At 37.0% G+C, this 72,089-nt stretch overlaps 1 protein-coding gene and 2 long non-coding RNA genes across 14 annotated transcripts; all 3 read right to left on the bottom strand.

Annotated features, from left to right (window-relative positions):
* Window positions 1-9,768: 9,768 nt before the first annotated feature.
* LOC139190312 (uncharacterized) lies at window positions 9,769-13,556 on the bottom strand. Of its 10 annotated transcripts, none has more exons than XR_011574439.1 (9): window positions 13,174-13,556; window positions 13,018-13,080; window positions 12,735-12,936; window positions 11,914-12,086; window positions 11,779-11,822; window positions 11,564-11,683; window positions 10,843-11,000; window positions 10,304-10,399; window positions 9,769-10,015 (listed from the first exon to the last, which is right to left on the bottom strand). It is a non-coding gene; the product is annotated as an uncharacterized lncRNA (long non-coding RNA). The 10 variants fall into 10 exon arrangements; XR_011574440.1 differs by having other exon boundaries at window positions 10,848-11,000; XR_011574442.1 differs by having other exon boundaries at window positions 11,782-11,822.
* Window positions 13,557-14,792: 1,236 nt separating this feature from the next.
* LOC114820519 (calmodulin-binding protein 60 B) lies at window positions 14,793-22,876 on the bottom strand. Of its 3 annotated transcripts, XM_070810334.1 has the most exons (10): window positions 22,418-22,639; window positions 22,156-22,290; window positions 21,223-21,298; window positions 20,211-20,269; window positions 19,116-19,204; window positions 18,711-18,995; window positions 18,442-18,602; window positions 18,143-18,346; window positions 17,393-17,624; window positions 14,793-15,766 (listed from the first exon to the last, which is right to left on the bottom strand). In XM_070810334.1, exons 2-10 carry the CDS (start codon window positions 22,260-22,262, stop codon window positions 15,201-15,203), a joined length of 1,779 nt encoding a protein of 592 aa, XP_070666435.1. In that variant the 5' UTR covers window positions 22,263-22,290; window positions 22,418-22,639; the 3' UTR covers window positions 14,793-15,200. The 3 variants fall into 3 exon arrangements, with proteins under 3 accessions (XP_070666435.1, XP_028947215.1, XP_028947214.1); XM_029091382.2 differs by having other exon boundaries at window positions 18,711-19,204; window positions 22,437-22,876; XM_029091381.2 differs by having other exon boundaries at window positions 18,711-19,204; window positions 22,418-22,603.
* Window positions 22,877-24,630: 1,754 nt separating this feature from the next.
* On the bottom strand, window positions 24,631-26,981 carry LOC139190313 (uncharacterized). Its single transcript, XR_011574449.1, has 5 exons — window positions 26,767-26,981; window positions 26,524-26,683; window positions 26,350-26,418; window positions 25,592-25,650; window positions 24,631-24,696 (listed from the first exon to the last, which is right to left on the bottom strand). It is a non-coding gene; the product is annotated as an uncharacterized lncRNA (long non-coding RNA).
* Between the last annotated feature and the right edge of the window lie 45,108 nt (window positions 26,982-72,089).

Below are 72,089 nucleotides of genomic sequence, written 5' to 3'. Positions count from 1 at the left end.
TCTTCATCACTGAATCCCCAACGGTAAGAGGACTAGTAGAGGATATGAAGGATGGGCGCCATATGTTGTCTGGAGAAGGCATGGATGCCTCTTCACAAAGGTTCAAGTCAAAACGATCATCGATGGGGTCAGACATTTTCAAAGGTGTTGAAGAAAGAAGAGGTCAGACAAATCGAGATCTTAGAAGCGCAATGAAGGGAGTTTCTACAGGCGGAAATTCAAGTGTGCTTTGAAACGAACTGCGTGCTTCTATAAAAATCAGCATTCGACGGGATTTCAGAGATCGAAGAGGTGAGCTCAGAAATCGAAGAGGCCAATTCAAAAATCGAAGAGGCGTTAGCTTTCTCAAAAGTTGGGCTTGCTCAGAAACCACGGGCCATCCTCTTTTCTGGATTTGTCCACACTTGTCACATACAACCTCTGCACTCGACGGAGCTCAGAAATCAAATAGGCAAGCTCAGAAATCGGATAGGCATTTGCTTTTCCAAACGTGTCAGCATCTGTCACATGCACACTCAGCTTTGCAAAAATCATGGGCAATTTGTCGAAGCGCCGATTTCAGATATCGAAGAGGCACCTGCTTTTCCAGACGTGTCAGCATCTGTCACATGCACACTCAGCCTTGCGGAAATTACGGGCAATCTGTCGAAGATTTCTGGTGACGTAGAAAGCACGTGAAGTTTACTGTTCAATCATCCAACGGTTGCCGACAAGAGTGAAAGAATAGTACCGGTTATTAATTCATATAAATGTCGACCTTCACCCTCCATAGCAAGGCAGACATATCTTCATCTCCGAGAATGCCTTCCCAACAAAGCTTCTCGAGTCACTCAGTGTTCCTTATTCCTTGGGGTACCTCTGCAAACAACTCATCAAAAGCAAAAGTATTTCATATCATGAAGGTTGAAAGCAAAAGTATCTCATATCATGCTTTCTCCCTGTCCTTCTCCTTATCGTTGTTTTCACTTGCGGGACAAGAAGAAAGAAAGCAATCAGCCAGCACTTGGTATCAATATTCCGATCTGGAACCGACTGCCTGGAACCCCTTCCTGATTGCTTACCTAGCCTTGCTCTCGGGTACTCATTTTCAACATCTTATGCTTCCTCAAAAGCTACCATATCTGCCTGGAGAACAGATAAGGGAAGTAAAAATGATACCTCGAAGCATGTGGAGACAATGTGCTAATTCATCCTCAACTAGGGACAAGGAGAAAGAAAGCAAATGGTTGGCACTTGGAAAGATTGAAAAAGGAAACAGACCATCACCTCTACCTCTTGCCTGCCTGCCGTGCAGAAGAAACAAGCAGAGAAGAATGCAGACTGCACAATCAAATCAACCCAGCATAAAGAGTCTGATTTGAAACCAAGGAACTCTCGTATTCCTTGCTCAGAATTCCAAACCAGTTCAAGATCAAAGCTGTGGAAAGTCAACAAGATCATCTATCTCCAAAACCAGATTTGCGTTCTTAAACTCTACTATGTCTGGTTTTTACTTTTCCATACTTGTCATGTTTATTCGTTGTTTGTTTGTTTGCTTGTTTTTGTGTGAGTTTATGCTTGAAACATTGAGGACAATGTTTTAAGTGTGGGGGGTAACCAAGTTGTTTTGCATAAAATTCGTAGGAGTTTATCACCCATTACTTCTAGTGTTGTTCCTTGCTGTTTTAAGTGTTTTTAAGCTGTTTTGGATTGTTTTAGTGTGTTTTGACATAAAAATCCAAAAATCTCATAAAAATTTGAAAAATTGTTTTGAAAAACCCAAAAAGAGTTGTTTTTGTGTGTTTATTTGTGTCTTAGGATACCTTCCAACACAATGATGAGGATTTGGTTTTTAATTACATGACTGTTAAAAAGAGTTATAAACATGGATGAAAATTTGATTTACTCTTTGGTGTATGCTTGGTTGTGATTTATGAATTCACATGCAATCATAAACGAAAAATCAATTTTTGTAACATGCTTGAAAGAAGGAACTCAAATGAACGCTACAACCTTATGAGACTTGAGCCTAAACGTTTATTTGGAAAGCTAATAATATGTGCATCATTGTTTTCTAAAGTCGTTGCATGATCTCATTATTCTTTTCTTGGTTGCTACTTAGAAGGCGTTTCATCATTTGGTTGCTACTTAGAAGGCGTTTCATCATTTAGTTCCAAAGCATGCTATTGATTTGCATAACACATATTCAAGATGAAGTTGTGTAGTGACCACCAAAGCCAAATTAACGTGCCCCTATTTCATTATGTGTTTAAGTTTAACCCCGTTGAGCCTTGTTAAGCCTATGTTCTTTGTTAATCCACACTATCCTTACCTAGCCTAGTTTTAGGACCATCCATACCCTTGTTCTTGAAGCATAGTAAAGCATGACTTAAAATGAACTGTTTTTTTATCAATGTATTGCAGAAAGCAAGTGTGGGGGAAGTGATTCTTGTGTATATGTGTGTGCCAAAGCCCTTAATAAAGCACGGGTAGAAAAGAAAAAAAAGAGTAGAAAAGAAAAAAGAATTGAAAAGAGTATGAAAAAGAGCTCTAAAGTGTTGTTTGTTAAAAAAGGGTCCAAATCATTGAATTCGGCCCTAAGTGTTGCATGAATCTTCCCTTTGTATTTAAAAGTTGATTATGCATTCTAAAGTGAATTCCAAGTGTCTATTTCATTGCTTTGCTTGCTATCGCTTTAAGAACGTTTGTTATCCCTATCCTTTCTTTATTAGTCATTACCCCCAAGCCCTGTTACAACCCTTGACTTCAATCTTAAGTGTTGTGTGTTTCAATTTGTGGAGTTCGAAATTGGTACGAGCATATGGTGTCACTGGTTCTCACATCTAAGTAGTAGCATTCAATTCATGAGATCATATCTAAACATGCTTAATAACTCCAGAAAATTGCTTTCTTTGTTATGACATATGTGAATCCTAGTCTTTCGTGTTTACATTAATCTTCTCACATATACTAGTCTAGGGTGTGTAGTCAAAAAATGTGTGTGAAAATAGAGAGTATCTTGTAAGAAATTGAGCAAATTCTCTAAGGCATGTTACTACATTCAAAACATCGTTTTAATTGGTTAATTGTGAACTAGTAAGTGGTGATTGTGATTAAGTATGTGCTCAAGTGTAAAGATGACCAAAATCTATGGGAATGATGATTTTTAACATGTCATGTTTCATTCAAAATCCCTGAGGCAAATGTTGGAAGGTCTAGGTTGTGTTTTGTTTGTTTTGTTTGTTTTGTTTCATTTTGTTTCTTTTGTTTTGCTCGAGGACTAGCAAAAGCTAAGTGTGGGGGAATTTGATAGGAGCATATTTATGCGACTTAGTTAGCTTGTTCTTGTGCATTTATGTTGTTATTTCTTAGTTGATTTAGTATTTCAAGTCATTTTCGTGTGGTTGTAGGTACAAAGGGTTAAAGAGGCAAAGAAGTGCATTTTGGTGCCTTTTGGAGCAGTTTTGGGCATGGAATGGATATCACATGCATGGAGCAAAGTGGTTGGACGAAATTAAGGATCTAAAGAAGCTAGGAATGTGCCAAGGAAAGGAAGAAAATAAATTGAGGACCAAGGAAGACAAGGAAACCATTAAGAATGAGGAAAGACTAGTCAAACTTGCCTTATCTTGTCGTTACCTTTCCTAATCCTAAATTACCAAAGATTTAGTCACACGAAGGGTTCCTAAATACTTTGGGACATTTCATTACATATTCTACAAGTCCTAAACCTGCCCTAAAAGTCCAAGCCATACCATCCTTCACCATTTCTCTTCCTTGCCGTGCAAAGGAGCCATTCCTTTCCTATTTTCTGCCATTAATCACTCCATGTTGTGCACATTCATCCATGTTCCCTATTTGCACTCATTTGCTGCACCATTCCACTTCCTTTCCTTTGTCTACCATGTGCACAATATCCTTTCACCTCCTTGCACTCATTGATTCACCACTTACTCACCTTTCCACCCATGCCATGCATAATCACCCTTGTCCCCTTCATGCACCAGATTTCTTGCACTCATTTCATACACCATTACACTCATTATCCACCCATGCCGTGCACTACCCTTGTCTCCTTCATTATTTCTGATTTCTTGCATCAAAACATTGAATCATTGCACTCAATTGTTGTACAATTCTTGTCCCCTTCACCCATCAGATTTCAAACAACTTTTACCTCCACTACATGCACTCATTGATGCACCATCCACCACCTTTGGAATCTCATGCTGTGCATCATTAGTCTTACTGCACCTTTGACTCATTTTTGCACCATTCCACCTCCCTTTCCTTTCTCTACCATGTGCACAATCATTCATGTTCCCTACTTGCATTCATAGCTGCAACACCACTCCATTTTACCCCCCATGCTTTGTATCATCACTTCACTTTCACCTTTGAATCATTTCAAACACCACTCCATGCACTCATTGCTGCAACACCACTCCATTTTACCCCCCATGCTTTGCATCATTACTTCATTTTCACCCTTGAATCATTGCACACACCATCATTTTTCCCCTCCTTGCCGTGCACTTCCTCTATAAAAGGAAGTGTGTGTGGTAGCCATATAGTTTAGTTTTTGCTTGATCATTCATCCCCATTTCAATACAACCTTCATCCAAACACATCCATTTCATCTTCACATCCATTCCTCCATACAAACAAACCTTCAAACACTCACCAACACCTTATGTCGTAGCAAAGGAATGGAAGGAAAGTGCTTGGACGTGCTTGCTGTCCAACTTGGATCGTTGGAGCGTTTAGGTGTTTTCTTTCTTTTGTTTCCAATGTTTAAATTCATTTTCTTTCGTTTTGTTGTGAATATGAGTGGCTAAACCCCTCTTAGCTATGGGTGATTTCAAAGCCATGATTATGTGTGTAATATGATTTGATAAATTCCAGTTATGAACTCTTGAATCGTGAATGCAATTGGCTTAACTATTTGATTGATAACTTATTTTTATTTGTTAATTAAGGGTCGACACTTAATTGGCATGCATAAATCCGTTGCTAGAGTGTAAGGAAGTTTCACATAATCGTTACAAACTTATATTCACATGTAGTGAAGGTCGCTTATAAACGATCGCATTAAGTTCAATTCCTAGCATGAGTGACATGATGTCATAGTTGCAAGTGCTTTGTCAATGCTTATGATTTTCATTAAACGTAATGATCTTTGATTGTATCTCTATTATGATGTCATGTAAGGAACTTTTGAAGAATGTTTTGGGTTGTCGAATGATGTCATCCAATCCAATAAAACAAGAAAAATCTGAGAGTTAACTAGTGATGTCACGGTTAATTTGGAACATTGTCGTTCATAATTCAATGAAGTAGTAATTGGAAATTGAATTATTTGCATACATGTCATGTGTGGAGAAAAAGCCTCTAGCTATCCTATCCATCATCTTATTTCTCACATTCGTTTTACAATCTGTCTAGATTTTCATACTTGTTTGTTTGTTACAACTTCATCCAAATTAAAACCCCCCCTTTTAGTTTCTTGTTTCAAAGTGTTTCAAATCTGCTTTAGTTTGTGTTTTTAAGTGTTTTGATTCAAAGTAAAAGTCAATTTTCGTCCAAAGTCATTCCTAGTGTCTAGTTTAAGTTTATTTGGTTGTTTTGAGCTGTTTTGATTATTTTAAGTTTGCTTTGAGTCTTGTGAATCTTGTTATGTGTTTTAAAGTTTATTTTTATGTTTTTGAGTCAATTTAGAGGTTATTAGCAAGCCCTCCTAATCCCCGGTCCAAAAGAATCCCTACTTATACTTATACTACAATTGTCAAAAGAGGGTTAAATTTGTGTGTTAAGTTAATTTTCGTATCAAGAACAATGATCGTCAATGAAACCACTGAAGAAAATAGAGTGAAATATCTTTGCATTACCTCCAAGAATGAGCCTGAAGCTTTGATTTGGGGCCAATGGGTTGTCCCCTAACTAGAAACACGCCACGTGTGCCAGGCCTGGAGCCTGGTGATTCGAGCAGTTTACTTGTTTTGGCACGACATTTTAGGACACTTAGGTCGAACAATGATGCTACAACACATCATCTTACCCGAAGTAAGGATCTTGTGCCTACAAGTGCCTCCTCATTAGGGAAATTCATTTCTATATCATTCCTCGCAAAGATACGACATGACTATCTTTTCGTAGTGGATTCAATAGAATATATGTGGACTAATCCAACCAAAATGCGGACCATATAAAGACTTATGGTTTTGGTTGATGAATCGACAAACTGGTCACATGTTTGTCCACACACATTACTGCTAAACCTCTTGGCCGATTAAGGGTTCACCACACTACTTATCCCTTAAAGTCCGAGAGACTGGATAATGCTAGAGAGTTTATATCGACGGTTTTTCAATAAAGTATTGCATGTATTTTGGGTTTATAATTGAACGTTGAATTCCCATGTTCACCCCCAAATAGCCTCGCCTAGTGATTATAAAATGCAATTTAAATGATCGCCTGGACCTTGGTGAACGTACCAAGTTTTTCAGTTTCTGCCTAAGACTATGCAATCTTGTATGCAGCTATGTTGGTCTACTTTGAGGCCCATGGCCACCCAACCTATATGACGTTAAAGTTGGTTACTGGGTACTAACCTGACGATTTCCGTATTTGGGTGTGCATTCCATGTGCCAAGTTGCGCCGCAACGTAGCAATATAGGTCCTCAAAGAAGGATTTGAATCTTTGTCGATTATGATTCTCTTTCACCTTTGCTCTCTTAAAGCCCTTGCATGTGATCTTTTTACCGTTCATTTGCGGGTTGTCACTTTAATGAGACAGTCTTCCCGCCGTTAGGGGGAGATAAGAACGTCAACGTTCCTAGAGAACAACATGAATTTGCGTGGACGTTGCCCACTATGTCTCATCTAGATCCCCATATAGCACAAGTGTGATAAGCAAATGCGATAAATTCTAGCTTTCAGAATGTTGCTCCAGACGCATTCATCTGATCTAGCTAAAGTGACGAGATCATATACTAGCTACAAACATGCCCGCAAGAATAGACATACTTAACGAACGTCGAGTCAACATCCCTGAAGGGCGGCGGATAGCCAATCAATCTGTCTTGGCCTGGTGCATGACAGATCATTTTGTTTGTAGGATTCACCCGAGACTTGAAGTTCTTGGTCCAGTATACTAGTTTGGATAAGCTAAATGGAATTGAAATGAGATTACCATCAATGATGTTTTCACTTATATGGTAGCTACTGACATTAATTAAGTGACAACGTCGATGATGGTACCATCGATATCGAACCGTGTTCCATTGATTAAGTGACAACGTAAAACTAATTGGACAATTGAAATTACAATCCAAGTCAAATTCCTTACCAAAGTGTGTATTGGACCTTTTGTTCCTACACTGCCCAAGGTAACCCTATTGTGTTACAAGTGGGAAAGGAAGCGTTATGAGATGAATGAAATAGTGCAATATGATGCACGCCTTATGGCGCAAGGTTTCTCTCAAACGTCATGTGATTGATAACAGCATTATGAAATATGGTTACTGTTTCTCCATGGGGATATAGATATAGAGACTTACATGGAATTTTCCGAAGAATTACATGGACTGGTTCAAATAATTCCAAACCATGGAACACACTCTTAACTTGTTTGAGGCGTTCACTTACAATCCGACAAATATGCTGTCTAAGTGATTATTTGATCATTCAAGGATGAATTATGCTCTTGCATGTTAAACTATGAAGTCTTATTCCGAATTGCTAGAGTTACAGTTTATGTCACTAACAGGAATCTCATTAAGACTCCGGAAGAGCTTGAGAAAACTACCTCGCACCTGAAATGGAATTTGAGATTAAGGATCTTGGGAAAGCTCATTTATGCCTTGACCTGAAGTTCAAGCGTTGTTTTGATGGTACCTTGGTCTACCAGTCGAACGACACCCTGAAGATATCACATTTGAGTATACCGTTGATCGTCCATACGTTATATGCAAATGAGACCTTTGAAGAGGTTATGGAATCTGAAGTTCCATATCTAAGTTCAACTTTGCGCTTCGTTGTACTTAGATCAGTGTATTTAGATAGGATATCTCATTCATTGTTGATCTTGGTAAAGATGCAGCATCGTGCCTACATGCATCCACTGAATTGGTATTAAAGACGTACCTGAAGGTACCATAAGGGCAAATCCCAACACATCTCGAGCAGATCCAACCCCTTAATCCTCAAAATGATGCTTGCCTTGTTTGTTATGCTAAAGCTGGTTACTTATCAAACCCACACAAGGCAAAATTCCCAAATGATTAAGTCTTTAGCATTAGGGATATCGCAATATCTTGGAGGTCCACGATATGACCTTAGTTGCGAAATCTTCGAAACGTTCCAAGACTAACCTTACTTCACTATGCCACAAGTGAGACATGGTTAGGAGTTCTTGTTGAGCATATTCGAAGTACTTGCTATATTTTTCATCCATCGTTGAGTCCCAACAACGATCCATGAAGATTATGCCGCATGTATCAACTCGACCAAGACATGATACATCAACAAAGTCAACGCCAAGACATATTGCGTCTACATCTACATCAGCAAAGCATCATGAGATTGAAGTCATGCAAGCCGATCCCAAACAACCTTGCTGACCTCTACACGACGTCACTGCTGAAGTCAACTTTTCAAAAGCTTGTCCTAGGAATTGGTACGCCTAACTATTCATATGCAATGCTTGTAGTTCTCATTTGGAAGTTATATCAAACTCAGGAGGAGTATCTAGAAGTATACTCACTTGATCTTAATGTACACTTTTTCCCTACAATTAAGAGCATTTTTCCACTGGGTTTTTGCTACCCAACTAAGTTTTAACGAGGCACCCATCTTGGGTTAATCATACCCTTGTGAGCTCTTCTACTTGCGTCCAAAAGACATATAGTTTTGACTGAATGCAATTTCTCACTTTTCTCCTTAGTCTATGGGTTTTTCTCCCACCTTGGGTTTTACCATAGCGAGGTTTTGTGAGTTTTACTTTTTATGCAATCTTCCGTTGATTTGAGACTCGCATTTGATCATTATGCTGACGACTTTATCACTGAAGACCTGATACGCCATTTACTTGAGTATTTACACACTCAAGGGTGAGTGTTGCAGTCCTATTAGATTAGGAATGTGATTGTGTAAATCCTAGTATATCTTGGAATATCTCTTCCTATTAGAAGTCGATTACCTATTATGAGTTGTAATCCTAAAAGGGTAAGGATTTAACCTTCCCTACTAGTATAAATAACGGCACAATGGGGTGGAATATAACACACCTCATAATTACACATCTCTCTCTTCTCTACTATTGCCTCACCTTTCTCTCTCTTTATGGCCTCCATAATTGTTCAGTCAATTATGCCTACAACAACACTCGCTTTTTCCCACCTATTGTGAAATGTCTCATTTCTTCAAAATTGAAAGTTTGACCTTATCCCATTATACTTGGACGAGCTTTGGATACCCAATGCTACTTTGAATGCCAAGTAAAATATAATCGCTCCAATTACTACTAGTTAACTTTCAATTATGAACTCCCTAATTTTGTTTCGAAATTTATTGCTGTAACAAAGATCTAGGGATATTAAAATGGTGCGGTAAGAATCCTTGATCAGCTTCTTCTCAAAACAAGAATCCTTGATCAGCTCAAATGATGGGAAGTGAATAAAATGATTAGTGTGTCGATACTTGACGGATTTGATTTCGTCAGTCATGTTTAAGTAATCAACTAGAAAATTTTGCACATGCATTGTTGCGGGATTGAAAATTGTATGAAAATTACGTTTGCAACTGAAAATTGTATTAAAGATTATGTTTGCAAGATATAAAAGATTGCGTTTCAAAACATTACTATTTACACTGAATTTGGAAAATGGTTACATACAAAAGTTTTGATCGACACTTTCCTCAAGTTGCTCCTTGTGGGCTCTCATGACTCTGCCTTGGCCCCTTTGTTATCTGGATCCCTGCTCTAGCTCTTTTCTTGGGGTCTGATCTCACAATCTTGCATGTCTGAATTTAGTGCCTTCAAATATGTATAACCACATAAGCATAGGCTTAGGATCGGGGGGAAGGTTACAGGGTAATTCTTTTCAAAACCGTATAATGTAAAAATATATATGATAAGCAATACTATTTACATACAAGTGGAGTGTAGGCAGGTATTTATTGACCTTTTTTCTGAATCAAGAACACTAATTCCAAAATACAACTTCAAGAACCCTTTCCAGGCAGTTGAACATTAAGAACGACGCTAAGTTGAAATAGAGACAATCAACTTATGTAAGTAATTATATATGTTTTAGATAAGCACCTGGCTTGTGGCAGAAGTATAAATTTTTCCTTAAACGTCATGGCCACTTTCATGCTTTATTGTAATTCATCTTCACCAGATACAGAAGAGTGACTCCTCAAAGTAACCAATTTTTACATGCAACACATTTAACAAAATTCAGTGACTAATCATTGAGGCATGGCATGCAGGTACAATTATTAACAACAGTGAATTTAGGATAAATAAATCCCGTAATTTTTGTATAAAACAACATGAAGGTATGCACAAAATTTTTTTGTGAGCAAATGAATATCCAGCTGTACTGACACTTGCATCATGCTCCAACCAATTCGGTCTACTACGTAAGAAAAATGTTGTACTTCATATTTGCATCAGAAGTACATTGGATATCCTTAACTATTGTTCTAAGGATAGTTTCGAAAATCCCAGAAAGGTCTTTATTTATAGTGCCATGGAAACTTTGTTATTATTTTAAGACATAATGATAAGATGGCCTAGGACTAGGAAAAGAACCTACAACTGCATAATAACAAGGACGAAAGATTTACTATACTTACCGTACCATGTCTTCTGTCCATGTCCATTAGTTAAGTCAATGTCGTCCGACCAACAGAGCATTCTTCCACATGAGCATACAAATTCGCAACCTGGATCTATGTCACACAATCTTTCTTCCAGTGAAGTGTACATTTGGACTTCCGCTATTCAACCTCATCTAGATAATTTAAATACAAATTATTTGTAAAATATATCAAGATTCATACAACATTCGTGCCATCTAATTATTTATAACATTACTATCAATACTAAAAATGCACACATTGTAAATAGTATTATGCATAACCGCTAATCAGACAACGCAAAAATACACACTGACAGCAAAAAACATACATAATTGGAATACAAAAAAATTAATTTTACACCAAACACAACAGACTCCTTTCTCTCCTTTGCTATTCTTGAAAAACTTAGATTCATGTAAAAATTGGGTTATGCCAAGATACTTCTTACAAAGTTCATTTCAAATAAGAACCAAACAAAAAATGCACATAAAAGCTCACTGAAAAAATTTGGACTATTAAGTATCCTCGAAACAATTCAAAGAGCAATATTTTAGCAAAAAATAAATAAATAAATAAACATATAAACAAAAGAAGGACAAAAAAGGGGATATTGAGATTAAAAAAGGCAGCAGACACACAAAAAATTGAATATGATGTTAGTGCTAACAACGACTATATATAAAATAAAGGGATTTGAGTGATTTGATCAATGTACCATATAACATGAAGAGCAACTGCATTTGAACCTCTCTTAACTTTTATGTAGCTGTCACCAACTGCGTTGCTAAAGAATTCACAGGAAGACTTGAAATGAGCTCTTTTGCTGTTGGGATGCCTACAAAAAAAAAAAAAAAAAAAAACAATGAGAAAATTTTGACTTTAATGGGCTCTCATCCAAACTGGGTACACTATCATCCACAAATTACATACCACCTTGAAAGACAGAAGCATCGCAACTGCCTATTTCACCTAACCTGCATGCAATGTGATCTTTAATTTTTTTTTTTTTTCATAAAACATTTTAAGCAAAAAAGAAACCATGTGTAAAACCAGTTAGTATCATACCTATTTATCTCATCTTCACTAAACGTTTGACCAAAACAAAGAGTTGTATCAAGCCATTGAACTCCATTCAAATCATGGTCATTTTCAGCCAAAAGCGAGGGAGCAATCAAGTGGTTCCTCTTCAAACCAAGACCAGCTTCGATATCTGACATATAGTACCATTCAAATGGTTCCTGCATAGCGATGAGATTCTCTTAGTGCCTAAAAATATAATAAGCCCTGAGAACTGGCAAGAGGAGATATGAGTTCAAAAGAATAAAATTTAAATATGAAAAAGCAGAAACAATTGCTCAAGTCAAGGATAGTTAAACTTACTAAGACATTAATACTTACTTTGGAATTAGATCGAAAAGTTTTTATTACGCATTTAGCCTCAAAGAGGTACGCATCACTGTCAAACGTAATGCAAACATCTACATGATTGTCGCCATTTAACTGGGCACAGAGTGCTTCAATCTCTCCTTTTGCTTTTAAAATAGGCATCCCAAGAAATTTAAGTTGTTCCTTTAAACTACATTTAGTAAATAACTGATAAGCATTCCAAATGCTCCACCAACTAACCAAAATTTATCTATTTGGGACAAAGAAATATTACATATTCTAACAGGATTAAATTGATCACAAAGTTTTCAGGGGAAAAAACTGATCACAAGATTTCAATAAGTTGAACAGATGTTGAAATAAAACAACTTAAGCATGGGATTCATTAGCTTTTGTAATGCCATGTGCCAAAATTCAAAACTAACGGGTTCATATTGAGATCACCAATCAAATCACGAAATAAATTCACAGCAAAATGGAAAATAAAAACGGAAGCTCACTTCGCATCAGCTTTTCCAGGAAGAGTAGCTATGATTTCCCCATGTTCAACTAAATCTGTACACAAAACCGCAAAGCACAGAGAACCAAAAAATAAAAATCTACTTCCAAAATATGATGATTCAGTGCAGCAACAGGGTTCCAGAAAGGAATTCAGAGTCCTGTGATTGGTGGCATATTATCTTTGAATCTTGATTTCTTGATCTGCAAATGGATCACAACCCAAAAAAAATATTTTAATTTTGTTCACCATAAGATATAATAGAAAAAACAGAAATTATATACCTTGATCAGAAAGGGCTTCCAAGCTTGCATGCAAAAACCCGAAAATTCGAACTCCAGCTTTTCCTAAAAGCAAAAACCAAATCAAATCAGGCAGCCACGCACAAACCACAAATTTTTTTTTTTTTTCAAGCACTTTGAGAAAGACGGAAAACTCACTAGGAAACACCAGGTTATGCGAGAAAAAAATGGATTCCGATCGAATTCAATAATGGCAGAAACTTGAAGGGCTGGGGGCTTTCAATAAGAATTTCTCAAGAGCGCAGGAGATTTTGGGCAAGAAAAACTGGCGTCGACAATCGGCGAGAGGAAAAAAAGTGAGTGCAGGAAATGGAGAGAGAGAGAAGCAAAACGAAAGGTAGACAACGAAAAAGCAGAGAAATCAAACTAGAAAAGCCAGCGATGAAGGACACGCGTGCCCAGCGAGGGTAAAACCGAGGATCAACTGTACAAAGCAAGAGAAGTCGAGGGCATTTCCGACATTTTACCGTTCACAAACAGTGAAAAACAATGCCAAAAGAACCGAATTTTAGTATATAGATAATGTTGAAGAAATGAATTAGAATTAAAATAGACAACTTATTTGATTTACTCATTCTGATGCACCGACGTGTAATCAGGATGAGACAAAACATACAACTGTTAGAATTAGAAGAGGTAATTGATTTATCTAATCCTGACACATTTGGTGTGTGTAATGTGTATGCCGGCTTTACGATGTATGTACAGGTACTGTGTACAGCTCTCCGTTGCACAAATTGCGTCAACCTTTTATCTTTTTTCTGTTTTCGCCCGCCTTCATTTCAGGCCGCCGGTGTCTGGTGACTTATTATTTATGGGTTTCCAAAACAAATTTTAGTAAACCTGTGAGGACATTTTTGTTTGACTTCCATCCACTAATTGGCACTGCATCAAGTGCTGAGTCATGCGTGCTCGTGAACGCTTGTCCCAAGCACCCCTAAAAGCAAATTAGCTCATGTCAGCTTTTGAGTGAAATTCCGGAATAGGATCCTATCCTAATCCTTTTGTAAGAATCCCAATCATCACTTAAAATCCCAATCATCACTTCATCGTGTCCATTCATCTGTCATGCTAGAAATCAGTTTGAATTTTGTTTATTTAAAATTGAACACACACAATACCCGACAAAAATTAACCGCAATATGTACAATGAACGAACACGATGAAATGACCTCTAGAATTCTCTGTGAGAGGATCCGGAGAGGTTCCTCTGCCGTGAAATTCCGAAGGGAAGAAAGATCCGAACAGGACTTGCAGGCTCAATTGGTCGGTTCATAACAATCGGGATTAAAGTCCCACGCAGTCAAAAGATGATCCTTCCTACTTCAATTGTGCCAACATTTTACCGAAGCACGCAAACAAACAAAAAACATTCAGTAAAAGCAAAGCCAAATGCAATTCCATAACAGCAAAAAAATTGAAACCAGAGGGCGTTGATCCAATACTCCTGTGTGTGAACAGAAGATATTTCCAGTCATAAAAGACTCCGCAGAATTACATGATTTCCGGTACGTATTTGAAGCCTAATTGCGGTATGAACTGCATCCAATCATCGTCACAAATCCCATTTGGCCTCCACATGTCAACCTTTAGATTCCAGTATAAACCTCCACATCCAATTAACAGAATCGAAAACTCAGCAAGTTATTACCAGACCTCGGTATGTTACGCTGATTTCAGTGCTAAAAACACGGAAACTCAAATTCAAGACTAGGTGAAAAAGAAAAAAAAAAAAAAAAGGTTATGAATGTCTAACGTACAAGAATTCCAGTCAATTCAAATTACAAAAGCAACTAGCACAATCATATAAAACACTAGCCAGCACCCGCGTGCAATGTTTAACCAAAACAACAGATGATAGTCATCCTAAAATATGTCAACAAGAGGTAATAAGAAATTTACCCGTTAGAAGCCAGGGGCCAATGTCATTCACAGAGTGATGACAGAAATCTTCACGAGTAAGAAAAATAAACAGAAATGACTTACTGTACAGGTAGCTACAAGAATAGATTCCTTTCCATCCAACAGATATCCACAAATGTCGGTCATTTATCAAGACTTCTGAAACTGACATCTTCAGTCCGCCTAAAACGTCAAGCTGTAGCAGGCACTCATAAAAAGTTAACTATCATAGCAAGACCCTTGTATCAGCTTTGAATGGGCTTCTATTCATCCTCTATCTCCACAATCTGTGCCCTTCTCTCAGCAGCTTTCTTCCTCACAAAAAAACCCCATCTCATTGCTGCCTTAATTTTGAGCCACCCCACAACAGCTTTTCCAGGACGGGTGCGATCTTCCTCATAGTTGGGCATTGGTGATGGCATATATGAGGGGAATGAAAACCCATCATCGGGCACATCAATTGAGCCATGGCCTCCTCCCATACTGAAGATTCTGAGCAAGTGCTGCATATCCTCATTTTCGAGCATCTCATGACTTCTAATACGAATCTCTTCCTCTGAAATAAAATCTCGGTTGGTTGTCCAGTCATCTATAGGATTAAGAGTGGATGTCTGAGCAGAATTGATAGTCTGAAATCCTGATGTGGATGATTGTGGAGGACCAAGAGCCAAACCAACAGTATTGGGGTCATTTCTTGTGCTTTGTACCTGATGAGAATTGCTGATCAATTGGTCATCCAGTGTAAATCCGGCGCCATCAAACTGGGTATGAGAATTGGAATTTACGAGTGGCTGGGTCAAGTATCTTGTTGATAGACCGTCATTATAACCTGACAAGGACCAAAAAAAGAGGCCAAAACAGAATCATAATTAGGACCCTGTCTAGCTCTGTGCGTGTGTGTGTGTTTAGAATTAAATTATAGCATGGTTTGAATCTCACTCCACCGAAGACGTGGGTGTCAACCTTAGCATCTATTACATATTGACAGTTTGAATAACAAGGGAAGGAAATTAAGTGCAAGGCATTTCCATAAAAACTCGACAAGTGTATAGATATATGGTGCAAGTGTGCGACCAAAAGTTCCCTACATTCCAATGGCATTTTTTATTACGCGCTTAGGCTCAGTTTTGTAACGTAAATTATACAAATTATAATTAAATATAAATTATAAATGCACTGATATGGGTATAGATATACAAGTTTTACGTAGTTATATAGACTGGCACTTCTAAAACTATACAGCTTTGATTCGCTGTGGTGTTTGTAAATACCATCTATAAAGTTTTAAAAGTAGCAGTAGATCCTAATTCCCAAGTCATATTTGGGAAATAATAAAGGTCATCCTATTAATCATAAATTGTTTCTCAAGCCACATTTTTCATTGCAAAAGACCAAGGTGAAGATTAAATTTTGGTTTAGTACTCATCCTAATGTCCTTAACATGGCCACCAGGAGTCGCTACAGATTGAATTTTGGTTTAATGATCCTGGAATTTTTATTGTACTTTTATGCGCAAACGGAAGCGAATTCTAACAAAGTACCAATATCAACGTCATAGGTGAAAGCTAAAACAAACAATCTCAAACTAACACGAGATTTACGTGGTTCGGCATAAAGCCTACGTCCATGAGTGAAGCACGGCGAGGAATTTCACTAAACAAATGAAGATTACAAAAGAGTGTTTAAACTCTCATAACCCAAATCCCACAAATTACAAACCCTAAACCAAACGAGTCGAGAACCCAAAACTAATGGAGAAGATTCTCCCACATTGCTCTCTAACTCACAAACTCACAAATTGACTCTCACCAAATTGCCACACTAAATACACTAACCCTAAGGTCCTATTTATAGTGCATAGGACTTAGGTTACAATAAGAATATTAATAGGAAATAAATCCAAATCCTAATCAAATAGGTAATTAACAAAATCTCTCCACCAAGGAAACTAATTAAAAAGTCAAAATCAAACCCAAATAGGACACCAAAACCAAATAGGTAACACAAACTTAATTGATTGCATCATCCTAAATTTGAGCCAAAAACCCAACAATTTTAGACCAAGGTGAGCTACTTAAGATGCTGATGAGTAGTCAGGCAAGTGTCAGATGAATTTTCTGCTCATTTTTGGAGGATTCGACATCCCATAGCTTCAGAATATTCCAGGTTCGGTTCTGTAAACCTAGCCAACGTAGCATTATTTATAAATCCTACACTTTCATATTTCACCTGAAGTCATATTCCACACAAGCAAAGGACACTTAACACTCACTGTTTTAGCTCACCTTTATTAATTAGTAATTCTTTTTCTGACTCTAAATAATTACTTCCACAAATAAGTTTCAGGAGGACAACCTTGAGTGGATGGGATTTACTCCCTCTCCCACCGAAAACAAAATCAAAAAACAAAAAAAAAAAACAAATGTTCAAAGCTCATGCAGACAGCAATGTTTACCTCCGATTGGTAGCGGATCCAATGGAGGCTGCTCTGAGTGAACTGAATTTGGCAGGCGATGTAGTTGCAGTTGATCTGAAGCTTCAGAGTAACTGATTGGGCCCATTTGAATTTCAGTTCGGGGTGCAGCCGACCTCTTAATCTGTTTGAAATTTAGAAGTGACTTGCCATCATACTGAATAACTTGCTCCCAGTTGTCATATGCTTTCTTCACCAGCCCATCTACATAGACCTGCACAAACATAAGCATTATAGAAATTTTTGTATTTGACCTTTCCATTGTCAATTATTTACCATAGAAGATTAAAAATGACTGTAGTATCTAGAACTCTAGGACTTTCAACTGCCCAAGACTTTAGAAAGAACACCATTGTTCGGTCAGCAACACGAAGTACATAACTAGTTCAAAAACATTGGCGTTGCAGGGACCTCTTCATAACTTCCATACTTTTACTAGTAATAACAAAAAATCAAAAGAAGAACAGAAATCTATAGCACTTAAAAAAGCACATCCTTCAAACTTAGAATTATCAGAAAAATTCATCTCCCTCGTGCTAATGCTCCTTGGTGATGATATCATTTTCAAGTTCTCCAAAAACAAAAAAAGTATTACATATGTGTCAAATATAAATCCTTTAGGACAAGGAAATGTGATTTGAAATATGTAAATCCAAAAATACAAACAGATTGACCACCTAGTAATAGTATAGTGAGAACATATTTCCAAGATACAATATGGTTCATATTCACCTTCTGGCTGTCAGAAAGATCATCAGCAGAGTGAAACTGCTCCCCGGTGATGAGGCCACTCAGCTGATAGATGTTGTTAAAAACAACACCAACATTTCTTGTATCTTCAGGATAATAAACATAAAGCTTCCCGCTCAAGACACAAGTCTTTGCATGTTCTAAAAGAGCATCCCACATCTTATTTGACATTCCGCTTCCAAGGATCTATAAACAAGAGCACAACATAAACATCTACAAGGTATCAAAGTATTTGTGTTTTTGCGTGTGTTTTTACAATTCAAACCAAGTCCTGCACTTACATTCCGTAATTTTTGAGAATCTCGGACCACAAGCTGAAGAAACTCTTCAACTGTGAATATTCCTGCTTTGCTTAACCTCTTATGGAATGCCCCATCCTTACCAATCTTCTCCAATCTCCATACTTCATCATTTAATGCTGGTGGGTAGTGTTTCTTGTACACTGGCAAGATCAAAGGAAAAAGAAATCACCAACAGCGCACTAGCACAGTTAGGACAAAAAAATAAAATAAAAAAAATTAAAAAAAAATTGTCTGGAGCATGAACCTACATTCCCCTCTGTGATCTTTAACAGTAAAAGCTTCTGTTTTAGCTTCTCGTATGCGCATGCCCTCACAAAACCCCAAAGCTACTTTCAATCCAAGTCTGAACTTCCTGCTTCGTATCCAACTTGAGTTGTCTGTGAAGGTCAGATCCCCTAGAGTTCCTACCCCTTCTTTGAGGGTCACTTGCAGGTCCCCAGTCAATAGAGGTCTCTTTCCTTCACGCTCTTTCACCACATGGCTATCAAATTCTTCTTGAGTCCAGCCTTCATCATCTTCATTGTTGAAATCACCTTCAAGCACAACAATATCTAGTTTTACAGAGGATTCAGCCCCAGAAGTCACAACTCGGCCAGTGTTTGCATCAACTAAAACAACATGAATTGCAGCACCCTGCTCGCCTTCAACTTTACCTCCTGTGAATATCGGAAGAGCCAAATTGGACTTAAACTCTAGTTGCAAGTTTTGCCCATTTGGACCTTCAATTCGTTTTGGAGAAGACCTGAAATGTCAAATATCAGAAACTATGTTACCACTACGTGTTGACTATTCGTCATAGTATGAACATTTTTATTTTGCTAATATAGTTCATGATGGTTATAATTCTAATATCCGGGAACATCAAAACAAAAGTTCTTACACCAGAAGACACCTGCCATTTCTGTTCTCTCTTTTCTTTTTCTTTTTTTTCCAATAAATACTTTCTGGAATTATATATGATTACAAATCTAGAAACAGTTATAAAACAAAAACAACGAAGTTCTCTGAACATCATACTTTTGAAATATGAGAAATCTCTGGTAAATCTAAAAGCTTTCAGCCTCTGTGTATCATATAGAAGCATACAAATTCCTTAACACAACAAATATCTTATCCAGAAAAATTTTCCAAATGTAAAATATGAACACAAATATGTAGCAAGTGAAGACCTTTACAAAATTCAAATTATTCTATAAACTAATTTTAAGATTTATACACATGATCATCATTGGTCATTGGTTAAGCTCTGTAAGAAAAACTCAACAGAAGAAGATCATACTTCAGAGAGCCCATAAACACCCTTGTCAGCTCATGTAAGTATTTGAGTGTTTAAGAATACCTCTTATCGGTCTACCAAAGGAAGGCATTACAAATAAGAACCAATCAATTAAGTAGGCAACTGAACTACTCCAGAAAAATGGATAAATGCTTTAACAATTAGGGATAACCAATCCTGTAAATATATGCTAAGTATTCAACTATTCTTCTTCTTAGTGAGTAGAAAAGTTTTGTTTATGACTGCTTTTTTCTTTTCTAGATGTGTTGCTCTGCTTCCTAAATATGGTGGTGTTGGCATCAGATGGACTACAGGTCTTCCCATTATTTCAGACTGTTTAAAAGATTTGGTTTGTAAATGGAAGAGAAAGAACGAGAGAGAGAGAGCATCACTAGGCATACACCCACAAAATAAACAATAAAGAAAAATTATTCTGTTCATTAAACAAATATCATAAATAATTTTTTTTCACCTTCCATTAACTCTCGTAGGGCCTAACTTAGCCAAAGCACGCTCCACTTCTTCGCTTACCTGTTAACCAGTAAATTGAAATAAAAAACGAGAATAAGGGCTACAGAGCAAGAGCATAGACAGAAAATCACAATAGATATGTTATGTTTTTTTTGCCATAACTTCAGTATATTGTATCACGTGGTAGACAAATAGTTCAGTCATAAGAAAGCATCTATCCTTCATACGGATAGCACAAGAATCATCCCAACCTATAGAAGTTCAAATATTCCAAATTTTCTTCGTTTTATACATGGTACCAACATCAGACAAAGACAAATTGGAAGTACATTAATGAACATAAAGTTTAGTATTTAATTTGAATTAGGTGCAGTTATTGAACTGATGGTTTTTTAATGAAACGACTTTAATGACATACGACGTCAGCCTAAAAATAATTCCAGCTCATAAGATTAATCACTACTCCAGGTGCCAAGAACACTTAACCCAGCACTAAATAAATTTAGCTTCCGCCGCATTATATCAATATAAACAAAACTAATATAACCTGAAAATTCTTGCTCACATTTAAATCTACAGTAATAAAATTTGGGTGGTATCAGAGGAGTCACCCACAGAAAGAGAATTAAGGGATGAACTTCAGCACAAATAATCAGTAGTATCCACATAAACAAATAACCATATCCAGGTTATCGTGATCTTCAACAAACAAGAACCTAGATGTTTATCCAACTCAGTTAATGGATAAAATAGTCCAGGCATCAAAACATGAGAGCATAAAAAGGTATCGACTATTCAACAAGCATCAAGATATAATAAAGTCTTCACTGAGCATGTTAATCACTGTTTCAAGCTCACCTGTGTGGAACAAGAGTACAGTTTAAACTCTCTTTTGATTTGTTCAACTTTATTAGCCCACATATATACATTAGATAACTGGTAACGGTAACTATTAATTCTATTAGAAAGGAGGGATAAACATGTCACATATAAAACGTACTAAAACAACTTACAACTCTGCGAAGAATAGGTTCCAATGACGAGCATAGCTTCTGCAGACTGTCCACCTTGAGAGCTTCTATAATTACACTGCAAAAATATACTAAACGAAATATTAAACACGAATAGAAAACATATTGAAGCTTTGGACACAAAAGTTCATTAAGTGGCGAGTCAATGCATATAGAAAATCAAAGGTTTTTATTCTCCAATCACACAAGGTAACAAAGTACTCAAAGACAAGCAAGCACCAGAACTTTTCTCAATGCAAATATCTTTTATGAAATCATAAAGGAACCACAACAATAACAACTCATTTGGCTTTTCTGGATGACAAGGCATCATACCAAATACACAATATTCACAACCAGATAAGAACAACATGGTTGGTGGTGGTGCTGGCTATGGTAATTAAATAAGCTGAAGTCATAAGCAAATGCTACAGTTTATCTGTTTTAAAGACTGTGAGGTAAACTTAACATTTAGTCAAAAACCACTTCTAATCACCAACTAGTGTTTGGATGCGCTTTTAAAATGACTGAAACTGCTTTTGATGAAAGTGTTTTTGGAACCAATCCACAGTAAAAAAAATGCAAGTGAAATGTGGAAAGCACTTGAAGTGCTTCCTGCATGAAGTACATTATTGGTGCTTCTTTCAAATTGTACTTCAAGTGCTTTTGGAAACCAATAACGCTTTGACCAAAATCTTCAATCATTTTAAAAGCACTTACATACGAGTCAACTACTCAAAGAAACAATTGCTCCACTCCTAGAGTGAGCATCAGTACAACTTGATTGTCCAAGTATAGCCATATCACCTCTCAAACTAAAGGGTTTTTTACAAATCTCAATTACGCGACTAATTATTCAAATTAGCAAACAAAAAACATAATCAACCAAACTAATTCACATAATCAATTGAAACCAAACAAGAAGAAGTCCATTACCTAGCGAGAGCCGGTCGTTTTCGCTCGGGTTGCTCCTCCTCTCCCCCTTCCATTTGCCTCTTCTCTCTCATAGAGTTGGTCCTCTCCATAAGCCTAGTCTGCCTCATTTTATCTCCAAACCCGAGATTTCCAGATCTGCAGCCCAACAAAAAAACCACAAAATTCACAACAAATAATTACAAAATCACAAATCTAATACAGCTAGAAACACATAGTAATCCACAAAAATCGCAAACTCCGAATTCAAATCCACAAAAATCACCAAATTCAAACCCTAATACCCTGTTTTCCAGCTGAAATTTGAAGTGGTAAGACAGCTACACTCCGTGTCTGGAGAGGCTGTAGAATTTCTGTCGGGATTCCCAAAATTTTCCCGAGAAAACGCGCGAGAAAGTGAGAAAGTATGTTTCTGTTTGGAAGGAGAAAGCGAGAAAATCAGGAATCTAGAATAATGGCAGGAGGCAGTCTCTGTTAAGTCTACCCTGGCGACTCTTCGGCACAATAGTGTCAGTTATCCAGTGTCTCTGGGACCACGGTAACTAGGGATGGGCGCGGGCATAACCGCAGTTACCCAACCGGTTAAACTTGGTTATAAGTAATAAATAAATGGTTATGGGTATAACCATTTACTCGTGAAATTTAAATTGATGATTATGGGTATTAACCGCGGTTATAAATGGGTAACCGTTTACTCATTTATTTTTTATATGTAATGTTGAATATTTTAAAAATATTATATATACATATATATATATATGCGGATGTTTGACAGGAGATGGGAAGTTGTGTTATTAATCCAACAATCACATCTCTTCAATTTAAATGTTGTATCTTTTGATTGTTGCCGAAAAGACATGTTTCATGGTCAATAAGTGTAATCCTTCCCCTAACCATGTTTTCTATCAGACAAAACTTAAATCAATATTATTGACTATAGTGCATGGTTTATATAGCTAATTATAATAAAATGTAGCTCATTATATATATTATGTTAATACTTTACATTATTGATAGGAGCACATTTATGCGACTTAGTTGGCTTGTTCTTGTGCATTTATGTCGTGTTTCCTTAGTTATTTTAATGTTTAAAGTCATTTTCGTGTGTTTTCAGATTTTATGGACAAAGTATGCAAGAAGATGCATTTTGGAGGCCTTTGGATCATGTTTCGGGCTTGGAATGGATAGCAAATGCATGGGCCAAGTGGATGGACGAATTTGAGAACTAAAGAGGCCAAGAATATGAAGAATTATGGTCCAAAAGATGAAGAAAACAGCCCAAAAATCTGTCACCCCAACTTGCATTCCTTGCCATACAAACCACATAGAATTCCCTTTGGATTCCATGCCATGCTTGATCACTCTTGTCCCCTACATAATTTCTAATTTCATGCTTCAATTCATTTAATTATTACACTCAATTGCTTGATACCTCTTGTTCCCTTCACTCATTAGATTTTAGACAACATTTACATCCATTACATGCACCAATTGATGCTCCATCATTCACATTTGGAATCCAATGCCATGTGCAACACATGTTGTTGCACCTTTGACCCATTTGTTGACACATTTCACCTCCCTTTCCATCTCTATGCAATGTACACAATCATTCATGCTCCCTAGCTACAACACCACTCCATTTTACCCTTCACACTTTGCATCATTACTTCATTTTCACCCTTGGACCATTGCACACCACACACACAAATTGCCATGCATTTCATCCTTAACCTAACCTGATTTTCTAAGGTTTTTGGGGGCCTATAAATACATGTTTACACCCCTTGGCCGAAGGACAATCCCCCATATTCATCATTTTATCACAAAAATTCGTCCATACACACCCTAGGAAGCAAAACACCCCAAAAACACCATTCTAGTGCCTAGAAAACATAACAGCCACTCCACCTTCTTCCACCCTCTTTGCCTAGTTCTCCACCACCCTCCAACCATCAAACACTCCTCCACACTCACCCTAAACCCTTCCATACCATTCCCCATCCATTCTACATCATAAAACTACCCAAAATCTGTCCATAACCCAATCTGCCGCAAGCAAGGGAAAGGAGGAATCTTGGATGCACTTGCTACCAAGTTGGAGCATTTTAGGTGTTTTCTTTCCTTTGATTTTAATGTCTAATTTTATGTATCTTTGCTTTGTAAGTATGAGGAACTAAACCCCTCTTAGTTAGGGGGTGATTCGAAACTATGTTCATACTTGCAATATGATTTGATTACATCCAGTTGTGATTCATAAGTTGTGAATTCAATTTACTTATCCGTTCATATAAAAACTAATTTGTGTATGTTGGTTAAGAGTGCACGCTTAATTTTCATGCATGAATTTGACGCTAGTGACACACCCCGTCCCGAAGGAGGGCATGCTGGCCGTCACGTGAGAGTGACGTAACCATTTGCACAGTACGGAAGCTTTAAGATACAATTTAAATTGATACACCCGAAGGTGAGTCCTAATTTTGTCCAATCTGTCAGAACACCGTCGAATTCCTCGTAGTCACCACACCTTTGTGATTCCTGAACCTGGAGGGGCGCAAAACCAAAATTGAGTGGGTCAGTAAAACAATTCTTTTCCAAATCCAAACATTTTTCAAAACGTTGTAACCCCTCTCCGTAAAACCTGTATATTTTCCCAGAAATGTAAAATATAATTATACATATATATTCTCAATACTTTAATTCATTAACTCAACATTTTTTTTTATCAATCATGCCATGCCATGTCTAATTCAACAGTTAAGTATGGATGCATCAACAATAATCATATCAGGTGCAAGAAAGTAATCAACCGGAGGCCCTCTAATAGCCCTGTACGGTTGAACCTAGAGCTCAAAATCTATCATTATCACTCTACCGGAGTCACCTCTGTGACCCGTCCGGCCTTCTGCACACAAGTTACGCTCTAGTGCTTCTCATAAATCATCTGTGCACATAATCTAAGGTCACCCACCAGTCGGAATCTCACTAACACTCTCGCGACTGGTCTGTCGTACCCACTCCGCGTGGACTGTACGACTAGCATCTACTTGGATCCAAGGCGAGCGTGCGATGCGGTGAATACTATAAGCACTAAACCATGGTGCAGGATTTGAGCTCAATATATATCATCATCATCATAACAGTAATTAAATACTCACATGTGCGTCCACCGCACCATTTCATACATATGCATCATAAATCAATTCTTACTTGTGCGTCCACCGCACCAATTCATACATATGCATCATATATTAATTCATGCATGGCATTTCAACTCACATTTCTATATACTTTTCATATCAATTCTATGCATGGTATTTCACTTCCCGTTTTTCCACATAACTCATATGCATTTCATTTTAAACATATTTTCATTTCAATTCAATTTCTGGGAAACGTCAAGTATATATATATACGGAAAACAAAACTGCCCACTCACCTGGAGTTCGCCCTACAACTCCCTAGCACAATACGCCAAGGCGTCATGACGATCGGCGCCTAAAACAATAATCAATTCCAACCTCAGAATTCATATCGATAAAATATATAACTTATATAAAATACGTCACTACGTAGATTGATCCGGAAGATCCACCCCTCAGATTTTAAATCCATAACTTCCAGAGGTTCACATTATACCTCTAGGACAACATCCTAAAATTTCATTACCATCCAACGGTCGGATCTCCGTCAATTTCCAAAACTAAGTGACGGTTAACATTTTATATTATGGACTTACAATTCCAATTCCGGAAGATCCGTAACTCGGATTCCCAATCCGTAAGTTCCAATAATCCTCAAATATTACGTATTACAACGTATCAAAGTTTGGTGACGATCCAACGGTCGGATCATCAATTCACATTTTCACCTAAATGTGAAAACTATAAAACGTTATTTGAACACCTAACCAACAATCTTCAATAACTTTCTCATACGGTGTTCAATTTAGGTATATGAATATACCACAGTGATCTACTCGACGTCACGGACGTCGACATATTTTTAAAATAATTTTATTTTTATTTTTTTATTTTTACTGTAGCACCTTCTTCTTCCTTGGGTCGCCGGACTGGTTTTTCCGGCGGCCGTTTTCTGGGCAGTTTTTCAAATTGCCATAACTTTGTCATTTCTCAACGAAATCAAGTGATTCAAAAACGAAAGTTGTAGCCCTTGAAAAGACAAAGAGAATGGTACCTTGCAAAACACCTAGTTAGCCGTATTTTTTCCGGAAAATGCCTCGAAAGCCTCGGAGGTCGCCGGAAACTGGGTATTTTTCAAATGAGTATAACTTCTTCAATACTCAACGAAATTGAGTGAAACAAAAAGGAAAGTTGTAGTACTTGACGAGACGAAGAGATTGATACCTACCTCGACTCCTAACTCGCCGGGGATTCGCCGGAAAATTCCTCGAAAGCTCCGGCCAAACTTTGAACTTGTCAATCTCCGTGTTCTTACGTCCAAAAACTTCCAACGAAGCACTCCGAGCTTCCTTGGGACCTCACTAAGCCCGCTGTGATCTTTTTTTAGCCTAAAACGTAGTCATTTAGAAGATCATGAACAGTACCATTTCACGGGAACTTTGAAACTAGGGTTTTTCGAAGCAAAACTTACCTGAAATTGATGTCTACGTGATCGTGGAAGTTCCAGGAGTCCAAATGTGGTCTTATCTTGGACGTTTGTTTATGTTTTAGGTGGTTTTGGGTGAGGTTGAGCGTCGGAGAGGAAGAGAGAGAACTGAGAGTGAGAGAGAGTCGTGAGGGAAGAGAGATAGAGAGACAAGGTACGGGAATTGGGGAAAGTTTTGAGGGATGTGGGGATCCCACGTGTCCAACTCAATCCAAATTGTTAAATTTTCGCCCCTTAGTCCCGTTTAAGGGCATTTTCATCTTTTCATGTCCTCGGAATTAAAATTCCGGGACGGGCTGTCACACTAGAATATAAGGGAGTTTCACCTAATCGTTATAAACTTATATTCACAAGTAGTGAAGGTTGCTAGTCACAATCACGTTAAGTAAACTCTTGGCATAAGTTTCATGCAAATCATAGTAACGAGTGCCTCGTCAATGCTTATGTTTTTCATAGAACTTAATGATTCTTGCATGTATCTTTATTATGCAATTCATGTAGGGAACTTGTAGGGAATGTTTTGGGTTGTCGTATGCAATCATCCAACCTAATAACTTGTGGAAAAAACTGAGGGTTAATTAGTGCAATTCACGGTTAATTTGGGGCGTTGAGTATTCATAGCTTATCGAAAAGCAACTGGAAATCGTTTTGTATGCAAGTGTGACATGTGTGGAGAAGAACCTCCTAGCTAGCCTTCCATCCATAAGTTTCATTCAAATTCACTTACAATCTGTTTTGTTTTACAAAGTTTGTTTTGTTTTCAAATTCATTAAAACCAAAATCCCCCTTTTACTTTATTGTTTCAAAGTGTTTAATTTATGTTTTGGTTGTGTGTTAGAGTGTTTTCATTCACCCAAATTTGTCTAAGAATTTGTTTACTTTGTTCTTGTCTTAATTTAATTATTTTCGTCGAAAATCAACCCCATCTTATTTCTTTGAGTCATATTAATTAGAACTTGTCTTAGATTATGTTTTTAAGTGTTTTAGTTCATTAGAAAACCAAAATTTGTCCAAGTTTGTGTGAGAGTCCCAAAATTGCCCAGATTGTGTTTTTAAGGTAGTTTTGAGTGTTTAGGGGCTGTTTTGAGTCTTTTGGTTTGTTTTAGTGTTTTAAAGTATAATTTTGCATTCTTTGAGTATAGTTAGTGTTTTAAACTTTGTTTTTACGTTTTCAAGTCAGTTTCCAAGTGATTTAGCAATCCCTCCTAATCCCCGGCCTAGAACGATCCCTACTTACATACTTTACTACAATTGATAAAAAGAGGGTTTAATTTGTGTGTTAACTTATTTTACGCATCAATTATGGGTTAAATAACCCAATAATACTATCTTCTAAACAGTTTTCGTAACCCAAGAATACTTAGCAAATATTATATTACCTTCATTGGTAACAGTTAAAAATATTGTTCGTAAACTATTATTTCAATTATTGGAATGGTATAAGGACTTAAAAAATTATAATACGGAAATGTATAATGAATGTACCTATAACAGTGTTTAATTGTCAAAAAAAAAGAAAATTATGACAATTTTTTTTAATTTTAAAGTTGTTAAAAAAATATGTAGACGGGTAAAAAAAGGGTAATGGTATAAAAAAGAAGGATAAACGGGTTAAAAATGGTAAATGGGTAAATAGGTATTAAACGGTTACGGTTAAATAGGTATGATATTATGGGTATGGTTAACTGTTTATAAACAGTTATGGGTATGGGTATAACCGTTTAGGCAATTACCTAACGGGTAAACGGTTATGCAGGTATGAGCATAAACGGTTATGGATAAATAATCATGGTTACTCGCCAGCCATAACCGCTGCCTATCCTTAGCGGTAACTCGCATTTCGAGTCATGTCATTTTGACAATGGAAGTGGATTGTCTGCCCTCCCATTTCCATACTCTTCTCATCCCCTCCTATTTTGTATGGTCACGGTTAAGCCACGTCAATATTTTATATTCCTATTACTTTTTACTTTATTATTTTTATAAAAAAATTAATATAAAATGTTGACGTGATTTAACCGTGACCACACAAATAAGAGAGGATGGGAAAAGTATGGAAATGGGAAGGCAGACAATCCACGAAGATATGTATGGAGGTATAAACACGTGATTTGTCTCTGTTGGTTACTAGAAAAGTGTTGACGTTGGATTGCATATTTTTGTCTGAAGGCAATACAGTTTTGAATCTGGACCGTACATTGGAGGACGAAGATGGATAATAAAAATAACATAAATTACCGACCGATAAAGGATATCCATTAAAATGGCGTCGCTTGATGTAGTTTGGCTTACGTCCTTTATGTCTCCTTGTTTTGTTATATGTATTTTTTTTTAAGGAAATTTAATGAAAAATATTTGAAAATTTTGAGTTCTAACAATAAGGTCAAAATAAAGGGTAAAGTGAATAATATCAGAATTGATTTTTTTAGTTTAAAAATGTGATTTTTCGTTGAAATGAACAGTATGAAAGCTTTTCGTTAAAGTTCCTTTTTTTTTAAGAGTGTTTTGATGTAGACGCTTTATTTTTTTTATTTCGTTAATAAATATTTGTTATTTTTTCAAGAATTTGATTCAATATATATTTTTTAAATTTATTAGAGGCATATTTGGTTACTTACTTATTTTTTTAGTATATTTGAATTTTTAATACATTCTTTAGAATTTAAACGTATCCAAAGTTGGTACGTTTAATTTCAAATGTATTTTAAAATTTTATAGTTTTTGACACATCCCATCCCGAAGGAGGGCATGTTGGCCGTCACGTGAGAGTGACGTAACCATTTACACAGTTTGGAAGCTTAAAAAAAAACAGTTACTTAGATGAAACACCCGAGGGTGAGTCCTACTTTTGTGAATTCTGTCAGAACACCGTTGGATTCCTCGTGGCCACCAAAGCTCTGCTAACTTGAACCTAGAGGGCGCAAAACAAAATTGAGTGGGTCAGTAAAACAAAGTTTTTCGAAAACTTTTCATTTAAAACATTTCTAACCCTTCGTTGTAAAACCTGTATACTTTCCCAGAAAATAGCATAATAGCATAATACTTTTCATAAATCTCAAATCATCAATTTTTCTCAAAAACCAGAAAGTATGCCATGTTATAATTTCAAAAACAAAATGAATGATGCATCAATGTAACAGGTGAAATGGTGAATTAACCGGAGACCCTACAACACCAACTCAAATTGCATCACCAACTCAAACATTGCAACACCAACTCAAATTGACTAGCATGCTTTACTATCAATGTTCCCTCAAACATTGCAACACCAACTCAAATTGACTAGCATGCTTTACTTTCAACTTAAGAGTATACCAGACCTCAACTCTTTCCTTGAAAACACATAGGCACCTCTAAGCTGATCAAACAATCATCAGTGCGCGGCAATGGATAACGGTTCTTACTCGTTACCTGATTCAATTACCTAATATCCATACATATTCTTAAGGTCCCGTCTTTCTTCCTTATAAACAAAGCTGGGGTTTTCCAAAGTAACGTACTAGGTTGACTAAAACCTTTATCAACCAATTCCTGTGACTGAATTTTCAATTCCTTTAACTCTGTAGGAACCAATCTATAGCATAAAGTCTGTACTTGGAGACAATTCAATAGTGAACACCACATCTCCGTCTGATGGCAATCCATGTAAATCATTCCGGAAACACATTAGGAGAATGTCTACCACTCGTACGTCATCCACAATACTAGGAGTACGATCCTGCAACACCACATGAGCTAGGTATCCTTGGCAACCTTTTGATAACAATCTCTTTGCTCTCACAACAGAAATAACGGTACGCCTCACTCCACTTTGCTCAATCACAAAAGTAACCTCTGATAATCCAAGACAATGGAAAGTAACTGATTTTCCGTAGCAATCCATATTGGCACGATTATAATGCATCCAATCTGCGTCTAAAATCATGTCAAAATCCTTAATGTCTAACGAGATAAGATTCACGGGCATAACTATATCTTCCACCATCACTGGACACCCTGAATAATCATAACCGACATAGAATGACCTACCTGTTTACTTGCTTAACGAATCCAACAAATAAGTTATAGATATTACGGTTTGCAGCCCGCAATAACGATAACTCACTGTCATCTCGATAAGTAAGCAACAATTCTTAAGGGTGCAATATTATCATCTTGCTCTTCATCAGAAATACATATATACGCCTCGATCGTGCTCCAACATTACTCTCTTTGGCAACATCGTCAATAACATAAAATTTCTACATCACAATCAATTAAAACTCTAGTAAAGTAACCAATAATGTTTAACGTGCCCATGATCAAGCCCGAAAGATTCTGAGTATCTTATAGCTCTATTTCCGATTTGTCCACATGTAAAGCATGCTCTGCTTTCCCGCCTACACTCTCCAAAGTGTATGCTATTATACTTATGGCACAAAGGTACATTTCCTCTACCAGAGTCACCTCGCCTTTGTAATCTAGGATCTCCAGTAAATCTACCACTTCGCATCTGACCAATGGTACTAAAATCTCTGCTGGCAGAACTAGAATTAACTCCACTTCTTTTAAAGCTCTAAGTCTTGTGAGGTTCTTGAGACACATGACCTTAACCGTGGTCATCTTTCCTTTGATTCTCATTCTTTTCCTTGTCTCAAATTGTAAACTCTTGTTTCTTACCGTCCATATATGCCGGAGGAATAAACCTTTTCTTAAACAACTCTTTAAACAATTCTCATTCAGCTGTTTCTTCCGGTGACATCGTATAAGACTCCTATCTCCACCAGGATGCAATTTCAATACTCAGAAACCAGGTAGTCATCTCGACCTACCTTTCCAAAGAAAGATTCCCTTAACTTGCAGAATCTGAAACGCCTTTTCCAAATGATTAAGCCATCGATCTGCTCCCTCCGGTCTTTCATTTCCATAAAGTGATTCAAATTTAACTTATAACCAGTCTCAAAGGTTCCTTTAGATAATAGACTGAATCACAATGGCAATAGTTTCCCCCCAAACTATTATATCAGGGAAATTAGGCTCATCCGAACTACGTGGCTCGCTACGAGGCGGTATAGTTCTGACAGAAGACACTAGGAAATTCTCAAGATGTCCAGAATTGCAACCTAGGCTCTGATACCAACTGACACACCCCATCCCGAAGGAGGGCATGTTGGCCGTCACGTGAGAGTGACGTAACCATTTACACAGTTTGGAAGCTTAAAAAAAAACAGTTACTAAGATGAAACACCCGAGGGTGAGTCCTACTTTTGTGAATTCTGTCAGAACACCGTTGGATTCCTCGTGGCCACCAAAGCTCTGCTAACTTGAACCTGGAGGGGCGCAAAACAAAATTGAGTGGGTCAGTAAAACAAAGTTTTTCGAAAACTTTTCATTTAAAACATTTCTAACCCCTTGCTGTAAAACCTGTATACTTTCCCAGAAAATAGCATAATAGCATAATACTTTTCATAAATCTCAAATCATCAATTTTTCTCAAAAACCAGAAAGTATGCCATGTTATAATTTCAAAAAACAGAATGAATGATGCATCAATGTAACAGGTGAAATGGTGAATTAACCGGAGACCCTGTAGTTGGTCATGTACGGTTAATTCTATAGCTCAATATCCAATCCAAACCGGAGTCACCTCGGTGACCTGTACGACACTACACTGCATATAAGTTGGAACTACCTGAAGTAGTCTGTACAACATGAATGGTGTAATAATACGCTCTAGTGCTTCTCTCATCAATAATCTGTGCACATATCTAAGGTCACCTATCAGTCGGAACCCTCTCATGGTCTGTACGACATGTCAGAACCCTCTCATGGTCTGTACGACATGCACCTACTTGGATCCAAGGTGAGCGTGCGGTGCAGGTGAATAATATAAGCACTAACACCATGATTGCAGGTTATGAGCTATCCACATAATATACATCATCAATGATTCACATGAATCAAATAAACTCACCTGATACTCACCTGTGCGTCCACAGCACCAATTCACATATATATATATATGCATCAATTATCAATTCATATAACTCATATATGCATGCATGGCATTTTAGAAAAACACTTTCATTTGAACTCAATTTCTGGGAATTTCGATAGCATATAGGTATAAACAGAAATACTGCCCACTTACCTGGAGTTCGCCCTACAACTCCCTGGCACAACACATCAAGGCGTCATGACGATCGTGAAGGGAATTCTATGAGATTCATGTGGGATTTCTAGTGACTAGCATGCATATACAATTCAAGATTTATATACGAAAGCAACGGAAGCATGTTATCAAATAATATCAAAGCTCTAGTCATGAAAATCCCCTTCAAGATGCATAGGTTTATGTAAGATGCATCAAAAACAAATTTATATAAGAACAAAGTTTAGGAGTAGTTTTATACCTCTTGATCTAGATCTTAGACCAAGGATGGACCACCTCTAAGCCCTTTGCTCCTTGAACTCCTTGAGCCTAGCCTCCTTCCTTGCTGTTGGAAGTATGCCCACAAAGCCACTCATTGATGTAATAGCTTTTGGAATACTTAATGTATTAAACTTTTATATGTTTAATGAAGGGCAAAGCTTATTGTTAATCACTATTTATTGTATCATGTGTTTAAGCAATAAGGGAATCCAAGGAATGTATTTAATCTAAGAGATAAGTGATTTAAGTAAGTTAGATTACCGAGACCTTTCTCTTATGTTCATTCCTAAAACGTTCCTAGCCATAGGATTGCCAATTGGGCATTGACAATCCGCTAAGGTTAGTATGTGTTATGTCGACTCAAGCGTGAGTATGACTAGTCTCAAGTCATTTAGTGTTGGACACTAAGACAAACACATAGGTGCTCGAAAGAGTAATCGAGTACACTGAACAACGATCAAAAGAGAGTTCGAACATACATGTCATGTAAGAACTCGATAGTTGCAATATGCAAAGTAGTCTTTTGACCTGTGGCATCATAGATGTCTAATGGTTAGGTCCTTGACCTTTGATCATGTCAAAGGCATTCCATTGGAGTGTCCACGGCATTGTTGGGGTCAAGCTATCTAGTCATGTAGGCATATGAATGTACAACAAGGGATCTCTAACCTTCCATGGTGGAAGGAGAATACTCTAAGATATGATTCGAGAGTCTTTGGCCAAAGCATATGAATATGACTTAGGAAGTTTGTTCTAAATCATATTCAATTGAATCATATAGAGAAGTATCACATTGGATAGTAGACATGAAACAAACTATCATTCAAACAATGTGATTAAGAGTATTGTATTAGAGAATGACCGTATTGCATTGTAGTTGTAACTGGATAGGTTCTCCAACCACTTCTAATTAGCTTGGGTAACCATGACATGCTGCTAGGTGTCACTCATGGTTTGTGGAAGCCCTAAAGATTAGCAAACACTAATTTTAAGGGAGAATTGAAATGCGGTTTCAATTCACAATCGATCGTTAAGAGTAACAATCGCTCACTACCTCGCTAAATGGAACCTAATGGATCGTACACCGAGTAAGGATGAAAGTGAAGAAATCAAATGAAATGGATATGCAATTAAATGGTTTGATTGAAAAATGGTCAAGGTTAATTAAATAGTTAATTAATTATACAAAATGTTCGTATTGGGCTTTTAAGTTAATTTTGGGCTTCGGGGCCCAAAAGCGTTTTGGTCCATAAGGCCCATTATGTTTAAGTTGTATGACAACCAAAACAAAATGGGCAATTAGCCAATAACAAAGGGAAGGCCGGCCATTAGGGTGAATGTTGCAAACTTGGATTAATTACAAGTTTGCCACTCACTTGTAGTGAAGTATAAAAGCAACTTTATAACTTTATTTTCATTAGGGTTTTTCTTTGAGGCAAAGAGGTGAAACATTTTCTCTCTTTCTCTCTACAAAGAGGCCGGCCACTTAAAGGAGATTAATCTAGCAATCTTTTCTTCTCTAAGTCATCCATTTCATCTTCACACCTCACCCTTGGTGTGGAGACTTAGAGACACCAAACCTTTGGTGTTTTGGAGATCCTTTCCTCACATCCTCAAGGACCAAAGGAGCACAAAAGGAGAAGGAAATTACAAGCAAGATCCAAGGAGCAAGGAGGTGACTTGAAGGCCCTCCACTTGGGTGAATCCCTTGTGTAAACAAGGATGAGCTTCAAGGGTAAAGAACCTCTAAATTCTTCATTCTCTTTAATGTTGTTAAAGAGTCTTTTTGTTCACCATATACTAGGCTTTGAAAGTCATGGGTTTCATGAATTGTTTTTGAATGCATGCCTACTTTAATGTGTTAATAGTTTGCATGTGTATTCAAATGTTCTTACTCGTTCTTAGCTAGGACAAAATTTTTCCTTCACTTGCCTCCTCCACTTTGTTTAGTATGAGTGCTCCTAGGTTCTCTTCAAGTTTCCAAAATTGAAAACCTCTAAAGATCCTTACCCACTAGTGTAGTGAGAAGGATGAAGGAATAACCAAAGGGGTGAAAAGATGATTAGCTAAAATCCCCCTATGGTGGCCGGCCCTTTCAGTGTTAGAGAGATATTTTTATTTTTCTCTTTTGTTCTTTTAACACTTCAAAAACCCTAATGAAACATTTGCTATAAAGTTCCTTTTATAGCCAAAAAGAAACAAGTCAACATTTGACCTTTCTCTCCCTCCTTTGGCCGGCCCCCTTTGTGTTGTTTGGGCTTTGGGCTTTTATTTATTTCAAGTCATCCAATGCTTGAATAAAAGCCCAATGGGTTTAGGCCCAATGGGCCCAATTAAACCCGAACGTTTCTTTAAGCCCAAAACGATCTTATATCGCTTTTATGATTTCTTTAGACTTTCTAATTAATCACAACACTTAATTAATCCAATTAATTATTTCCATCATCCATTAGTTACTCACTACAAGAGTGTATTGGTGAACAATCGTTTTAGGTTCTAATTAGCAAGGCAGTGAGGTGATTGGCACCAATCCAATTGATTATATTTAATCCAATCACTTAGTGAATTAAAACTTACTTTTAATTCACCTTCTTCTTTGACGACTACATTTAATCATCTAGAAGAACTCACAAGCCATGAGTGACATCTAACCATATATCATGGCTACCCAAGCTAATGTAGAAGTTGTTCGGAGAACCTATTCAGTTGGAATTACAATGCAATTTGATCCTTCTCTAAAACAATACTCTCAATCACATCACTAGGGTATGGATATATTATGTCAAACCCCTAATGTGATTATTCCTTCTTATATGATTCAATTGAGTCGTATAGGAACGCTTTCCTTCATTACGCTCGATACTTCGGCCGAAGATTCCAGAAACATATCTTAGAGTATTCATCCTCTCTTAACGAGGATTAGAGATTCCTTGTTGCGCATTCACTTGCCTTCATGACTAAGTGGCTTAACCTCGACTATGCCGTGGACACCCGCGGATGGAGTGACTTTGACATAATCAAAGATCAAGTACTTAACCACAAGACAACGATGATGCCTCAGGTCAAAGGACTACTTACATTATTCCAACTATTAGAGTTACTTGCTTGACATGTGAGTAGACCTCCATGCAAGTACTCTCGTTCGATTGTGTTTAGTGCAAGGAAGAAAAAATCGATAATATCGGTGAAATATCGCCGATATTATCGTTTTTTTGGAGTTCCGAAATTTTTTTAACTATCCAACCTATTTTCGTTAAAATATCGCGATATTATCGATAATATCGAAAATATCGCGATATTTTCAAAATTATCGATAATATCGCAATATTTTATTAAAAAAATACTTAAATATGTTAAGTAAACTCAACACATACTTCACTTGATAATGGCCCAAAGACCAAACAAGCTTTGGATATCTCAACAGGGGAGTGTGGCTTTTATAGGAAAAATGGCTTGCTCACTTCCTTGCATGGGCGATGTGGGACTCGCCCAATGGGAGAAAAAATCAAAATTTCGGCCGAAATTTTACACCCACTTTAAACAGTCATAACTTTGTCAAAACTCAACGAAATCAAGCAAGACAAAAATGAAAGTTGTAGCCCTCGAAGAGACGAAGAGAATGGTACCTCACACGACGTCTGAATGATCGTGGTTTGGCCGGAAAATGCCTCGAAAGTCACTGAGGTCGCCGGAAACTGGGTAAGATTCAAATGAGTATAACTTTTTCAATACTCAACGAAATTGAGTGAAACAAAAAGGAAAGTTGTACTACTCGACGAGACGAAGAGATTGATACCTTGCACACCGGCCAACTCGCAGTGGTTTGGCCCGAAATTGCCTCGAAAGCTACTGAGGTCGCCGGAAACTGGGTAAGATTCAAATGAGTATAACTTTTTCAATACGCAACGAAATTGAGTGAAACAAAAAGGAAAGTTGTAGCCCTCGAAGAGACGAAGAGAATGGTACCTCACACGATGTCTGAATCATTGTGGTTTGGCCGGAAATTTCCTCGAAAGCTACTGAGGTCGCCGGAAACTGGGTAAGATTCAAATGAGTATAACTTTTTCAATACGCAACGAAATTGAGTGAAACAAAAAGGAAAGTTGTAGCCCTCGAAGAGACGAAGAGATTGATACCTTGCACGCCGCCCAAAATTCAATTGACACACTCCTGGCTTCCAAAATTCAATACTTTTACTTTATATCAACTTGAAAAAACATAATCGGCATCCAAATTAAAGTTTAGTCTTATTCAATGTATTGATTTTCAATTGTTAATTGATATACTATAATTTGGAACTTCAACGCCTAGACGCATGCTTATGTGTAAGAAATTTAAATTGTCAAATTCGGCACATTATTCTTCATCATTTTATTCACTCCCTTTTTTTTTTAATATCCTAAATAAAACCTCCAAATATTGTACTAATTAATTATATATAAATGATTATGGTGTGTTTAAACTTCTTTCATTAATTACTACATATTTTCTACACTCACAATGTTTGCCAGCTCGCTATATAATCAACTTAAATCAGTTAAATCCATCATGCAATGCATTTCCTTCCAATTTTTTGTGATAAACTAATAGATAATTGACTAAATAAACATCCTACAAAGTTTCATTAAAAATTTCCAAGTTTTTCTTACAATTTCCGTGGTTTCCATGTAATTTTTATCGATATCGATATTATCCCGATATTTCCATCGATATTTCCGTGTTTTCGGACTACCGATATTTCCGATATTACCGATATTTTCTTCCTTGGTTCAGTGAACTCATTCCCTTAATGAGCACCTACATACTTGTCTTAGTGTCACTACACGAATGGGATGAGACTTTCCATCCTTCTAATTGAAGCGGACATAGTATGTACCGGTCTATGCATTGTCAGTAACCCTCCGACAATCTTATGACCAGGAACCTTTTGGACATGATGGTTATGTGAAGAAGGTCTCTGTAGTTTGACTTCATTATATTACTTCTTCAATCGATCCATTGTCCATGGATTCACCATTTAGGACATATATTGTTTATAGAGATAGTCCTAAATAGTATCTTTGCCATTTGATGTATAAGAGTCATCTATACATCCATTTATTGTCCTGAAAGGTTTCTTCCAAAGATTGACTTTCAGGGCATATTTCCAACAATCTCCCACTTGCACTAAAGTCAATCACTAGTGTATCTTATACATGCTAGTTGAGAGAGCTTATGCTCATAGGTTAACTTGGTTATGCATTAATCCTTTTTATTTAAAAGGGATTCACTTATCAAATGTTTCCAAAACATTTGATGATGTCTCTTTCTTGTGTTCGAATACTTTGATGAGACCTTGATTCCATGGTTTGAGCTATCACCCCATTACGTCGTAGTGTCCTACTAACGACCTTATGGTTTGGATTCAATCATTGGTTCTAAAAGAACCCCTTCCATTCAAAACACCTAGTGAAGCAGTTTCTAAAACAATATATCGTCATATATTTCGTTTGTATACTTTATACAAACTTTGCTCCAACCTTAGGACCATTGTAGTATAATACTTACAATACATTCATATGATTAGTACTTCATCCATTATGAAGTTCCATTTGTTAAAATGGGTTATTTTCACTTTGGTTAATAACCTAAGTGAATGCACGCTTCCAGAGTCCTACTCTGATGTTCCTTTCTTAAAGGCAATAATACTTTATCAGTTGCTTTGGTTCTGATCCTGGGATATAGTAATATCTTAAAGTGACAACCCATATGGTTCTTCACTTTTGGATATCTACTCACAAGTCCATACATGTGTCCCTTTTGTGATTGTGACACATTCATTTTAAGGGTTACGAAAGTGGTTTTTCTATCATATAGGAAAATGCTTTCTTGAATCTTCAACATTTGAGATTTAATCTCCCCAAATAACATTCTTGAGATAGCCTTGCTATATCAATAAGTCCAATTTCAAGTTTATACTTTAAAATTGACCGTGTCATGTTTTGTCAATTTTCGAGTAACATCTATGTTCTATCAAGTCTATCAAATAGACTTTATTCATATCTTGTTGCTCAAATTATGACACCACTCCCACTGGCCTTGTTGTAACTTAGCATTCATTCAAAAACTTAACAATTATATTTTCTTGATTTGAATGCATATTGCTCCCACTAACTTGTCTTGGATCTATTGACAATCATTAAGATCCATTAGCTTATTGATGATGTCTCAACTATTTTGAGACTATCAACAACTCTAGCTAACACAAGTTATTTAAACAAATCATACACAAAAGAATTCCTTCTCAAGTAATTCCTTTTGAAATGTGTGACTTGCTTTGTCAAGTCTATTCATTTAAATTATATGGTGTCATACACCATACTACAAGTTTTAGTCATACTAAGACCTTTAATGTAGTAATATAAGAATTATCCAAGTCTTTAGTGGAAGTATGGCTCCTACTAAGGATATAGAAACTCAACCATTCCTTCCAAGTGGTTGATATAATTCTTTATCAAAACTACATAGAGCGTTATAGTTACATAAGATGTTGAATTTGGATTGTCTTGTTGTTAAACTATATGTTGTGACTCATTTTGAAACTATTCCCTTTTGTTTCATCAAATTTGTTCATGGGCTTTGTTATTAGCTTGTTCTCATAAAAGAGAATGATGGACAACTCTCAACATATAACCATTTTATGTTAGGTTGACGAAACTAACATTCAAAGACTATTCTTTAGAATGTTACACAACATAGAATTTTAACGTTTGAAGAGCTTGAGTCCTTTAACAATTAAAATTACAAAATCTTAATAATAGTCAAGTACTATTATTCTTTAGACAACTATAAACCAATCATATTTGAGTTTATATCCATTTTCACACCTCCCACTATTTCTCATGACTTTAATGAGAAATCACTTCATACATTCAAAATGTATAAACGTGGAGTATACGGGTAGAGGACATTGTGTAATAGCTTTAAAACCTTTCAAGCTCGTTTGTTTCAATCTTCACTAAGTTAATGTCTCGTTATTAAGTGACTAAAATCTTTAAACATTTTATAGATTTAGACACTTCTTTCTTGGTTTAATCACTAACACAATTGACATTTTAAAACAATTTAAAGAATGCCCAATTAGTTGTTCAAAACTACTAATTGAATCAAGAGTGATCTTGATTATTGTGGTTTAAGTGATAACCATATAAGAAACGTTTTTCTTATTACTTATATCATTATAATGTGATCTTCCTTTTCTTCAAGAAAGGAATCTCTAGATCTTTGTCATTTCTTATAGAACTCATAGGTAGACAATTGGAACCAAATCTAAAGATTCATTGTATCCTTCTATGTTCTACATGTGAGATCTATCCATAAATGATAAGTCTAAAGTTTGGTTATCACATTACAATAAGTGATATAAATCTTGTATCTCAACTAGGATACAACAAGACAATATTCAATTCATAACACTACTTTAAGGAAATAATATATTAGAAGGCATTCATCACATTACATTAATATGATAATTCAAACATTCATAATGTTTAATACAAAAAGAATTAGCTCTATACATTTAGAGACTAATTATATACCTTCATGTAGGCACTAATAGTGGTCTTCCATCATATGAAGCCACAGTATAAGTTCTTAACAAAATAAGAAAGTTTAAAGACTATCTTTAAATGCCTAACAAACTTCCTAAGTAGTAAGCAAAAACATGGTGGCCGAACCCTTCGCCACACTTTTCTTTGCTTGTTCCTCTTCTACTTGGCTCCTCCACCTATATACAATTATACAAGTAATTAGCCCTTTATATCAAATATAAATTTTAGAAGATCTAACAATTAGAATTGACAATAAGAACATAAACCATACCTTGTGGCTTGTCCTTAAGAGTTGCAAGGTATAACCTGCAATTCCTCTTCCAATGCCCCTCCTTTCCACAGTGGTGGCAAGTCCCCTTGGGCTCCTTTGCCTTCTTTTTCCTCACTCCTCCTTGCGGCTTAGGAGTGGGAGACTTCTTCTCCTTCCCTTTGCCTTTGCCTTGCAGCTTGGCCTTGGAAGAGGATGGCTTGTTGTAGGCTACTGCAGCAGTCCCTACAACGTTCTCTTTCTTCATAGTCTTCTCGGTAGTTACTAACATGTTTAGTAACTCAGATAGAGTACTATCTATCTTATTCATATTGTAGTTCATTACGAACTGAGAGAATGAATTAGAAAGAGAAGCCAATATGAAGTCCTGGGCCAATTCCACGTCAAGTGGAGTACCTAGGTTCTCCAATTGTTCAATGAGTCCTATCATCTTCAGTACATGTTGATGCACTGGAGCCCCCTTGACCATCTTGGTCTTCACAAGTTCACTGATAGTGCTAAAGCGACGGTTGCGCGTCCCTTCACCATATAACTCCGTAAGATGGAGTATGATGGAAGATGCACTGTCCATACCCTCGTGCTGTCTCTGTAGCTCCTCATTCATGGAAGCCAACAGATAGCACTTGGCTTGTGTATCATCCTCAACGTGCTTGTCATACTTAGCACGTTCATCCTCAGTGGCCTCGGGGCCGAGAGGTATGTGAGGTGGGGCCTTGTCTAGCACGTAAACAATCTTCTCCAATGTTAGGAGAATCTTGACATTACGATACCATGATGGGAAATTGTGCCCCTCTAGGCAATGTTTGTCGAGTATTTTCGCGAGTGTGCTTCCAACCATATCTAAATACCTAAACAATAAAATAATTAGTTTGATTGTTGATTAAGTCAAACGATTCGGGTCTTTAAACCGAATGACACCACCCACCATTTTTGGCAAATTCCATATCCCTCAAGATGGAATCCGGGAGATTTCAATGAAAGCTCCTAGCGGGTTATGGGAGGCTCACTATTACCAAGCCCACCTCACGATGATACGATGTCGGCTAGCAAAAATAATAATGAGAGGGTATTACTACCCATTCACAACAACCTCTTGTGATTACCTATCTTTTTGGCCTCTAGAGAACAATGCCTTACAATGATATGATGTTGGCACAATTTCTCTTAGTTAAGTTTTGTCCCACCATGCCGGTTTAGATAGGGGTTCAAGTATGACCTCACGATGATACGATGTTGGCCACACTCGTTGCCTACCTTAACCTCATCAAATGTTTTAAATAAACTCCTCCTGAGTATAAGCATGCACTTTGCACTCTCCCATGATAGGGTGAAGGCGGTGTACAAGTCATAAACGATTGGAGCCTACCACGGTGGAAGGCCACGAAAAAGTGTTCAAAGCACTCTTACGCTTTCAACTTAATATTGTATGTTGGTTGAGGGATTTTAAGGTCTCATCAATTTTATTTATTTAATCACATTCAAATAAATTGTGTCCTATTATAACTACTAGTCTAAAGTTAATGAAATTAGTAGCATATGATATCCCCACTATTCGTTTTCATAAAACAAATCAATATCAAAACATTTTTCAAAATATTGGAGATATATATAACTACTAATTGTATTCATTATAGTTTAGTAGCGTATGATACTCCCACTATTTGTTTTAAGAAAAACAAATCAATATCAAAAAATGAACTTTTCAAATATTGGAAGTAACTACTACTACTACGGTTTTTGCATTCCTTTGAATTTGGACTTTATATTTATCTTAGGCTCTTGGATGACCATGGACTTATTAGGTTATTGCAACAATGAGCCAACATTGTTGAATAAGAACTCGGGGAGGTTGTGTCAATTTAATTACGTGCTTTTCAATCCAATTAAAACATTTTCATTGAGCCATTAGAAATGAAAGACGATCATTCATTGCTAATTAGGGCGTTGGACCCATTTAATCTTTAATCTCATGTCAAAAACCCTCTTTTAGTTATGTCTCCTTACCAATAGTTAAAGAAACTCTAGTCTAGCACTAGAGGGAATCAACTAACTAAAAGAGATTAAGAAGTAATAAGAATTACAAAACGATTTGTTCAAATTCCTACAAATTACATATACTAAGAGGGAGAGATAGATTAATGTCCAACGTGACAAGGTCCAAATGAAACAGTAATTAAAACACATTCCCAAAGTTCAAACAATTTGAGTTTAGCGCCTTATCTCATAGCTCAATTATCGTTTAAGGCATAAGTCCATAGTCACCCATTTTTCTAACTACTTAATCACATTAAATAATCATATGGAATGCAACATAAACATTTAGATTTAGTGCATATGGGCATAATATTAATATGAGTTTAAACAACTAACAAAATTAAAATCAAATATTTAAACTTTCTAGTTAGTAGGGGCCTAAATGCAAATACAAAAAGTTAGGGGTCAAACCGTAAATACTTGAAAGTAAATATCAACTTTTCAAAAATACAAAATAGCCCCACAAGTGGATAAATCCACTAGGGAGGCCGGCCACATAATGGGGATGAGAGGTTTCTTACACAAAGCATTAAATCAACATAATGTAGAAAAAATCCAAATTTTACTTGTCACTTGACTTAGGCTTTAAGGACTTTAAGAAAAAGTGATGAAAATTCACCTAGTCAAGTCTAGGATTTATTAAATATTTGGGAAGGCTATGGATGGTAAGTATACCATCTAAAACCAAATAATGAAGTAAGAACACAAAACAAAACCATTTTCACCAACACAAAACAAAACCATTTTCACCAAAACCAAAACCATGAACACCAAGAACAAAACCATGAACACCAAGAACAAAACCATGAACACTATTTCAAGATTTGTACATTCTTGGTGATTTTTCAAACCCAAAACCAAAAGTGACAAGATCTCTTCTTTCTAGCTTTAAAAAGGATGTGTGAGTGGTTTACAATAAAACACAAACACAAGCCAAAACCACCCCCAAAACCGTGCCCTCCCCTATGGAACAAAACCCCAAATTTTGTTCAAAACTCAATCTTCATTCATGCATCCAAAACACCTTTTTGCATGCGTATCTTTTTCAACTCTTGATTCACATTTTTCAACATTTGAAAAACAAAAGATAAACATACTTTGAATGAAGAAATAATATGTCATACATCATATTAAAACCCATATGCATAAAATCCAAAAGGACACATCATACATAAACCTTTGGCTCTGATACCACTTGAAAGGGAATTCTATGAGATTCATGTGGGATTTCTAGTGACTAGCATGCATATACAATTCAAGATTTATATACGAAAGCAACGGAAGCATGTTATCAAATAATATCAAAGCTCTAGTTATGAAAATCCCCTTCAAGTTGCATAGGTTTATGTAAGATGCATCAAAAACAAATTTATATAAGAACAAAGTTTAGGAGTAGTTTTATACCTCTTGATCTAGATCTTAGACCAAGGATGGACCACCTCCAAGCCCTTTGCTCCTTGAACTCCTTGAGCCTAGCCTTCTTCCTTGCCTCCTCCACTTTGTTTAGTATGAGTGCTCCTAGGTTCTCTTCAAGTTTCCAAAATTGAAAACCTCTAAAGATCCTCACCCACTAGTGTAGTGAGAAGGATGAAGGAATAACCAAAGGGGTGAAAAGATGATTAGCTAAAATCCCTCTATGGTGGCCGGCCCTTTGAGTGTTAGAGAGATATTTTTCTTTTTCTCTTTTGTTCTTTTAACACTTCAAAAACCCTAATGAAACATTTGCTATAAAGTTCCTTTTATAGCCAAAAAGAAACAAGTCAACATTTGACCTTTCTCTCCCTCATTTGGCCGGCCCCCTTTGTGTTGTTTGGGCTTTGGGCTTTTATTTATTTTAAGTCATCCAATGCTTGAATAAAAGCCCAATGGGCCCAATTAAACCCAAAAGTTTCTTTAAGCCCAAAACGATCTTATATCGCTTTTATGATTTCTTTAGACTTTCTAATTAATCACAACACTTAATTAATCCAATTAATTATTTCCATTATCCATTAGTTACTCACTACAAGAGTGTATTGGTGAACAATCGTTTTAGGTTCTAATTAGCAAGGCAGTGAGGTGATTGACACCAATCCAATTGATTATATTTAATCCAATCACTTAGTGAATTAAAACTTACTTTTAATTCACCTTCTTCTTTGACGACTACATTTAATCATCTAGAAGAACTCACAAGCCATGAGTGACATCTAACCATATATCATGGCTACCCAAGCTAATGTAGAAGTTGTTCGGAGAACCTATTCAGTTGGAATTACAATGCAATTCGATCCTTCTCTAAAACAATACTCTCAATCACATCACTAGGGTATGGATATATTATGTCAAACCCCTAATGTGATTATTCCTTCTTATATGATTCAATTGAGTTGTATAGGAATGCTTTCATTCATTACGCTCGATACTTCGGCCGAAGATTCCAGAATCATATCTTAGAGTATTCATCCTCTCTTAACGAGGATTAGAGATTCCTTGTTGTGCATTCACTTGCCTTCATGACTAAGTGGCTTAACCCCGACTATGCCGTGGACACCCGCGGATGGAGTGACTTTGACATAATCAAAGATCAAGTACTTAACCACAAGACAACGATGATGCCTCAGGTCAAAGGACTACTTACATTATTCCAACTATTAGAGTTACTTGCTTGACATGTGAGTAGACCTCCATGCAAGTACTCTTGTTCGATTGTGTTCAGTGAACTCATTCCCTTAATGAGCACCTATATACTTGTCTTAGTGTCACTACACGAATGGGATGAGACTTTCCATCCTTCTAATTGAAGCGGACATAGTATGTACCGGTCTATGCATTGTCAGTATCCCTCCGACAATCCTATGACCAGGAACCTTTTGGACATGATGGTTATGTGAAGAAGGTCTCTGTAGTCTAACTTCATTAGATTACTTCTTCAATCGATCCATTGTCCATGGATTCACCATTTAGGACTGATCGGATCATATTTATATATATTTTTACTTCGAATTCACTCATCTTTTCTTAGTTAGTTCCTTATATTTTTGAGCTATTTACGTTATTTTTGTGTTTATAGGATTTGTTATGCAAAGAAAATAAAAATAGCACAAAAGAATCTTGCTGCCAAAAATACTTTCCAGCTTATACCTTGAAAAGAGCACTAAAGCCACACACATGATCACCGCATGCGTGTAGTCATTCCATTACTGCAGAATCTCATCAGTCATCAAGTGCACATGCTCAGTGAAGATTACTGTTCCTTTACTGTTGCTATGTCGAGAACATGAGAAAGGAAAAAGGGCTGATGGCATTCTTCTGTGGCAAGGAAGAATAATAAATAAAAGAATAAAAGAAATTGTGGACATGCCAGCAAGCACGTGGACTGCAGAAGGAATCAAAACAGAAAAGAGAGTGGGACTCGGACTGGCTGGCAAAGAAGTGGGGAAGTCAGTGCGGGGAATGCAGAAAATAAAGAGAGAGACATGGAGACTGACAGAGAAGGCACATGGACTGACAGCAAGCAAAAAATAAGAGTGGAGAGAGAGCACTGAGGCAGTGCGGAAAGAATAAAAGGGTAGGAGGGCAGGCTGTCGAAGGGAGAGCGAAAAAGAGGGGAGACGTAAGAAGGAGAGTGGACGGACGAGGAAGGTCAGAGGGAAAGGGAGAGCACGGTGCAGAGAAAGGAAAAACAGAAAAATACAGAGAGAAGGCACGGGGGAAGTGAACGCAGGGGAAAAGTCAGTAGCACATCAATCCAAAGGAGGAGGCACGGCAGAGAGCAGGGAGAAGAGGCTTCACTCCATTTTCTTGGTTTTATCTTCTCGAACCCATGTTTAACTTTTGGTTTAATTTGAAAATAATGTGTAACTAATTTTTAGTAGTTAGGGGCTGTTTTGAAGCCCCGAATATGATCGTAAATTTGTTGTGATATTTTGTTTGAATGACTTTTATGAAAGGATGAAAATTGTTTCACTACTTATGTCATTGATAAATTCTTTATGTGTTTCTATGGATGCATACATAGTGAGCATATCTAGGATTTTAATGCTATGAATATATGTCTGCCTGCCCTTGTTGAATGAGGACCTACATATGTTCTAGAGTAGCACTTGTTAATTGTGGTTAACATGTGAAACGATTTCTAGGATAAGTAAGACAACACCAGTACTTACGATGCCTTGTGATGACTCAAACTCTTTTTATTCTTAATGATTTCTACTTGTTAAATCTATAAACACACCATTCTAGATTGCATGCTAGGGACTAAGTTAAGTTGAAAACGTCATTCTCTTAACATACTACGTAAGAAAGAGTAATAGGTTGAGTTCTAACAGTGAGCCAACTTGAGCATCTTCATCCGGAAATAAAAGGGATTTGAATGAAACATAACATACTTACATGATTATTTGGTGGTGGATAGCATGTCCCCTAACTCATTTTCTTAACTTGTGAATTAAAATCTATTGGTATTATTTAAAATCGGTTTCTGTACTGTTTTTGTATGATTTAATTTAAATAGCAAATCAACTCCAAAAATCCCAAAAATTTGTGTGAGCATAGCTTGGTGTGTCTAGTTTATGTGTATAAACTTTCGTTGCATTCGGATAAGTATAAGTTAGTCTAATAATTATTGTTTGGTGGCTGGTCAGTGGAGACAGCCACCTGTTTTTGTGACATTTTAAGTATTTGGATAAAACAATCTTCTGCGGGAAAGACCCTTATTTTCATATGCTACAATTGACAAATCTTAGTGTTAATAAGGAAAGTTAATAGGATTATTGTGTGCTACTTTGTGGTGCGTTATAATTACTACCAAGGACATATATCGTTTATAGAGATAGTCCTAAATAGTATCTTTGCCATTTGATGTATAAGAGTCATTTATACATCCATTTATTGTCCTGAAAGGTTTCTTCCAAAGATTGACTTTCAGGGCATATTTCCAATAGATCGGCGCCTAGAACAATAATCAAATCCAACTTCAGAAATCATATCGATAGAATATATAACTTATATAAAATACGTCACTACGTTGTTCAATCCGGAAGATCTGCAACTCAGATTTCCAATCCATATCTTCCAGAGGTCCACAATATATCTCTAGAACAACATCCTAAAATTTCCTTACCATCCAACGGTCGGATCTCCGTCAATTGTCAAAACCAAGAGACCGTTAACATTCTATTTTATGAACTTACAACTCCAATTCCGGAAGATCCGTAAATCGGATTCCCAATCCGTAAGTTCCTATAATCCTCAAATATTACGTATTACAACGTATCAAAGTTTGGTGACGATCCAACGGTCGGATCGTCAATTCACATTTTCACCTAACCACGAATCGTAACGAACTTAGGTTCAATTACTCAATTTACGTCCATCAATTATCAAAACTGAACCTAGAGCATTAAACACATGCTAAGAATGACATTGGTGGGCCATTGGCCACGCGCCACCGCACGGGCCGCCGCGGGTGGCAGTTGGCCGTCCCTGCTCGCCGGAAAATCCAACTATTTCCAAAAATTCTCAAAAAATACAGAATTGAAGATCTCAATGAGTAGAGCAAACTTTATACCTGAGGCCAAGGCCAATTTGTCTTGGAAACACTTCAATTTCACCAAAACCGTGAAGAACCCTAGAATTTGGGTGTTTTCAATTCGACCTTCAAATCAATTCCACCGTCCCAACCAATGCTTGGGTTTTGTTCCAGGTCCTAAAGGAATGCTAATGGTGTTAGTAATTGAAAGAAAACATTTCAAGATTTGAAGAATTTGAACAACAAAGTCGCGGCACCCACAGGTGCGGTTTTCACCAAATCACCATCAAATTTCATGATTTTTGGGGTGAAACATGAAGAGGGAAGGCCTAGGTGTTGATTGGGAGTGGTACCTTGATCCAATTCATGAGAAATCCGGTGAAAATCGTCTGAAAAATGGAGGTGGGTGCGCGGGTAAACGGGTTGGGGGAAAACCCGTTTCCTTCATTCTCTCCTCCGCTTCTCGCCCTCTCTCCTTTCCTCCTTTCTTCTCCCTCTGATTGGTCCTCCACTTTCTCTTCTTTCTGGTTGGCCCAACTCCTCCCTCTCCTATTCCGATTGGGCAGCTTTGCCCAATCCTCCATCTTCTTCTTCTTCCTTTCACGTACACACACAAAAACCTTTCAACATTTTTTTTTATTTCCTTTCCCTTACATCCAAGCCATCCATTTCAGATTTCCTTTCATCTGGGCCATCCAAATTTTAATAATAAAATTCATAAAATGCCCAAACTTCAAACTTTAAAATCTTTTTCATTATAACTCCAAATAACGAACCGTCAGCGCCCACGCGTCCGTAGCGACGAGTACTACGAGGATATGTCAAGAAAACAAATCTTAGATGGCACGACACAACGATTAATCTCAAATAATGCGCGTGCCTCAAAGGGCATTTTTGTAAAATTCTTTATTAAAACTTTAAAAACTCTTAAAATTAGGGACGGGTTGTCACAGTTTTCTTATGAAAGTATTAATGAATTTTTTTAATGAAAGAAGAGACTAATTCAATATAATAACAAAAATAAAAATTTACTTTTATTTAGTGATATGAGGAATTATTTTAATAAAGCCACGAATTTAACATTCCTAGATTGTAGAAAATTAGTTCTTTTGTTTTTTGAGAAAAGTATAATATTCATTGATAGGAAACAAAATACGTACATCATGAAGGATAGGATGCATTTAGTGGGCCTTGATAAAAACCTTGTCGGAGATTTCAACCTGATTGAAGGGAAAAAGAGCGTCTCGCACTACTACAATAATAAACAGTACTATCCTCAAATAAAAGATCAAGTACTACATCTGGAGGTTCCTCGAACCAAATGGCAAGATTATCTAGGGTTAAACTCAATCTAGCTAACATGTGCGCCACCTTGTTTGTTGCTCGGCCATTATTAAACATGGTCTTTCTCTTTTTTTTTTTTGAAAACATTAAACATGGTCTTTCTTTGTGTGAAAGCTTGCATTGCTTGTTGGATGTCAGCAATGATATTCCCAATAGGAGACAAATCTCTTTCCCCTTCATTTTGTAAAGCAAACATAACCATCAATGCATCCCCTTCCAACTCCACTCTCTGTTGTTGCTGCTCCTGTGCAAAACATGTAGCATCTCTAGCTGCCAAAAACTCCACTCTTTGTCTTTTGAGCCCACGCTGCAAGGAATTTAACATTCTTAGATTTTAGAAAATTAGTTCTTAGCTAACTTAAATGAATATATATTAAATAATAGAGAAATATTAAGTTGATCATTGATGAAAGCATCTTAAGCAAATTTTGTAAAGGAACAAATATCTAGTCAAACAAGTTGGAAAAAAATGTAAGGGATTCTAATTATTAATTTTTCTATTGCCCTAACAAATTAGATTTTTTAGTTAAAACTAGCAATTCAGTCCACGAAGTGAAATCCCATCCATGGATTTCATGGGATTTCACTATTAACATTCGTATTTCGTAGTGCTGCGATGCGTTTATATTTATGGCATAGAATTTTTTTATGTAAATGGACGAAAATGCCCCTATAGTGCTAAACAGGGTTCTTCATGGACATATTAGATACTTTCATGTTTCGTCACTTTTCTTGGCATATTTGGATAGTACGTGTCGATATAAACGCGTAGGCGCAAGCAGAATGAAATTCGAAGCTAGAAAGAAGATTCTACAAGTCGAGGCCATTTTGGTCATTTTGCCAATAAGTGGCACATGCGTTTTGTGGCTTTAGGGTGTGTGCCACGTGGGGACCACCCCACTTATCTAGAACACTCTCTTACTTTCTTTTCTCTCGTTTCTCTCTCGGTCTCCCTCTTTTCTCTTGAACTATCTCTTCCTCACCAAACCACACCATCACTATCCATAAACTTTTCAAACGAGTTAGACCCTGCCAACATCATCATTGTGTTCACCATCATCTTAGAAGCCTAGTTCATGCTTTGATGCTCAAAGTATCTCATTATCAAGAAATCGTGGACCTCTAATTTGGAATTGAGTCTTTCTCGCAATTTTTCCGTTAATTTTGACCAAAGTGATACTTCTAATCACCCTAGTTCAATTCGTAGTGATGCACATATGAATTTTCATGTTTGGATCGTTTAATTTGGTGGAAAAATGAACGAGATATGGTAGTTTAAAGATTTACCCAGTTTACCGACAAAAATCTGCAAAATTCGACGACTATGCAAGGCGGTGCATGGCGGACGGTGGCTATGCCGATGATCGAAGGAAGGTTGAAAGAAGAGGAATATTTTGTTCCTGTACCGAGTATTCCATGAGGACTGTTAGGCATATACTCTGAAATTCTGTTATATTGGGTCCCCCGATTTGTGGAGGACTCTAAGAAAAGTGATGGGTGAAGAAATGAAGAGCGTTTGGGACCGGCTCGAGGATATTGAGCACTCGTCCAAACCCAAGAACCCCAATTATTCCGAAAGGGAAGTGTCACTGCCCTTGTTCAAAGAGCTCGTGGATGAGCCAACGAGCGAAGAAACCCGAGCGCTCAAGATGCAGAGCTACAAAAGGCTTACTGACCCGTATGACCATCTCGATGGGTTCATTTATGTAGTTGAGGGTCGGGGGAACAACGATGCCACCAAATGCAAGCTATTATCGACAACCCTCATAGCAGCTATTCAAGATTGGTTCAAGTAAATCTACCCAGGATCCATATCGTCTTTCTCAGGATTGAGACAGGTTTTCATGAACACCTGCATGATTATCTCTAAGAGACAGTATACCTCAATCGACCACACTTCCGTGAAGTAGGGTCCAGATAAATCTCTATGAGATTACATATCTAGATCCAATAATGAGTATACCATATGCAAGGGGTGTGATGAAGCAACGACCCAAAATGCCCTTATAAGGAGATTTATAGGAGGCAATTTCTACTTTCAGTTGACTCGAAATCCTCCCGAGACTTTCAAAGGCAATGTTCTTAAAGGTAACTAGTACTCTTAGGTCGAGTAGCTGAACAAGACTAGGATGCTGATATGTCTTCTTGCAGTAAGGGTTGACCGGTCAAGCAAAGCGGGAAGTTACATAAGGTCAGCCGCCTAAAAAGAAAAGGTTTGAGAATTACCAGACCAAAGCCGAAAGTTGCCCCAAGCGATATAACAAGTACAAATCCTATACACCCATGACCATGTCTCAGGAAAAGATGTTTCCACTTGTGGAATGTCAACTACTGGCCACTTGAATGTTGACCTAGCTTTCACAGGCAAAGGGATGAAACCAAGTATTATCAGTTTCATAGAGACCATGGTCACCTTACCGACAACTGCATGAATCTCAAGGATGACATAAAAAACACTTGTTCAGTGGGGGCAACTTGCAAAACGCGTGGCCAACCGATCGATGACTTAATGCTCCGATGGTAGGGCCTGTGATAGGAGCATATTTATGCGACTTAGTTAGCTTGTTTCTTGGCATTTATGTTGTTAGTTCGTAGTTATTTTAGTATTTTAAGCTATTTTCGTGTGTTTGTAGGTCCAAAGGGTTAATGTGGCAAAGAAGTGCATTTTGGAGCATTTTTGGGCATGAAATGGATGGCATATGCTTGGAGCAAAAGGAATGGACGAAATTTGAAGTTTGTGCATCATCCTCTCCCTATAAATAACCATTTTAGCACACTCATTTCACCCAACACATCCATTCACCTAACACTACATCCACTCATTTCACCCAACACATCCATTCTCCAAACATCTATCCACTACACCCATTACATCCACTCATTACCAAACACTCATCCACTACACCCATTACATCCACTCATTACCACAACCCACTACAACCATTACATCCACTCATTACCACAACACTCACCCACTGCACTCACTACATCCACTCATTACAACTCCATACACTCCTCTCCCTAGCCTATAAATACATCCACCCTTCACCATAATTTGGGGGCCATCATCCAAAGACACTACATTTCACATCTCACAACTTCATTCACAAACACAATTTCCTTGCTGTGACCTCCATCCATTCATCTAGCCATACTACATCTCATCGATCCATACACTTTCATCTCTTAGCCGTGCAAATCCATTCCATCCATATATCCATACACATCCTAGACACTTGTGCTACAACAAGGTGGTGAAAACAAAGGTCCTTGACGTTTCAAGCTTGGAACTTTGGAGCGTTTTAGGTGTACTCCGTTCTTGCTTTCAATGTCTACTTTGTTATTTTCTAATTTTGTTGCAATTATGAGTGGCTAAACCCCTATTTAGTTAGGGGGAAGTTTGAAGCCATGAACATGCTTGAGATTTAAATTGATTTCTTCCAATTGTGATTTGATAAGTTGTGATTGCAATTCAATTATCTATTTTATTCATAACTGATTCTTGTATGTTTATTAAGGATGCATACTTAGTTTTCAAGCATGAATTAGATGCTAGAATATAAATGAGTTTCACCTAATCATTACAAGTTTATATTCATGAGTAGTGAAGGTTGTCTATCACAATCGCGTTAATTGAATTCTTGGCAATTGTATCATGCATTCATAGTTATAATTGTCTCGTCAACACTTATGATTTTCATTGAACGTAATGATCTCTGATTGTATCTCTATTATGCATTCATATAGGGGACTTTTAGAGAATGATTTGGGTTGTCGCATGCATTCATCCAATTCAATGAGTAAAGGAAAATCTGAGGGTTAATTTGTGCATCACGGTTAATCTGGGGTGTGGAGTATCATAGTTTATTGAAAAGCAATTGGAAATCGATTCATGTACAAGTGTGTCATGTGTGAAGAACAGACCTCTAACTAATCCATCCATCATTTTATTTCTCAAATTCATTTTATAATCTACCTAGTTTTATAACTTGCTTGTTTATTTCAAATTCATCCAAATCAAAACGCCCATTTTACTTTCTTGTTTCAAAGTGTTAAATTTCGGTTTTGTTTGTGTTTTAGAGTGTTTTGATTTAAGTCAAAACACTAAATTCGTCCAAAGTTGTGTTAGAGTCAAATCTGCCCAGTTTGTGTTTTTAGGTAGTTTTGAGTGTTTTTAAGTTGTTTTGAGTCTTTAGAATCTGTTTTGAGTCCCTTGAGTCTATTCAAACGTTTTTAACTTTGTTTTTATGTTTTTGAGTAAGTTTAGAGGTTTTAGCAAGCCCTCCTAATCCCCGGTTTAGAATGATCCCTACTTGCATTTATACTACAATTTGACAACAAGAAGGTTTAATTTGAGTGCTTAAATTTCATCGCATCAAATTTTGGCGCTGTTGCCGGGGATTAGCAACTTTGCTAATCCCCCGTTGTTTGTTTTTCATGTTTTTTGTTTTAGTTACTGACTTTGTTTCTATTTATGTCTTTTATTTTTACTTATGATATTTGATTTAGTTTTGTTTCATTGATTTCAAGTACTAGAGAAGTAAGATATGGATTTTGCTACCATTCAAGCTCAATTGGCGAAACTTACTTCTCAATTGTCACAATATGCCGAAAGGACCACAATGCAAAGTGTCTCTACAGATGGTGTGTCCTATGGGCAAGGATATCCAACTCATTAATGTTCTAAATTCGCTGCAAATGAAGATGCTTGGGGTTATCAAGGCCATAGCCAATTAAGGGACAACATGTTTTCCAACGCTTACAATTCGGATTGGAGAGATTATTCAGATTACATGTGGGGAGAACCTCAACAATTCCAACAAGATGGGTATTGGCAGCAAGAAGAGGAGTTCTATTCAAGACCTATGCAACCACCACAACAATCTGCCCAATTCAATTCAGGTACGTCTTTGGATAATGATATGTTTAATAAGTTACTCACCTCTTTGAACCAGGAAGTAGAAAATGGAAACAAAGAGATGAAAAATCAAGCCAAGAAGATGGGAGAATTGGAGAAGCAAATTGGGCAGATTATGGAGTTCATGGCACAAATTCAAGAGCAAAGTGAACTCTCCAACTCAACTATTGAAAATTTGAAGGAAGATTTTGAAATCCATGGTGCTATCACTTTGGGAAGTGCTATGGAGGTTGGAGGTGAACCCAAGACATCCAAACCAAGCCAAAACATGGATGAACAGCTGCTGCTCGAAGAAGAGGAGAATAACAAGGCCACGACAAGGGAAGAACCACCCTTGCCACAGCCCCATATGCTATCTATGCCGTCCACTACAACCAAGGTAAGCCTAAATTCAATTTGTCCTGACCCCGTTTCACCAAATGTCCTTATTCATTGCAGGATCATGCAATCCAAGGAAGAAGAAGGTGAGAAAGGCATCTTCGAAACCTTTCCAAAGAATCAAGAGCAAGAAGCGGATGGGGAATGTCTAGAATTCATCAAAGAAGATGAAGGGAAAAATATGAGCTTAACACATGGGATTTCTAAATGACTAGCATGCATATACAATTCAAGATTTATATACATGAGCAACGGAAGCAATTTATCAAAAATATCAAAGCTATAGTCATGCAAATCCCCTTCAAGGTTCATAGGTTTATATATAATGCATCAAAACATTTTAGTAAAGAACAAAGTGAAAGTTTAGTCTTATACCTCTTGATCTAGACTTGAGACCAAGGATGGACCACCTCCAAGCCCTTTGTTCCTTGAAGTCCTTGAGCCTAGCCTCCCTCCTTGCCTCCTCCACTTTGTTAGTAAGAGTGCTCCAAGGTTCTCCTTAAGTCTCCAAAGGAGAAGACCTCTAAAGATCCACACCCACTAGTGTAGTGAGATGGATGGAGGAATAACCAAAAGGGTGAAAGATTGTTAGTAAATTCACCCTCTAGGTGGCCGGCCTTTGTGGTTTTAGAGAGTTATTTTCTTTTGCCTCTTTGTTGTTCAAAAACTCACAAAAACCCTAATGAACTTTGTGCTATAAAGTTCCTTATATAGACAAAAGAAACCTAGTCAACAACTTGACTAAATATCTCTCCCAAACCCTTTAAGTGGCCGGCCCTTTAGTGTTTGGTTTGGGCTTTGGGCTTTTATTATTTCAAGTCATCATATGCTTAAATAAAAGCCCAATGGGTTTAGGCCCAATGGGCCCAATTAAACCCGAACCGTTTCTTTAAGCCCAAAACGATCTTTTATCGCTTTTATGATTTCTTTAGACTTTCTAAATTAATCACAACACTTAATTAATCCAATTAATTATTTTCATCATCCATTAATTACTCACTACAAGAGTGTATCGGTGTACAATCATTTTAGGTTCTAATTAGCAAGGCAGTGAGGTGATTGACATCAATCTAATTGATTATATTTAATCCAATCACTTAGTGAATTAAAACTTCATTTTAATTCACCTTTCTTCTTTGATGACTACATTTAATCATCTAGAAGAACTCACAAGCTATGAGTGACATCTAACCATATGTCATAGCTACCCAAGCTAATGTAGAAGTTGTTCGGAGAACCTATTCAGTTGGAATTACAATGTAATTCGATCATTCTCTAAAACAATACTCTCAATCACATTACTAGGGTATGAATATATTATGTCAAACCCCTAATGTGATTATTCCTTCTTATATGATTCAATTGAGTCGTATAGGAACGCTTTCCTTTATTACACTCGATACTTCGGCTAAAGATTCCCGAATCATATCTTAGAGTATTCTTCCTCTCTAATCGAGGATTAGAGATTCCTTGTTACGCATTCACTTGCCTTCATGACTAAGTGGATTAACCCCAATTATGCCGTGGACATCCGCGAATGGGGTGACTTTGACATAATCAAAGATTAAGTACTTAGCCACAAGACAACGACGATGCCTCAGGTCAAAGGATTACTTACATTATTCCAACCATTAGAGTTACTTGCTTGACATGTGAGTAGACCTCCATGCAAGTACTCTCGTTCGATTGTGTTCAGTGAACTCATTCTCTTAATGAGCACCTACATACTTGTCTTAGTGTCACAACACGAATGGGATGAGACTTTCCATCCTTCCATTTGAAGCGGACATAGTATGTACCGGTCTAAGCATTGTCAGTTTCCCTCCGACAATCCAATGACTAGGAACCTTTTTGGACATAATGGTTATGTGAAGAAGGTCTCTGTAGTCTAACATGATTAGATTACTTCTTCAATCGATCCATTGTCCATGGATACACTATTTAGGACATATATCGTTTATTGAGATAGTCCTAATTCGTGTTTTTGCCATTTGATGTATAAGAGTCATCCATACATCGATTCATTTGTCCTGAAAGGTTTCTTCCAAAGATTGACTTTCAGGGCATATTTCCAACAATCTCCCACTTGCACTAAAGTCAATCACTAGTGTATCTTATACATCTTGTTGAGAGAGCTTATGCTCGTAGGTTAACTTGGTTATGTATTAATCCCTTTTATTATTTAAAAGGGATTTTCTTATCAAATGTTTCCAAAAACATTTGATGATGTCTCTTTATTGTGTTCGAATACTTTGATGAGACCTTGATTCCATGGCTTGAGCTATCGCCCCATTACGTCGTAGTACCCTACTGACGACCTTATGGTTTGGATTCAATCATTGGTTCTAAAAGAACCCCTTCCATTCAAAACACCTTTTGAAGCAGTTTCTAAAACTATATATCGACATATATTTCGTTTGTATACTTTATACAAACTTTGCTCCAACCTTGAGACCATTGTAGTACAATACTAACAATCATTCATATGATTAGTACTTCATCCATTATGAAGTTCCATTTGTTAAAATGGCTTATTTTCACTTTGGTTAACAACCTAAGTGAATGCACGCTTCCAGAGTCCCACTCTGATGTTTCTTTCTTAAAGGCAATAATACTCATTCAGTTGCTTTGGTTCTGATCCTGGGATTTAGTAATATCTTATAGTGACAACCCTTGTGGTTCTTCACTTTTGGATATTTACTTCACAAGTCAATACATGTGCCCCTTTTTGTGATTTTATGACACATTCATTATAAGGGTTATGAAAGTGATTTCCTATTACATAAGAAAATGCTTTCTTAAATCTACAACATTTGAGATTTAATTCCCATATAACATTATTGAGATAGCCTTGCTATATCAATAAGTCCAATTTCAAGTCTATACTTCAAAATTGACCATGTCATGTTTTGTCATTTCTCGAGTAATATCTATGTTTTATCAAGTCTATCGAATAGACCTTATTCACATCTTGTTGCTCAAATTATGACATCACTCCCACTGGCCTTGTTGTAACTTAGCATTCATTCAAAATTAACAATTATATTTTCTTGATTTGAATGTATATTGCTCCCACTAACTTAAATGAATCACACACAAAAGAATTCCTTCTCAAGTAATTCCATTTGAAATGTGTGACTTGTTGCATTAAGTCTATTCATTTAAATTATATGTTATCATACACCATACTTCAAGTTTTAGTCATACTAAGACCTTTAATGTAGTCATATAAGAATTATCCAAGTCTTTAGTGGAAGCATGGTTCCTACTAAGGATATAGAAACTCAACCATTCCTTCTAGGTGGTTGATATAATTCTTTATTAAAACTACATAGAGCAATATTGTTACATGAGATGTTGAATTTGGTTTGTCTTGTTGTTAAACCATATGTTGTGACCACAGTCTTAAAAATTGATATTATCGGCGATATTTCGCCGATAATATCGTTTTTTTAACCGGACGATATTTTTTGGAGTAAAATTAAAATATCTTTAAAATATCGCGATAATATCGGTAATATCGGTAATATCGCGATATTAGCGATATTATCGCGATATTCGTCGTCGTCGCCGTCGCCGGGAGGTGAGAAAGGGAGGAGGAAACCACAGGTGGTGTGTAGAGAGACCGTAAAAAGGCCCCAAGCAACTCGGCGGAGTTGCAGAGAAGAGATTGGGGGGGGGGGAGAACCGGAGAAGGATCGAGTTCGAGAGATTGAGGGAGAAGAAGAAGGATGGAGAGACTGAGGGAAGGATCCAGATCGAGATCGAGATTCGAGATTCGAGAGAGAGTCGCGACCAAGTAATCCTCAGCAGAGGTTTGGGGATGAAGGAAAAGGCTCAGAGGGACCTCGTAACCCTCGCCCTCGCTAGCAGTAGCTCGTCTTCATCTCGCTGCCAACGGCGGAGGGATCGAAGGGGGAAATGAAAAGGCCCAATGATATGTGCTGAGAATGGAGAACGGCTGAAAAAAGGAAAATAATTTCTCGCCGTAAGATGTGTGCTGAGAGACTGAGGTGAGGTGAGAGTCCGAGGGAGAGAAAGAGAGAAGGAGACGGAGAGACCGAGGCTGTGAAGGAGACGAAGAAACCGAGGGAGAGAAGGAGACGGAGAGACCGAGAGAGGGAGAGAAGGATCCAGAAAGGCTCTGGCCCTCTGGGTATGCGTGTGTGCTTGTTGCGTGTGCGTGTGTGCGTGTGCGTGTGTGCGTGTTGCATCCTGTGTGTGAAAAATTTGAAGATAGTGAAAAATTTGAACCTCATAGGAACTCTATGTGGTATTAAAGTGTAAAATATTGTACTAATTCATTATATATAAATGATTATGGTATGTTTAGACTACTTTCATTAATTACTACATATTTTCTACACTCACAATGTTTGTCAGCTCGCTATATAATCAACTTGATAATGTTAAATTCATCATGCAATGCATTTCCTTCCAATTTTTTGTGATAAACTAATAGATAATTGACTAAATAAACATCCTGCAAAGTTTCAATAAAAATTTCCAAGTTTTTCTTACAATTTCCGTGGTTTCCATGTAATTTTTATCGATATCGATATTATCTCGATATTTCCATCGATATTTCCGTGTTTTCGGACTACCGATATTTCCGATATTACCGATATTTAATACCTTGGTTGTGACTCATTTTGAAACTTATCCCCTTTTGTTTCATCAACTTGTCCATATGCTTGGTTATTTAGCTTGTTCTCATAAAAGAGAATTATGGACAACTCCCAACATATAGCCATTTTATGCTAGGTTGACGAAACCAACATTCAAAGACTATTCTTTAGAATGTCACACAACATAGAATTTTAACGTTTTGAAGAGCTTGAGTCTTTTAACAATTAAAATTGCAAACTCTTAATAATAGTCAAATACTATTATTCTTTAGACAACTATAAACCAATCATATTCAAGTTTATATCCATTTTCACACCTCCCATTATTTCTCATGACTTTAATGAGAAATCATTTCATATATTCAAAATGTATGAAAGTGGAGTATATTGGAAGAAGACATTGTGTAGTAGCTTTAAAACATTTCAAGCTTATTTGTTTCAATCTTCACTAAGTTAATGTCTTGTTATTAAGTGACTAAAGTCTTTAAACATTTTATAGATTTAGACACTTCTTTCTTGGTTTAATCACTAACACAATTGACATTTTAAAACCTTTTAAAGAATGCCCAATTAGTGGTTCAAAATTACTAATTGAATCAAGAGTGATCTTGATCATTGTGTTTCAAGTGATAACCATATAAGAAACGTTTTTCTTATTACTTATATCATTATAATGTGATCTTCCTTTTCTTCAAGAAAGGATACTCTAGACTTTTGTCAATTCATATAGAACTCATAGGTAGACAATTGGAACCAAATCTAAAGATTCATTGTATCCTTTTATGTCCTACATGTGAGATCTATCCATAATTGATAAATCTAAAGTTTTGGTTATCACATTACAATAAGTGATATAACTCTTGTATCTCAATTAGGATACAACAAGACAATTTTCAATTCATAACACTACTTTAAGGAAATAATATATTAAAAAGGCATTCTTCACATTACATTAATATGATATTTCAAACATTTATAATGTTTAATACAAAAAGTATTAGCTCTATACATTTAGAGACTAATATAAATACCTTTATATATTTAGGCACTAATAGTGGTCTTTCATCATATGAAGCCACATAATAAGTTCTTAACAAAATAAGAAAGTTTAAAGACAATCTTTAATGCCTAACAAACTTCCTAAGTAGTAAGCAAAAAAATATAGTGGCCGAACCCTTCACCACCTTTTCCTTGCTTGTTCATCTTCTACTTGGCTTCTCCACCTATATACAATTATACAAGTGATTAGCTCTTTATATCAAATATAAATATTTAGAAGATCTAACATTTAGAATTGAAGATAAGAACATAAACCATACCTTGTGGCTTGTCCTTAAGACTTGCAAGGTATAACCTGCAATTCCTCCTCCAATGCCCTTCCTTTCCACAATGGTGGCAAGTCCCTTTGGGCTCTTTTGCCTTCTTTTTCCTCACTCCTCCTTTCGGCTTAGGAGAGGGTGGCTTCTTCTCCTTCCCTTTGCCTTTGCCTTGCGGCTTGGCCTTGGAAGAGGATGGCTTGTTGTAGACTACTGCAGAAGTCCCTACAACGTTCTCTTTCTTCATAGTCTTCTTGGCAGTTACTAACATATTTAGTAACTCAGAGAGAGTACTATCCATCTTATTCATACTGTAGTTCATTACGAATTGCGCAAATGAATCAGAAAGAGAAGCCAATATGAAGTCCTGGGCCAATTCCCCGTCAAGTGGAGTACCAAGGTTCTCCAATTGTTCAATGAATCCTATCATCTTCAGTACATGTTGATGCACTGGAGCCCCCTTGACCATCTTGGTCTTCACAAGTTCACAAACAATGCTAAAGCGACGGTTGTGCATCCCTTCACCATATAACTCCGTAAGATGGAGTATTATGGAAGATGCACTATCCATGCCCTCGTGCTGTCTCTGTAGCTCATCATTCATGGAAGCCAACAGATAGCACTTGGCTTGTGTGTCATCCTCAACGTGCTTGTCAAACTTAGCACGTTCATCCTCAGTAGCCCCAGGGCCGAGAGGTATGTGAGGTGGAGCCTTGTCTAGTACGTAGACAATCTTCTCCAATGTTAGGAGAATCTTGACATTACGATACCATGATGGGAAATTGTGCCCCTCTAGGCAATGTTTGTCGAGTATTTTCGCGAGTGTGCTTCCAACCATATCTAAATACATAAACAAAAATAATTAGGTTGATTGTTGATTAAGTCAAACGATTCGGGTCTTTAAAATGACACCACCCACCATTTTTGGCAAATTCCATATCCCTCAAGATGGAATCCGGGAGTTTTCAAAGAAAGCTCCTAGCGGGTTATGGGAGGCTCACTATTACCAAGCCCACCTCACGATGATACGATGTTGGCTAGAAAAAATAATAATGAGAGGGTACAATTACCCATTCACAACAACTTCTTGTGATTACCCATCTTTTTGGCCTCTAGAGAGTAATGCCTCACGATGATACGATGTTGGCATTATTTCTCTTAGTTAAGTTCTTTCCCACCATGCCGGTTTAGATAGGGGTTCAAGCATGACCTCACAATGATACGATGTTGGCCACACTCGTTGCCTACCTTAACCTCATCAAATGTTTTAAATAAACTCCTCCTGAGTATAAGCATGCACTTTGCACTCCCCCATGATAGGGTGAAGGCGATGTACAAGTCATAAACAATTGGAGCCTACCACGGTGGAAAGCCACGAAAAAGTGTTCAAAGCACTCTTACGCTTTCAACTTAATATTGTATATTGGTTGAGGGATTTTAAGGTCTCATCAATTTTATTTATTTAATCATATTCAAATAAATAATGTCCTATTACAACTACTAGTCCAAAGTTAATGAAATTAGTAGCATATGATATCCCCACTATTCGTTTTCATAAAACAAATCAATATCAAAACATTTTTCAAAATATTGGAGATATATATAACTACTAATTATTTTCATTATAGTTTAGTAGCATATGATACTCCCACTATTTGTTTTAAGAAAAACAAATCAATATCAAAAACTAATTTTTCAAATATTGGAAGTAACTACTACTACTAAGGTTTTGCATTCCTTTGAAATTGGACTTTATAGTTATCGTAGGCTCTTGGATGACCATGGACTTATTAGGTTATTGCAACAACGAGCCAACATTGTTGAATATAAACTCGGGGAGGTTGTGTCAATTTAATTACGTGCTTTTCAATCCAATTAAAACATTTTCATTGAGCCATTAGAAATGAAAGACAATCATTCATTGCTAATTAGGGCATTGGACCCATTTAATCTTTAATCTCATGTCAAAAACCCTCTTTTAGTTATGTCTCCTTACCAATAGTTAAAGAAACTCTAGTCTAGCACTAGAGGGAATCAACTAACTAAAAGAGATTAAGAAATAATAAGAATTACAAACCGATTTGTACAAATTCCTACAAATTACACATACTAAGAGGGAAAGATAGATTAATGTCAAAAGTGACAAGGTCCAAAACAGTAATTAAAACACATTCCCAAGGTTCAAACAATTTGATTTTAGCGCCTTATCTCATAGCTCAATTATCGTTAAGGCATAAGTCCATAGTCACCCTTTTCTAACTAATTAATCACATTAAATAATCAAAAATGGAATGCAACATGAACATTTAGATTTAGTGCATATGGGCATAATATAATTATGAGTTTAAACAACTAACAAAATTAAAATCAAATATTTTAACTTTCTAGTTAGTAGGGGCCTAAATGCAAATATGAAAAAGTTAGGGGTCAAACCGTAAATACTCAAAAGTATAAAATATCAACTTTTCAAAGATTACAAAATAGCCCCACAAGTGGATAAATCCACTAGGGGAGGCCGGCCACATTAAGGGAGATGGGAAGTCTCTTACACATTCTTACACAACATGCATTAATTCCCCATTATGTAGAAAAAATTAAATTTTGCTTGTCACTTGGTTTTGCTTTGAAGACTTTAGTGAAAAGAGTGGTGGAAATCCTCCTAGTCAAGTCTAGGGTTTTATAAATTTATGATATGGTTATGGATGGTATGAACTGTTGGAAGTATGCCCACAAAGCCACTCATTTGATGTAATAGCCTTTTGGAATACTTATTGTATTAAACTTTTATATGTTTAATGGAGGGCAAATCTTATTGTTAATCACTATTTATTGTATCATGTGTTTAAGCAATAAGGGAATCCAAGGAATGTATTTGTTCTAAGAGATAAGTGATCTAAGAGAGTTAGATTATCGAGACCTTTCTCTTATGTTCATTCCTGAAACGTTCCTAGCCATAGGATTGCCAATTGGGCATTGACAATCCGCTAAGGTTAGTATGTGTTGTGTTGACTCAAGCGTGAGTATGACTAGTCTCAAGTCATTTGGTGTTGGACACTAAGACAAACACATAGGTGCTCGAAAGAGTAATCGAGTACGCTGAACTACGATAAAAAGAGAGTTCGAACATACATGTCGTGTATGAACTCTAAAGTTGCAATATGCAAAGTAGTCCTTTGACTTGAGGCATCATAGATGTCTAATGGTTAGGTTCTTGATCTTTAATCATGTCAACGGCATTCCCTCGAAGTGTCCACGGCATTGTTGGGGTCAAGCTATCTAGTCATGTAGGCATATGAATGCACAACAAGGGATCTCTAACCTTCCATGGTGGAAGGAGAATACTCTAAGATATGATTCTAAAGTCTTTGGCCAAAGCAAATGAATATGACTTAGGAAGTTTGTTCCAAATCATATTCAAGGGAATCATATAGGAAAGTATCACATTGGATAGTAGACATGAAACAAACTATCATTTAAACAATGTGATTAAGAGTATTGTATTAGAGAAGGACCGTATTGCATTGTAATTGTAACTGGATAGGTTCTCCAACCAATTCTACTTAGCTTGGGTAACCATGATATGCTGCTAGGCGTCACTCATGGTTTGTGGAAGCCCTAATGGTTAGCAAACACTAATCAATAAAGGGAGAATTGAAATGTGGTTTCAATTCACAATCAATCGTTAAGAGTAACAATCGCCCACTGCCTCGTTAATTGGAACCTAATGGATCGTACACCGAGTAAGGATGTATGTGAAGAAATCAAATGAAATGGATAAGCAATTAAATGGTTTAATTGAAGAATGGTCAAGATTAATTAATTAGTTAATTAATTTTCCGAAAGGTTCGTGTTGGGCTTATATGTTGGTTTTGGGTTTCGGGGCCCAAAATCGTTTTGGTCCAAAAGGCCCATTATGTTTAAGTTGTATGACAACTAAAACAAAATGGGCAAATAGCCCAATAACATCAAAGAGGCCGGCCATTAGGGTGGATGGGCAAACTTGGATTAATTACAAGTTTGCCACTCACTTGTAATGAAGTATAAATTCAACTTTATAGCTTTATTTTCACTAAGGGTTTTCTAGTTGAAATTGGGTGAAACATTTTCTCTCCATTTTCTTCCAAGAGGCCGGCCACTAAGGGGAGGGACATCTAGCAATCTCTTCTTCCCTAAGTCATCCATATCATCTTCACAAGATACATCCTTGGTGAAGAGACTTAGAGACATCAAACTTTTGGTGTTTTGGAGAACATATCCTCATTTCCTCAAATCTTCAAAGGAGCACTAAAGGGAGGAAAACACAAGGAGGATTCAAGGAGCTTGGAGGTGACTTGAAGGCCCTCCACTTGGGTGAATCCCTTGTGTAAACAAGGATGAGCTTCAAGGGTAAAGAAACTCTAAATCTTTACTTATCTTTAATGTTGTTAAAGAGTTTATTGGTTCACCATATACTAGGCTTTGAAAGTCATGGGTTTTATGAATTGTTTTTTAATGCATGCCTACTTTAAAGTGTTAATAGCTTGCATGAGTATTCAAATGTTCATACTTGTTCTTAGCTAGGACAAATTTTTTCCTTCATGAACATCATCCAAAACCACAAAACAATGCATGAAAACCATATAAACCCATTTTCACCAAAAACCAACCATGAACACCAAGAACAAAACCATGAACATATTTTCAAGATTTGTGTATTCTTGGTGATTTTTCAAACCCAAAAACAAAAGTGACAAGGTTTCTACTTTCTAGCTTTAAAAGGATGTGAGAGTGGTTTACAATAAAACACAAACACAACCCAAAAAACCACCCCAAAACCGTGCCCTCCCTTTGGTTCAAAAAACCCCAAATTTTGTTCATAACTTACTCTTCATTCATGCATCTAAAACACCTTTTTACATGCATATCTTTTTCAACTCTTGATTTATATTTTTCAACCATTGAAAAACAAAAGATAAACATACTTTAAATGAAGAAATAATATGTCAAATTAGTTCAAAACTCAATTTTCATTTATGCATACAAAACATCTTTTGCATACATATCTTTCTCAACTATTGACTAACATTTTTCAACTATTGAAAAACAAAAGATAAACTTATTTTGAATGAACCAATAATTATGTCATACATAATATTAATACCCATATGCATAAAATCCAAAAGGACACATTATATATAAACCTTTGGCTCTGATACCACTTGAAGGGAAAAAATATGAGCTTAACACATGGGATTTCTAAATGACTAGCATGCATATACAATTCAAGATTTATATACATGAGCAACGGAAGCAATTTATCAAAAATATCAAAGCTATAGTCATGCAAATCCCCTTCAAGGTTCATAGGTTTATATATAATGCATCAAAACATTTTAGTAAAGAACAAAGTGAAAGTTTAGTCTTATACCTCTTGATCTAGACTTGAGACCAAGGATGGACCACCTCCAAGCCCTTTGTTCCTTGAAGTCCTTGAGCCTAGTCTCCCTCCTTGCCTCCTCCGCTTTGTTAGTAAGAGTGCTCCAAGGTTCTCCTTAAGTCTCCAAAGGAGAAGACCTCTAAAGATCCACACCCACTAGTGTAGTGAGATGGATGGAGGAATAACCAAAAGGGTGAAAGATTGTTAGTAAATTCACCCTCTAGGTGGCCGGCCTTTGTGGTTTTAGAGAGCTATTTTCTTTCGCCTCTTTGTTGTTCAAAAACTCACAAAAACCCTAATGAACTTTGTGCTATAAAGTTCCTTATATAGACAAAAGAAACCTAGTCAACAACTTGACTAAATATCTCTCCCAAACCCTTTAAGTGGCCGGCCCTTTAGTGTTTGGTTTGGGCTTTGGGCTTTTATTATTTCAAGTCATCGTATGCTTAAATAAAAGCCCAATGGGTTTAGGCCCAATGGGCCCAATTAAACCCGAACGTTTCTTTAAGCCCAAAACGATCTTTTATCGCTTTTATGATTTCTTTAGACTTTCTAAATTAATCACAACACTTAATTAATCCAATTAATTATTTCCATCATCCATTAATTACTCACTACAAGAGTGTATCGGTGTACAATCATTTTAGGTTCTAATTAGCAAGACAGTGAGGTGATTGACATCAATCTAATTGATTATATTTAATCCAATCACTTAGTGAATTAAAACTTCATTTTAATTCACCTTTCTTCTTTGATGACTACATTTAATCATTTAGAAGAACTCACAAGCTATGAGTGACATCTAACCATATGTCATAGCTACCCAAGCTAATGTAGAAGTTGTTCGGAGAACCTATTCAGTTGGAATTACAATGTAATTCGATCATTCTCTAAAACAATACTCTCAATCACATTACTAGGGTATGGATATATTATGTCAAACCCCTAATGTGATTATTCCTTCTTATATGATTCAATTGAGTCGTATAGGAATGCTTTCCTTTATTACGCTCGATACTTCGGCCGAAAATTCCCGAATCATATCTTAGAGTATTCTTCCTCTCTAATCGAGGATTAGAGATTCCTTGTTGCGCATTCACTTGCCTTCATGACTAAGTGGCTTAACCCCAATTATTCCGTGGACATCCGCGAATGAGGTGACTTTGACATAATCAAAGATTAAGTACTTAGCCACAAGACAACGACGATGCCTCAGGTCAAAGGATTACTTACATTATTCCAACCATTAGAGTTACTTGCTTGACATGTGAGTAGACCTTCATGCAAGTACTCTCGTTCGATTGTGTTCAGTGAACTCATTCTCTTAATGAGCACCTACATACTTGTCTTAGTGTCACAACACGAATGGGATGAGACTTTCCATCCTTCCATTTGAAGCGGACACAGTATGTACCGGTCTAAGCATTGTCAGTTTCCCTCCGACAATCCAATGACTAGGAACCTTTTTGGACATAATGGTTATGTGAAGAAGGTCTCTGTAGTCTAACATGGTTAGATTACTTCTTCAATCGATCCATTGTCCATGGATACACTATTTAGGACATATATCGTTTATTGAGATAGTCCTAATTCGTGTTTTTGCCATTTGATGTATAAGAGTCATCCATCAATTCATTTGTCCTGAAAGGTTTCTTCCAAAGATTGACTTTCAGGGCATATTTCCAACAGAAGATACACTTGAGACGAAAATTCCCAAAGAAGTTGGATTTTATGACACGGGACAAGTCATAACTCTCAAAACACCAAATCTGGCCAAGTCCCATATCCCTGCAACCTTCAAAGATGTGGTGTTCGTAATTGAGTTTGTGTTGGAGCAAGCAAGTAAGCCATATTCTCTAACTTCGATTTTATTATATACTAACTTGCTGCTTTTGATGATTCAGGCACCTATACTAGAATTGAAACCATTGCCGGATCACGTCAAGTATCACCGTCCATTCAAGGATCAATTCCATGCTATGGGCCCTATCCAAGTTTAGAAGGAAGTTTCGTCCTGCTGGAAGACGTTAAAGCAAGCGCTTCTTGGGAGGCAACCCATGTATTCAAATAAGAAAGTTTTTTGAATTGCTCCACAATCAGTTTAGCATTTCTAAAAACCTTCCCTTTTTTGTTATTTTGCCATGATTGTCATTTTTATTTGTTGCTTGTTTAATTGTTTTTGGTGTGGGTTTTGAAACATTGACAGTTATGCAAGATATTTTTACATTCATAAAAAAAAGAAAGGAACATTAAGCAGATAAATACAAGAGGGAGCCTTCACAAAGGCTGCTTAGGAGATATCTCAGTAGTCGCCGGAGCCTCAGCAGTCGGCGAAGCCCCAGAAGGAGGAGGCATCGAAGGTTGATCATTTGGAGCTTCATTACACGGTACAGCCTCAGAAGATGAAGGCAAATGCTATTGGAACAAACCCACAAACCTCTGATGATCAAGTAAAATCTGACCATCAGATTCCTGCATCTGGTCAATCTTTCTCTTCATGTTTGTAGCATAGTTGTGTGCGAGCTTGTGCAACTGTTTATTCTCATGCTTAAGCCCTTTAATCTCCTGTTTGAGACTCATCACTTCAGCCGCCAATGATTCAACTTGACGGGTTCGAGCAAATAGGTGTTGGGCCATATTAGACACAGAACCTGCGCACTGCACATTGAGAGCTAGAGAATCCTTAACAGCCAACTCATCAGACCGTTTGGCAAGTAGTCTGTTATCTTTGGGAGTGACAAGGTTCCTGGCCACCACTGCAGCTGTTATATCATTTTTCATCACTGAATCCCCAACGGTAAGGGGGCCAGTAGGGGATATGAATGATGGGCGCCATATGTTGTCTAGAGAAGTCAGGGCTGCCTCTTCACCAAGGTTCAAGTCAAAACGATGGTCGGAGGGGCCAGACATTTTTAGAGGTGTTAAAGAAAGAAGAGGTCAGACAAGTCAAGATCGTAGAAGTGCAAAAAGTAAGTTTTTACAGGCAGAAATTCAAGTGTGCTTTGAACGTCCTGCGTACCTCTATAAAAATCAGTACACGATAGGATTTCAGAGATCGAAGAGGCGAGCTCAGAAATCGAAGAGGCCAACTCAAAAATCAAAGAGGCACTAGCTTTCTCAAAAGCTGGGCTTGCTCAGAAACCACGGCCAATCTTCTTTTCCAGATTTGTCCGCACTTGTCACATGCAACTTCTGCACTCGACGGGATTTCAAAGATCGAAGAGGCAAGCTCAGAAATCAGAGAGGCATCTGCTTTTCCAGACGTGTCAGTATCTGTCACATGCAGAGTCAGCTTTACGAAAATCACGGGCAGTTTGTCGAAGCGCCAATTCCAGATATCGGAAAGGCATCTGCTTTTCCAGATGTGTCAACATCTGTCACAGGCAGAGTAAGCTTTGTGAAAATCACGGGCAGTTTGTCGAAGCGCCGATTCCAGATATCGAAGAGGCAATTGTTTTTCCAGACGTGTCAGCATTTGTCACATGCAGAGTCAGCTTTTCGGAAATCACGGGCAGTTTGTCGAAGCGTCGATTCCAGATATCGGAGAAGCATCTGCTTTTCCAGACGTGTCAGCACCTGTCACATGCAGACTCAGCCTTGCGAAAATTACGAGCAATCTGTCGAAGATCTCTTGTGAAGTAGAAAGCACGTGAAGTTCACTATTAAATCATCCAACGGTTGCTGACAAGAGTGAAATAATAGTATTGGTTATTAATTCCTATAAATGGCACCCTTCACCCTCCATTTCAAGGCAGACATACATAACCCTTCTTCTTCTCCAAAAATGCCTTTCCAACGAACCCTCTCGAGTCACTCAGTGTTCCTTATTCCTTGGGGTACCTCTGCAAACAACTCATCCAAAGAAAAAGTGTTTCATATCATGAAGGTTGAAAGCAAGAGTATCTCATATCATGCTTTCTCCCTGTCCTTCTCCTTGTCGTTGTTTTGGGACAAGGAAAAAGAGAGCAATCAGCCAGCACTTGGTATCAATCTTCCGATCTGGAACCGACTGCCTGGAACCCCTTCCTAATTGCTTACCTAGCCTTGCTCTCGAGTACTCATCTTCATCATTTTATGCTTCCTCTTCGTCTACCACATCTGCCTGGGGAACAGATAGGGGAAGTGAAAATGATACCTCGAAGCATGTGGAGACAATTTGCCAATTCATCCTCAGCTAGGGACAAGGGGGAAGTAATTAAGAGGTGGGCACTTGGAAAGATTGAAGAAAGAAACAGACCAACACCTCTACCTCGTGCCTGCCTGCCGTGCAGAAGAAACAAGCAGAGAAAAATGCAGACTGCAGAATCAAATCAACCCAGCAGAAGGAGTTTGATTTGAAACCAAGGAACTCTGATATTCCTCGCTCAGAATTCCAAACTAGTTCGAGATCAAAGCTGTGGAAAGTCAACAAGATCATCTATCTCCAAAACCAGATTTGCGTTCTTAAACTCTACTCTGTCTGTTTTTTTTTACTTTGCTATACTTGTCATGTTTATTCGTTGTTTGTTTATTTGCTTGTTTTTATGTGAGTTTATGCTTGAAACATTGAGGACAATGTTTGATTTAAGTGTGGGGGGGGGGGTAACCATTGTTTTGCATGAAATTCGTAGGAGTTTATCACTCATTACTTCTAATGTTGTTCATTGCTGTTTTAAGTGTTTTTAAGCTGTTTTGGAGTTGTTTTGCATGAAATTCGTAGGAGTTTATCACCCATTACTTTTAGTGTTGTTCCTTGCTGTTTTAAGTGTTTTTAAGCTGTTTTGGAGTGTTTCAGTGTGTTTTGACATAAAAATCCGAAAATCTCATAAAAATTTGAAAAATTGTTTTGAAAAACCCAAAAAGAGTTGTTTTTGTATGTTTATTTGTGTCTTAGGGTACCTTCTAACACAATGATAAGGATTTGGTTTTTAATTACATGACTGTTAAAAAGAGTTATAAACATGGATGAAAATTTGATTTACTCTTTGGTGTATGCTTGGTTGTGGTTATAATTTATGAATTCACATGCAATCATAAAGGAAAAATCAATTTTTGTAACATGCTTGAAGGAAGGAACTCAAATGAACGCTACAACCTTGTGAGACTTGAGCCTAAATGTTTATTTGGAGAGTTAATAATCTGTGCATCATTGTTTCCTAAAGTCGTTGCATGATCTCATTATTCTTTGCTTGGTTGCTACTTAAAAGGCATTTCATCATTTAGTTCCAAATGCTAGAACTCATGCCTATTTCATTCAAAGCATGCTATTGATTTGCATAACACATTTTCAAGATGAAGTTGTGTAGCGACCACCAAAGCCAAATTGCCGTGCCCTTATTTCATTATGTGTTTAAGTTTAACCCCGTTGAGCCTTGTTAAGCCTATGTTCTTTGTTAAACCACACTATCCTTACCTAGCCTAGTTTTAGGACCATCCATACCCTTGTTCTTGAAGCATAGTAAAACATGACTTAAAATGAACTCTTTTTTTATCAATGTATTGCAGAAAGCAAGT

The sequence above is a fragment of the Malus domestica genome, chromosome 13, assembly GCF_042453785.1.
Source record: "Malus domestica chromosome 13, GDT2T_hap1".
NCBI lineage: Eukaryota > Viridiplantae > Streptophyta > Magnoliopsida > Rosales > Rosaceae > Malus > Malus domestica.
This window is presented reverse-complemented; position numbering and strand designations above follow the sequence as displayed.

What these genes read in the sequence shown, in the direction of transcription:
- LOC114820519 (XM_029091382.2), bottom strand. Translation starts at nt 22,262, where the DNA reads ATGAGGCAGACTAGGCTTATGGAGAGGACCAACTCTATGAGAGAGAAG. An exon ending in CCTACGAGAGTTAATGGAAG is followed by an intron (nt 19,205 to 20,210) that starts GTGAAAAAAAAT and finishes TTGACATTTCAG; the next exon opens with GTCTTCTCCAAAACGAATTG. An exon ending in ATCTTTCTGACAGCCAGAAG is followed by an intron (nt 17,625 to 18,142) that starts GTGAATATGAAC and finishes ATGTTTGTGCAG; the next exon opens with GTCTATGTAGATGGGCTGGT.